The sequence below is a fragment of the Medicago sativa genome, chromosome 5, assembly GCF_051527215.1.
Source record: "Medicago sativa cultivar Bolivia chromosome 5, Bolivia_mono, whole genome shotgun sequence".
NCBI lineage: Eukaryota > Viridiplantae > Streptophyta > Magnoliopsida > Fabales > Fabaceae > Medicago > Medicago sativa.
Genome location: NC_140753.1, coordinates 55,124,569 through 55,182,527, shown reverse-complemented (window position 1 = coordinate 55,182,527; position 57,959 = coordinate 55,124,569). Strand labels below are relative to the sequence as shown.

The 57,959-nt window shown below is 33.6% G+C and overlaps 3 protein-coding genes, 3 long non-coding RNA genes and 2 pseudogenes across 25 annotated transcripts; 7 read left to right on the top strand and 1 right to left on the bottom strand.

The window, feature by feature from the left end:
• The first annotated feature begins 1,161 nt into the window (after nt 1-1,161).
• Nucleotides 1,162-12,562, top strand: LOC146923185 (uncharacterized). 3 transcript variants are annotated; one of them, XR_015012760.1, is made up of 7 exons: nt 1,162-1,303; nt 1,473-1,543; nt 2,954-3,017; nt 6,249-6,319; nt 7,730-7,793; nt 11,004-11,074; nt 12,485-12,562. It is a non-coding gene; the product is annotated as an uncharacterized LOC146923185 (long non-coding RNA). The 3 variants fall into 3 exon arrangements; XR_015012758.1 differs by lacking the exons at nt 11,004-11,074; nt 12,485-12,562 and having other exon boundaries at nt 7,730-8,027; XR_015012759.1 differs by lacking the exons at nt 1,162-1,303; nt 1,473-1,543; nt 2,954-3,017; nt 11,004-11,074; nt 12,485-12,562 and adding an exon at nt 5,793-6,079 and having other exon boundaries at nt 7,730-8,027.
• Nucleotides 12,563-13,358: 796 nt separating this feature from the next.
• On the top strand, nt 13,359-21,066 carry LOC146923184 (putative disease resistance protein RGA3 pseudogene; annotated as a pseudogene). 11 transcript variants are annotated; one of them, XR_015012751.1, is made up of 13 exons: nt 13,359-16,562; nt 16,661-16,728; nt 16,846-16,965; nt 17,584-17,672; nt 18,616-18,677; nt 18,760-18,825; nt 18,929-18,999; nt 19,360-19,465; nt 19,565-19,664; nt 19,773-19,930; nt 20,019-20,083; nt 20,171-20,336; nt 20,428-21,066. The product of XR_015012751.1 is annotated as a putative disease resistance protein RGA3 pseudogene, transcript variant X10 (transcript). The 11 variants fall into 11 exon arrangements; XR_015012752.1 differs by lacking the exon at nt 19,360-19,465; XR_015012742.1 differs by having other exon boundaries at nt 20,171-21,066.
• A 2,636-nt stretch (nt 21,067-23,702) lies between these two features.
• Nucleotides 23,703-27,885, top strand: LOC146923183 (serine/arginine-rich splicing factor SC35-like). 6 transcript variants are annotated; one of them, XR_015012756.1, is made up of 10 exons: nt 23,703-23,876; nt 23,981-24,059; nt 24,147-24,226; nt 24,495-24,561; nt 25,050-25,121; nt 25,804-26,016; nt 26,109-26,322; nt 26,431-26,569; nt 26,835-27,036; nt 27,434-27,885. XR_015012756.1 is itself a non-coding variant. In XM_085715891.1 (8 exons), exons 1-8 carry the CDS (start codon nt 23,801-23,803, stop codon nt 26,434-26,436), a joined length of 807 nt encoding a protein of 268 aa, XP_085572017.1. In that variant the 5' UTR covers nt 23,703-23,800; the 3' UTR covers nt 26,437-26,643. The 6 variants fall into 6 exon arrangements, 1 of the variants encoding a protein (XP_085572017.1); XR_015012755.1 differs by having other exon boundaries at nt 26,835-27,281; XR_015012754.1 differs by having other exon boundaries at nt 26,835-27,340.
• Nucleotides 27,886-30,139: 2,254 nt separating this feature from the next.
• Nucleotides 30,140-33,627, top strand: LOC146923182 (B3 domain-containing transcription factor VRN1-like). 2 transcript variants are annotated; one of them, XR_015012741.1, is made up of 4 exons: nt 30,140-30,586; nt 31,664-32,122; nt 32,201-32,531; nt 33,102-33,627. XR_015012741.1 is itself a non-coding variant. In XM_085715889.1 (3 exons), exons 1-3 carry the CDS (start codon nt 30,452-30,454, stop codon nt 32,459-32,461), a joined length of 855 nt encoding a protein of 284 aa, XP_085572015.1. In that variant the 5' UTR covers nt 30,140-30,451; the 3' UTR covers nt 32,462-33,054. The 2 variants fall into 2 exon arrangements, 1 of the variants encoding a protein (XP_085572015.1); XM_085715889.1 differs by lacking the exon at nt 33,102-33,627 and having other exon boundaries at nt 32,201-33,054.
• Nucleotides 33,628-39,830: 6,203 nt separating this feature from the next.
• On the top strand, nt 39,831-40,497 carry LOC146923181 (uncharacterized). The gene is made up of 2 exons (XR_015012740.1): nt 39,831-40,125; nt 40,238-40,497. It is a non-coding gene; the product is annotated as an uncharacterized LOC146923181 (long non-coding RNA).
• A 3,268-nt stretch (nt 40,498-43,765) lies between these two features.
• On the top strand, nt 43,766-46,746 carry LOC146923179 (uncharacterized). Its single transcript, XR_015012739.1, has 2 exons — nt 43,766-43,854; nt 46,222-46,746. It is a non-coding gene; the product is annotated as an uncharacterized LOC146923179 (long non-coding RNA).
• LOC146923180 (F-box/kelch-repeat protein At3g23880-like) lies at nt 44,423-45,622 on the top strand (annotated as a pseudogene).
• A 900-nt stretch (nt 46,747-47,646) lies between the features above and the next one.
• Nucleotides 47,647-51,781, bottom strand: LOC146923178 (uncharacterized). Its single transcript, XM_085715888.1, has 4 exons — nt 51,614-51,781; nt 50,064-50,281; nt 49,831-49,904; nt 47,647-47,981 (listed from the first exon to the last, which is right to left on the bottom strand). Exons 2-4 carry the CDS (start codon nt 50,271-50,273, stop codon nt 47,891-47,893), a joined length of 375 nt encoding a protein of 124 aa, XP_085572014.1. The 5' UTR covers nt 50,274-50,281; nt 51,614-51,781; the 3' UTR covers nt 47,647-47,890.
• Between the last annotated feature and the right edge of the window lie 6,178 nt (nt 51,782-57,959).

Genomic DNA, 57,959 nt, shown 5'->3' with positions numbered 1-57,959 from the left:
AGAGAGAGAGAGAGAATGTCGTTGTAATTAGTTTTATGGGAAGATTTAAAATAATTTTCATTGATTATTTGTTACGGAGAAAATGAGAGGGAAAACAAATTAAATGTTGTTTGTATTTAATTATGGACATTTATTCTATTAGAAAAACAATAGATAGTATAATTAGAATATACTCCTTCTGTCCCTCATTATAAGAAGCAAAAAACTAATTTTCTCTGTCCCAATTTATAAGTAAAAAATACTAACTTTTGTCATACTTAATTATGTTATTTCAAAATATCATATTTTTCAAAGTCAAATTAAATACAAACAACATTTAATTTGTTCTCCCTCTCATTTTCTCCATAACAAATGATCAATGAAAATTGTTTACATCTTCCCATGAAACAAATTAGTACAAGGAGAACACAATAACCTATACTTCAAATTATCATGTTGGGAAATGCTAACTTGTGCCCTTAAGACACACGTTAATGAGTCAAATGTAGAAATATTTTGTTGTAATTAATGCATTTAATTTAGTTTTTTACTTTTAATTAATTAAATGTACAAAATTTAAGAAATTTTTTTTACTTTTGGGTTCCTTAACATGTGTCATAAAGATACAAGTTAGCTTGACCCAAATTGTATATGGAACTAAAATGTTAACCAGTGTCCTAAAGACATTATTAAACATTCAAAACAAGTACGTTTTAATAAAAAAAGTTGTGTAATCATTATTTGATCAAAAATAATACTATCTTATATTTTCAAGATAAAATTTCTATTAGTAAATTCTTTAAGGGTCATGTTAACTTATGCCCTAAGGGCACTTGTTAAGAAACCCAAAATGAGCAACTTTGCATTGGAAAACATGATAATTTAATTTTTAAAATGTTGATTGCACGACTTTTAATACATATATTTCTATAATAAATGAAACACACTGTTTTAGTAATTGGAAAAAAAAAATTAATTATATTAAGTTTGAGAAGTATTAATAAAAATAGATATATGTAGAATGTACTAGACCCACACGTGGGAGAAAAAAAAAAAACATAACACCTAACTTTTCCATTCCTTTCTCCTCTTAACTCTCGTTAGCTCTCTGTCCCTCATTCCTCTTCTTCCATTTTTTTTCCCTTCCTTTCCCAAATCAACCAATTTCATCACCAAATCAATCATCCTTAAGAATAATTGATCATCTAAGTAAAGCAACTTCATATTCAAGCTCTATTGGTAGAATTTTGGGGGTTATGGTTTGTGCTTTGAAGTAGGAGGAGAGTACCCATATTGTCAGAGTTGCTCATTGAGACTCTTTGAGGTATATTTATCAACTTACATTTCAATTAGTGCATATTTAGGTATGATTAGTGAGTTAGAAATTAATTTTTAAGATAAGAGTATGTGTTAGAGGAATTTTATGGTTATCTATGGTTACTAAAGTCGTAGAATGGGTTTCTAATTAATGAGGAAATATTATTGATGCTCAGATATGACGCTGGACGCTTCGAATGCTTCTCCAGGGGTGGTAGGAGAACACACTAGTTGATTCGTTATAACTGTGAGTTGATAACAATCATTATCACTTATTTTAATTATCGTATTATTGATATTTTGGTGATTTTACAAGTTAAAGTATTTATCAAAATGGGACACACGCCCTTTAAACATTTTTATTGTCGTTGAAATTTATGTTTAAGGTCATGAATATTGATATGGTATCTATTTGAACTTGTCTATGAATTATTGAGCAAAGGTTTTGAAGTTGAGATTTGGTTGCATATACAAAAATGGTTTGTTTGAGAAATATGCTTTGTTTTGTAAATTATTTTGATACTATTATACACTCCATTTGGATTTGAATTTGGATTTTCGATTGACCTATGAATTATAAAGTAGTGGAGTAAAGAATTGAATTTGATTGCATGTATCTTGGCACTAGTTTTTCATACGTTGTGAAACATGGTTTGAAATATGCGATTTGGATTTGAATTTTGATTTACTTTATGATTATAAGTAGTAGATTTTCCATTGAGTTTTGATGGTACATATTTTGACATAAATTTTGTTACGTTGCGAAATATGGTTTTAGACATGTGTTTAAGAATGGTGTTTTGAAAATTACGGTTATAATGACGACGACCTAGGTGCACCTAGTATGTGATTTCAATTAGGTAGTTACTCCATTAGATGGAGCCGCCCCAATGGAAAGGCCGCCATTAGGAGGAGAGGGCTATCAATGAGAGGTTAACTCCCTAATTGAAAATGTTTTATACTTTGTTTTGAGTCGAGAGAAAAGAGCTATCCGTTAGATGGAGCCGCCCCTATGGAAAGGCCACCATTAGGAGGAGAGGGCTATCAACGAGATGGAGCTAGTTCTCGATTCACCCATTTTGAATATTTTCACTAAATTGAGTTTACTATACTTTAAAACATTTTTGTTTTGAGTCGAGAGAAAAGAGCTATCCGTTAGATGGAGCCGCCCCTATGGAAAGGCCACCATTAGGAGGAGAGGGCTATCAACGAGATGGAGCTAGTTCTCGATTCACCCATTTGATTATTTTCACGAAAGTTGGATTTTTATACTTTCTTTAAAGTTTATTATTTTCTTATTATTAAATGGAATTTGATTTTATATTCTATTTGGATTTGATTATTTCGATTTCTTTTTCATTATACGCGATTTATATATTTTCTTTAAAGTTGTGGATTTGGGTTCACTTCTCTACGACATTGGAATTTTGATATAGTCTTATTTGTTTTGATAAACTCACAAAGATTTTCAAATTTTCATGGTACACTTGATTGAAAGTTTATTACATTTTTATACGGTTAGTAACTTTGTAAATTACAATTTGATATGAGAAAAGTAAATAATCGTGCCCTTGTGTGTTTCCCTTCTAGTTGGTGGTGGTTGTTGTCTCTCACTAAGTCCTTGTGACTTACTCTTTCATTTTCTATTTTTTTTCAGATTTCCAAGCAGCCAAGTAGGAAACTGCTAGTAGACTTGAAGTTCATCTGTGTCACTCTTGGTGGTAGGTTTCCTTGATGAATGTCTCTTTTGTTTATGTATATGTTGAATCAGAGTATCTGCAGCTATTTGGAGTTTAGGAATGTTTTATTCTGAGATGTACAAAGATGCAAATATGTTATTTGAAACTCTGGATGAGAACACAGGTTCATAAAAAGGATTAAAATCTTGGCGAATGTTCAAAATACAGAGGATACTCTGTCGAAATTTCAGTGGATATCAATTTATAAATTGTAAATTATAGTTGTCAAGTGTCGTCAATAGGCTTGCCGGACTAGAATGTTCTAGTTCGTGCGCCGGTCACGATTGTGAATTTTGGGTCGTGACAAAGTTGGTATCAGAGCTCCGGTTGTAGGTCCTAATAGCTGCAGACGTAGAATGAAAATGGATTTTTGCGTGTAAATCGTGAACCGCGGCATCATTTACTTGCAAAAATCTATTAGCATTCTATGGTAGTGTCACTTGTCCAATCCTGTGATTTCTTTTGGTCTTTGATCGGTCTCACTCTTTTGTCATCTTGTTATATATTCGGTCAATTTTCCTTCATTTAGTGAGGGTGTCACCCATTACCAAGATCTCCACTAGAAGGGAAATTAATTCCTTATGGGTTTATTGCCCAACCTTAAAACCTTAGTTAAAGAGATCGTCTTTTGGGACATACTCATGGTCGACGTAAATCAAATGATGGAGAATTTGCGTTCATGTCGACGAACGTGGCTTAGTTATAGGATTAGCTAGTGTTGAAGTGTCAATAGGAAGGCGAAGATTGCTATAGGTATTACAACAACTTGTTTGGGGGTTGCTGTTGGAAAGCAATAGGTTAATCTAAGACAAATACATCATGACAGTTGTAAGAAGTTGGTTGAGAAGCAGCCGACAAATCCACCCACATGGACTTAAACCATTACCTTTTCTAAGTTTGGTGTGTGAGGATCCGCTGCAAGTCATTGACGATGTCGAGAGGTTATGAAGGGCATTAGGATGCTCAAATATAAAGAATAGGGAGTTCACATATATATTGTTTTTAAAGTACGAGAGGGAACAATGTAAACCCGGCATAAACTGAAAATTGTTTATGACACTAAACCAATATACGAAGGAGCTTATAAAAGAATGAAGAATAACCATAAAAGAATGAAGAATAACCTTATTGTTACGGGTAATCCATACACGTTGGGCATAGGGGCATAGGGGCATTTGTAGGAGATATACAACCTTTAGTTAACTCACAGTCACAAACACAAGAATACATAAATATCATTTAAATTTTGTTAGTTTGTTTGGTGAAAAAGAAGATAAGAAAGTAAGAAACTTGGTGGTTCCATCAAATCAGGAAGGTGAAAGTGAAGTGGAAGTAAGGGATGGTTGTAGTAGACAAACCTTCGTAGATTCAATTATGGGGCATGTAGATTATCAACTTTTCCTTAGAGTAATTTTGGTTCTACATTGGTTGATTTGAATCTGAATTTTTTTTTAAAGATGGTAAAGTATTGTTTTAATAGGGTCAAGTAGGTCAAAAAAAATAGGGGGGGATCGTTCTTGGCAGTTACGACACATCCATTAGCTAGTCTTGTATGAACACCGATAGCTTTAGCATAGATTTTTGATAGGATTTGAGCATGAATCGGTTGTCTGTCCAGTGAGCCACCTTAGCCTATTACTAGGTAGTGAAAGTTGAGATATTGGGTAATCACTTTTATCCTTTTATGGAAAATCTGGTTAGGTACCGTACCATATTATTTAACCTCAGGTTTAGGAGCTAACAAGGTAATGTGATAAAAAGTAAATTTATAAAATTCTTAGTTGATTTTGATGACGTTTTGTGAGCAAGACTTAGTTTACTGCTCTGTTTTGGAAGTCTTTCAAATTTGAATTGGAAGCCCGTTTGAATCTCAGTAGAACCTTGATCCTAAGAATGATTCTTAATTAGTGAAAGTTATACACATCCTAGAGGATATTCTTCGTACTTTGTTCTTGAATTTTGAGGAATTTAGGATTGATATTTATCTAAGATGGAATTTGGATATAACAATAGTTACCAATCTAGTGCTCAGATGTTACCCTTGGAGGCTTTGTATTGTAGGCAGTGTAATTATTATATAGGCTGGTTAGAAGCTTGAAGAAATTGATTTAAGATGTTATTTCAAAGGTTAAATTGATCAAAGATAGTTAAGTAATAGCTTAGAGCAGGCAAAGGACTTAGGTCGACAAGAGGTGCTTCCTTTCTATTCACAGTTGGAGAACATTTATTTTTACGAGCATCATTATTGAAAGGAGTTTGCGGTGTAGTAGAACGACAAGATAAGATCAAAGTTCTCTGGGACGTTTAAGATTGTAGCTTATAGTGGGGTACTTCCACCGGATCTCTCAAGTGTTTGTCGTGTCTTTCATATATCTATGCTTTAGAAGTACCTTTATACCTTTCTCATGTGGGTATTATGAAGATGTGCAGTTAGACAAGAAGTACCTCTATAGTAGATAAGGAAGTGAGACGTTTACGCTCAAAAGATATTGTTTCGGTGAAGGTTCTTTGGAAAGGACCGTCCGGCGAAGAAACCACTTGGGAACCCGAAGAAGTAATGCGTGAAAGTACCCATATTTATTTGAAAATCAAGGCTAGTAGTATGTATGTGATAATCAAAAAAATTCGAGGACGAATTTTCTTAAGGGGGGAAGAATGAAACACACTGTTTTAGTAATTGGAAAAAAAAAATTAATTAAATTAAGTTTGAGAAGTATTAATAAAAATAGATATATGTAGAATGTACTAGACCCACACGTGGGAGAAAAAAAAAAAAACATAACACCTAACTTTCCCATTCCTTTCTCCTCTTAACTCTCGTTAGCTCTCTGTCCCTCATTCCTCTTCTTCCATTTTTTTTCCCTTCCTTTCCCAAATCAACCAATTTCATCACCAAATCAATCATCCTTAAGAATAATTGATCATCTAAGTAAAGCAACTTCATATTCAAGCTCTATTGGTAGAATTTTGGGGGTTATGGTTTGTGCTTTGAAGTAGGAGGAGAGTACCCATATTGTCAGAGTTGCTCATTGAGACTCTTTGAGGTATATTTATCAACTTACATTTCAATTAGTGCATATTTAGGTATGATTAGTGAGTTAGAAATTAATTTTTAAGATAAGAGTATGTGTTAGAGGAATTTTATGGTTATCTATGGTTACTAAAGTCGTAGAATGGGTTTCTAATTAATGAGGAAATATTATTGATGCTCAGATATGACGCTGGACGCTTCGAATGCTTCTCCAGGGGTGGTAGGAGAACACACTAGTTGATTCGTTATAACTGTGAGTTGATAACAATCATTATCACTTATTTTAATTATCGTATTATTGATATTTTGGTGATTTTACAAGTTAAAGTATTTATCAAAATGGGACACACGCCCTTTAAACATTTTTATTGTCGTTGAAATTTATGTTTAAGGTCATGAATATTGATATGGTATCTATTTGAACTTGTCTATGAATTATTGAGCAAAGGTTTTGAAGTTGAGATTTGGTTGCATATACAAAAATGGTTTGTTTGAGAAATATGCTTTGTTTTGTAAATTATTTTGATACTATTATACACTCCATTTGGATTTGAATTTGGATTTTCGATTGACCTATGAATTATAAAGTAGTGGAGTAAAGAATTGAATTTGATTGCATGTATCTTGGCACTAGTTTTTCATACGTTGTGAAACATGGTTTGAAATATGCGATTTGGATTTGAATTTTGATTTACTTTATGATTATAAGTAGTAGATTTTCCATTGAGTTTTGATGGTACATATTTTGACATAAATTTTGTTACGTTGCGAAATATGGTTTTAGACATGTGTTTAAGAATGGTGTTTTGAAAATTACGGTTATAATGACGACGACCTAGGTGCACCTAGTATGTGATTTCAATTAGGTAGTTACTCCATTAGATGGAGCCGCCCCAATGGAAAGGCCGCCATTAGGAGGAGAGGGCTATCAATGAGAGGTTAACTCCCTAATTGAAAATGTTTTATACTTTGTTTTGAGTCGAGAGAAAAGAGCTATCCGTTAGATGGAGCCGCCCCTATGGAAAGGCCACCATTAGGAGGAGAGGGCTATCAACGAGATGGAGCTAGTTCTCGATTCACCCATTTTGAATATTTTCACTAAATTGAGTTTACTATACTTTAAAACATTTTTGTTTTGAGTCGAGAGAAAAGAGCTATCCGTTAGATGGAGCCGCCCCTATGGAAAGGCCACCATTAGGAGGAGAGGGCTATCAACGAGATGGAGCTAGTTCTCGATTCACCCATTTGATTATTTTCACGAAAGTTGGATTTTTATACTTTCTTTAAAGTTTATTATTTTCTTATTATTAAATGGAATTTGATTTTATATTCTATTTGGATTTGATTATTTCGATTTCTTTTTCATTATACGCGATTTATATATTTTCTTTAAAGTTGTGGATTTGGGTTCACTTCTCTACGACATTGGAATTTTGATATAGTCTTATTTGTTTTGATAAACTCACAAAGATTTTCAAATTTTCATGGTACACTTGATTGAAAGTTTATTACATTTTTATACGGTTAGTAACTTTGTAAATTACAATTTGATATGAGAAAAGTAAATAATCGTGCCCTTGTGTGTTTCCCTTCTAGTTGGTGGTGGTTGTTGTCTCTCACTAAGTCCTTGTGACTTACTCTTTCATTTTCTATTTTTTTTCAGATTTCCAAGCAGCCAAGTAGGAAACTGCTAGTAGACTTGAAGTTCATCTGTGTCACTCTTGGTGGTAGGTTTCCTTGATGAATGTCTCTTTTGTTTATGTATATGTTGAATCAGAGTATCTGCAGCTATTTGGAGTTTAGGAATGTTTTATTCTGAGATGTACAAAGATGCAAATATGTTATTTGAAACTCTGGATGAGAACACAGGTTCATAAAAAGGATTAAAATCTTGGCGAATGTTCAAAATACAGAGGATACTCTGTCGAAATTTCAGTGGATATCAATTTATAAATTGTAAATTATAGTTGTCAAGTGTCGTCAATAGGCTTGCCGGACTAGAATGTTCTAGTTCGTGCGCCGGTCACGATTGTGAATTTTGGGTCGTGACAAAGTTGGTATCAGAGCTCCGGTTGTAGGTCCTAATAGCTGCAGACGTAGAATGAAAATGGATTTTTGCGTGTAAATCGTGAACCGCGGCATCATTTACTTGCAAAAATCTATTAGCATTCTATGGTAGTGTCACTTGTCCAATCCTGTGATTTCTTTTGGTCTTTGATCGGTCTCACTCTTTTGTCATCTTGTTATATATTCGGTCAATTTTCCTTCATTTAGTGAGGGTGTCACCCATTACCAAGATCTCCACTAGAAGGGAAATTAATTCCTTATGGGTTTATTGCCCAACCTTAAAACCTTAGTTAAAGAGATCGTCTTTTGGGACATACTCATGGTCGACGTAAATCAAATGATGGAGAATTTGCGTTCATGTCGACGAACGTGGCTTAGTTATAGGATTAGCTAGTGTTGAAGTGTCAATAGGAAGGCGAAGATTGCTATAGGTATTACAACAACTTGTTTGGGGGTTGCTGTTGGAAAGCAATAGGTTAATCTAAGACAAATACATCATGACAGTTGTAAGAAGTTGGTTGAGAAGCAGCCGACAAATCCACCCACATGGACTTAAACCATTACCTTTTCTAAGTTTGGTGTGTGAGGATCCGCTGCAAGTCATTGACGATGTCGAGAGGTTATGAAGGGCATTAGGATGCTCAAATATAAAGAATAGGGAGTTCACATATATATTGTTTTTAAAGTACGAGAGGGAACAATGTAAACCCGGCATAAACTGAAAATTGTTTATGACACTAAACCAATATACGGAGGAGCTTATAAAAGAATGAAGAATAACCTTATTGTTACGGGTAATCCATACACGTTGGGCATAGGGGCATAGGGGCATTTGTAGGAGATATACAACCTTTAGTTAACTCACAGTCACAAACACAAGAATACATAAATATCATTTAAATTTTGTTAGTTTGTTTGGTGAAAAAGAAGATAAGAAAGTAAGAAACTTGGTGGTTCCATCAAATCAGGAAGGTGAAAGTGAAGTGGAAGTAAGGGATGGTTGTAGTAGACAAACCTTCGTAGATTCAATTATGGGGCATGTAGATTATCAACTTTTCCTTAGAGTAATTTTGGTTCTACATTGGTTGATTTGAATCTGAATTTTTTTTTAAAGATGGTAAAGTATTGTTTTAATAGGGTCAAGTAGGTCAAAAAAAATAGGGGGGGATCGTTCTTGGCAGTTACGACACATCCATTAGCTAGTCTTGTATGAACACCGATAGCTTTAGCATAGATTTTTGATAGGATTTGAGCATGAATCGGTTGTCTGTCCAGTGAGCCACCTTAGCCTATTACTAGGTAGTGAAAGTTGAGATATTGGGTAATCACTTTTATCCTTTTATGGAAAATCTGGTTAGGTACCGTACCATATTATTTAACCTCAGGTTTAGGAGCTAACAAGGTAATGTGATAAAAAGTAAATTTATAAAATTCTTAGTTGATTTTGATGACGTTTTGTGAGCAAGACTTAGTTTACTGCTCTGTTTTGGAAGTCTTTCAAATTTGAATTGGAAGCCCGTTTGAATCTCAGTAGAACCTTGATCCTAAGAATGATTCTTAATTAGTGAAAGTTATACACATCCTAGAGGATATTCTTCGTACTTTGTTCTTGAATTTTGAGGAATTTAGGATTGATATTTATCTAAGATGGAATTTGGATATAACAATAGTTACCAATCTAGTGCTCAGATGTTACCCTTGGAGGCTTTGTATTGTAGGCAGTGTAATTATTATATAGGCTGGTTAGAAGCTTGAAGAAATTGATTTAAGATGTTATTTCAAAGGTTAAATTGATCAAAGATAGTTAAGTAATAGCTTAGAGCAGGCAAAGGACTTAGGTCGACAAGAGGTGCTTCCTTTCTATTCACAGTTGGAGAACATTTATTTTTACGAGCATCATTATTGAAAGGAGTTTGCGGTGTAGTAGAACGACAAGATAAGATCAAAGTTCTCTGGGACGTTTAAGATTGTAGCTTATAGTGGGGTACTTCCACCGGATCTCTCAAGTGTTTGTCGTGTCTTTCATATATCTATGCTTTAGAAGTACCTTTATACCTTTCTCATGTGGGTATTATGAAGATGTGCAGTTAGACAAGAAGTACCTCTATAGTAGATAAGGAAGTGAGACGTTTACGCTCAAAAGATATTGTTTCGGTGAAGGTTCTTTGGAAAGGACCGTCCGGCGAAGAAACCACTTGGGAACCCGAAGAAGTAATGCGTGAAAGTACCCATATTTATTTGAAAATCAAGGCTAGTAGTATGTATGTGATAATCAAAAAAATTCGAGGACGAATTTTCTTAAGGGGGGAAGAATGAAACACACTGTTTTAGTAATTGGAAAAAAAAAAATTAATTAAATTAAGTTTGAGAAGTATTAATAAAAATAGATATATGTAGAATGTACTAGACCCACACGTGGGAGAAAAAAAAAAACATAACACCTAACTTTCCCATTCCTTTCTCCTCTTAACTCTCGTTAGCTCTCTGTCCCTCATTCCTCTTCTTCCATTTTTTTTTCCCTTCCTTTCCCAAATCAACCAATTTCATCACCAAATCAATCATCCTTAAGAATAATTGATCATCTAAGTAAAGCAACTTCATATTCAAGCTCTATTGGTAGAATTTTGGGGGTTATGGTTTGTGCTTTGAAGTAGGAGGAGAGTACCCATATTGTCAGAGTTGCTCATTGAGACTCTTTGAGGTATATTTATCAACTTACATTTCAATTAGTGCATATTTAGGTATGATTAGTGAGTTAGAAATTAATTTTTAAGATAAGAGTATGTGTTAGAGGAATTTTATGGTTATCTATGGTTACTAAAGTCGTAGAATGGGTTTCTAATTAATGAGGAAATATTATTGATGCTCAGATATGACGCTGGACGCTTCGAATGCTTCTCCAGGGGTGGTAGGAGAACACACTAGTTGATTCGTTATAACTGTGAGTTGATAACAATCATTATCACTTATTTTAATTATCGTATTATTGATATTTTGGTGATTTTACAAGTTAAAGTATTTATCAAAATGGGACACACGCCCTTTAAACATTTTTATTGTCGTTGAAATTTATGTTTAAGGTCATGAATATTGATATGGTATCTATTTGAACTTGTCTATGAATTATTGAGCAAAGGTTTTGAAGTTGAGATTTGGTTGCATATACAAAAATGGTTTGTTTGAGAAATATGCTTTGTTTTGTAAATTATTTTGATACTATTATACACTCCATTTGGATTTGAATTTGGATTTTCGATTGACCTATGAATTATAAAGTAGTGGAGTAAAGAATTGAATTTGATTGCATGTATCTTGGCACTAGTTTTTCATACGTTGTGAAACATGGTTTGAAATATGCGATTTGGATTTGAATTTTGATTTACTTTATGATTATAAGTAGTAGATTTTCCATTGAGTTTTGATGGTACATATTTTGACATAAATTTTGTTACGTTGCGAAATATGGTTTTAGACATGTGTTTAAGAATGGTGTTTTGAAAATTACGGTTATAATGACGACGACCTAGGTGCACCTAGTATGTGATTTCAATTAGGTAGTTACTCCATTAGATGGAGCCGCCCCAATGGAAAGGCCGCCATTAGGAGGAGAGGGCTATCAATGAGAGGTTAACTCCCTAATTGAAAATGTTTTATACTTTGTTTTGAGTCGAGAGAAAAGAGCTATCCGTTAGATGGAGCCGCCCCTATGGAAAGGCCACCATTAGGAGGAGAGGGCTATCAACGAGATGGAGCTAGTTCTCGATTCACCCATTTTGAATATTTTCACTAAATTGAGTTTACTATACTTTAAAACATTTTTGTTTTGAGTCGAGAGAAAAGAGCTATCCGTTAGATGGAGCCGCCCCTATGGAAAGGCCACCATTAGGAGGAGAGGGCTATCAACGAGATGGAGCTAGTTCTCGATTCACCCATTTGATTATTTTCACGAAAGTTGGATTTTTATACTTTCTTTAAAGTTTATTATTTTCTTATTATTAAATGGAATTTGATTTTATATTCTATTTGGATTTGATTATTTCGATTTCTTTTTCATTATACGCGATTTATATATTTTCTTTAAAGTTGTGGATTTGGGTTCACTTCTCTACGACATTGGAATTTTGATATAGTCTTATTTGTTTTGATAAACTCACAAAGATTTTCAAATTTTCATGGTACACTTGATTGAAAGTTTATTACATTTTTATACGGTTAGTAACTTTGTAAATTACAATTTGATATGAGAAAAGTAAATAATCGTGCCCTTGTGTGTTTCCCTTCTAGTTGGTGGTGGTTGTTGTCTCTCACTAAGTCCTTGTGACTTACTCTTTCATTTTCTATTTTTTTTCAGATTTCCAAGCAGCCAAGTAGGAAACTGCTAGTAGACTTGAAGTTCATCTGTGTCACTCTTGGTGGTAGGTTTCCTTGATGAATGTCTCTTTTGTTTATGTATATGTTGAATCAGAGTATCTGCAGCTATTTGGAGTTTAGGAATGTTTTATTCTGAGATGTACAAAGATGCAAATATGTTATTTGAAACTCTGGATGAGAACACAGGTTCATAAAAAGGATTGAAATCTTGGCGAATGTTCAAAATACAGAGGATACTCTGTCGAAATTTCAGTGGATATCAATTTATAAATTGTAAATTATAGTTGTCAAGTGTCGTCAATAGGCTTGCCGGACTAGAATGTTCTAGTTCGTGCGCCGGTCACGATTGTGAATTTCGGGTCGTGACAATAAATTCCTTAACATGTGCCTAGAGGACACAAGTTAACATTTGTCATTCTTTAAACATCTGAAAGCACGCAATAAATAAAGGGGTTTTCTATCATGTGCAAATTTGCACATGATAAGAAGTTTAAAGTAGCAACTTTGAATTGGAACTTGTGTTTTTTACAATAAATATGTAGCTTTTGAATAAATATTTGTTGGTTTTCAATGAAAAGTTACTGCTCTTAGTTACCTTAACATGTGCAATAGACAAATCCATAAATAAATAGTAAAATGTAGGGACTCGATTCATAAACTTTTCCCAAAGATCATTATTCTGTCGGCCACATCTTATTGGTTAAAGTAGTTCAAGTGTGAAAACCAAGAGACAAATAAAATAAAATGGACCCTTGCAAGTTGCATAAATTATTAAATTTGTGGTTGAAAATGTGCGTCCCACGTGAACGTTTGCTCACAATTATTGAGAACCTACTTGCTGGCTTGCTACTCTCATTGCATTTATTCTCAAAGGTCTCCTGCTTATAGTTCAGCACTCATTTCATCCAAACAAATTTTTCATTTTCTTATCTTTCCAACTCTTTGTTTTCACAAAAAATGGCTGACGCTTTACTCGGAGTTGTGTTTGAAAATTTGATGTCTCTCCTTCAAAATGAATTTTCTACCATTTCTGGAATCAAGTCAAAGGCTGAAAAACTATCAACCACCTTAGATTTGATCAAGGCTGTTCTTGAAGATGCTGAAAAGAAACAAGTCACAAACCACTCTATTAAGGTATGGCTGCAACAACTCAAAGATGCTGTTTATGTGCTCGATGATATCCTTGATGAGTGTGCAATCAAGTCTGGTCAACTTAGAGGATCAACCTCTTTCAAACCAAAGAACATCATGTTTCGCCGTGAGATCGGCAATAGGTTGAAAGAGATTACAAGGAAGTTGGATGATATTGCTGATAGTAAGAACAAGTTTTTTCTACAGGAGGGTACTATTGTTAAGGAAAGCTCAAATGAAGTAGCTGAATGGCGTCAAACCAGCTCCACTATTGCTGAACCAAAAATATTTGGACGAGAAGATGATAAAGAAAAGATTGTTGAGTTTCTTCTCACCCAAGCGAAGGACTCTGACTTCCTTTATGTCTATCCCATTGTTGGTTTAGGTGGTATTGGAAAAACAACTCTCGTTCAATTGGTCTACAATGATGTTAGGGTGAGTGGCAATTTTGACAAAAATATTTGGGTTTGTGTTTCTGAGACTTTCTCTGTCAAGAGGATTTTGTGTTCCATTATAGAATCTATCACAAGAGAGAAGTGTGCTGACTTCGAATTAGATGTAATGGAAAGAAAGGTGCAAGAAGTGCTGCAAGGTAAAAAATATTTGCTCGTTTTGGATGATGTGTGGAACAAAACCCAACAATTGGAATCTGGACTAACACATGATAAGTGGAATCATTTGAAGTCTGTGTTGTCGTGTGGATCAAAAGGTAGTTCCATTTTAGTGTCCACCCGTGATAAAGTTGTTGCAACAATCATGGGAACATGCCAAGCTCACTCTTTGTCTGGTCTCTCTGATAGTGAATGTTGGTTGTTGTTCAAAGAATATGCATTTGGATATTTCAGAGAAGAGCATACAAAGCTTGTGGAAATAGGAAAGGAGATTGTAAAGAAATGTAATGGATTGCCTCTTGCAGCAAAAGCATTGGGAGGTTTGATGAGCTCAAGGAATGAAGAAAAGGAATGGCTTGATATTAAAGACAGTGAGCTTTGGGCTTTACCACAAGAAAATTCTATTTTGCTTGCTTTGAGGTTGAGTTACTTTTATTTAACACCAACCCTAAAGCAATGTTTCTCTTTTTGCGCTATATTTCCGAAGGATAGAGAAATCCTGAAAGAAGAATTGATTCAACTTTGGATGGCTAATGGATTTATTTCATCTATGGGTAATTTGGACGTTGAAGATGTTGGAAACATGGTTTGGAAGGAATTGTACCAAAAATCATTCTTTCAAGATAGCAAGATGGATGAATATTCTGGAGACATTTCTTTCAAGATGCATGATCTTGTCCATGATCTCGCTCAATCATTAATGGGGCAAGAATGTATGTGTTTGGAGAATGCAAACATGACTAGTTTGACAAAAAGCACACACCACATAAGTTTTAACTCCGATAATTTGTTATCATTCGATGAGGGTGCCTTTAAAAAAGTTGAATCCTTGCGAACATTGTTTGACTTGGAGAATGATTTCCCAAAAAAACATGATCACTTCCCATTAAACCGTTCTCTTCGGGTTTTATGCACGTCCCAGGTATTATCACCAGAGTGTTTAATTCATTTAAGGTATTTGGAACTTCGTTCTCTTGACATAGAAAAGTTGCCTGATTCAATTTGCAACCTAAAAAAACTCGAAATATTGAAAATAAAATATTGCAATAAACTGAGTTGTCTTCCGAAAGGCTTGACTTGTTTACAAAATCTTAGACATATAGTCATTGAAGGATGTGGATCTTTGTCTCGAATGTTTCCTAACATTGGAAAATTAAGTTGTCTAAGAACATTAAGTGTGTACATTGTTAGTTTAGAGAAAGGGAATAGCTTGACAGAGTTATGTGATCTAAACCTCGGAGGAAAACTGAGTATCGAAAGATTAGAAGATGTTGGCAGTTTATCTGAAGCTCAAGCGGCTAGTTTGAGGGGTAAAAAAGACCTTCATAAATTATGCTTGTCATGGTCGCCCAACAAGCCCCCAACTATTACTAGTGCTGAGCAAGTACTTGAAGAGCTTCAACCTCACTCAAATCTCAAGTGCTTGGAAATAAATTACTATGAAGGATTATCATTACCAAGTTGGATAATTATTCTTAGTAATTTAATTTCTTTTAAACTTGTGAATTGCAACAAAATTGTGCGGCTTCCGTTACTTGGTAAACTACCATCTCTAAAAAAACTGAGATTAGATTGTATGGATAATCTGAAATACTTGGATGATGATGAATCTCAGGATGGTATGGAGGTGAGGGTTTTCCCATCTCTGGAGGTACTCGAATTAAAATTCCTACCAAACATAGAGGGGTTATTGAAAGTGGAAAGAGGGGAGATGTTTCCTTGTCTTTCTAAGTTGTGGATCTCCCATTGCCCTAAACTTGGACTGCCATGTCTTCCATCTCTTAAATTCCTCTATGTTTTGGGATGTAACAATGAGTTACTGAGGTCAATCTCTACCTTCCGTGGTCTTACTCAGCTTCGGCTAGTTAACGGTGAAGGAATAATAACATCCTTCCCAGAGGGGATGTTCAAAAACCTTACTTCTCTTCAATCTCTGGACGTAGAATATTTCCCAAAACTGAAGGAGTTACCAAATGAACCCTTTAACCCAGCTTTGACGGATCTGCGGATCTCTGATTGTAATGAGTTGGAGTCCTTACCAGAGCAAATTTGGGAAGGTCTTCAATCCCTTCGAACTCTATATCTTAGTAAGTGTAAAGGATTGCGATGCTTGCCGGAGGGTATTCGACACCTCACTTCTCTTGAGCTTTTGAATATTTATAATTGCCCAACATTAAAGGAACGATGCAAAGAGGGAACAGGGGAGGATTGGGACAAGATAGCTCATATTCCAAGAAAATATATTTAATAGAATGAAGAAGCAGAGACGTTTACCCTTATCTGCCTCAATCACCATCGCAAAATTCAATTTTACCGGTAAGATCTCTATTTCCCATTCTTATGTTTGGATTTCAACTGCTCAAAAATCTTTATTTTTATTCTCATTGTCGACATCTTTGGAACCCATTCCGCAGGAAGAGATCCAGAGTACATGAAAGATATTTTACTGTTCAACCTAAGAAGGATAAATGTTCTAATTCAGGTAATTTTCTTCATGTTTTTTTTTAATTTTAATGATTTTGTGGAGATTGATTTGAATGGTTAGGATTGCCTTCAACACACAAGGGATTAACCGTAACAAACGTACCTAATGATGAAGAGAACGTCTTTTGGAGTGGAGGAGGTGACAATGAGTCCGGTGGTGGTATCGAGGATTGCGATTTTGATAGTGGGGGCGTGGGTCAGAGCTCCGTGCCCATTAGCAACTCTGATCATCAAGGTTTTCTCCATTTTTATTCTTAAGTTTTTTTTGGGTCTTTTTTATTTATTTGTTTTAGATATTTTATTTGAATTGTATATTGTTTGGGTTCCTCTTTGCTTAATTTTGATAATAGTTTGAAGAAATGAAAGTTTTTGAATGTAATTATAGGGTTGGTGTCATATCAGTATCTGAACATTAAACATGTCATCAATATGTAGTGTTGGTGCTACGTTAATTTGAATGATAATTTGTTAATTTTGATAATAATTTGTTAAAATGAAAGTGTTTGAACGTAATTACATGGGTCAGTGTCATATCGATATTTGAAGTCTGAACATCATACATATAAATGTAAGAACATATAAATGATTATTGGGTGCAAAACAAAGATAAGAGAGAAAAGATGCAAAACAAAGATCACGGCAAAGGATGCAATTAATTTGTTGGATCATTTAGGTTGGAAAAAGGCTCATGTTTTTGGGCACTCAATGGGTTATTATTTTGCGTGTGTGCTTTTATTTTATTTTTTAGTGAGCTTTTGATTTACATAAAGTTCAGATGGTTTGTTCTGAGATTTGGTTAGGTTAAGTTTATTTGTTTGTGTTTAATTTTAATTATGTTTGCCTATTGAAACAGGATCTATGATAGCAGTAATGGTTCCTGATTGAGTTCTCTACTTGGCCTTGCTAAATGCAAGGGGTGGAGGTTTTCAATGTTTTCCAAAGGTATATGTCCCTTTTATAGTTCTATGAAATGTTTTGATTTGTTTTTACGACGTTAACCATTAATGACTGATAGCCACACTTTTTAATTAGAACCTTAGTTCATGCCGAGTGGACTAATAAGTATAATTTCTTAGTACTGATTTTAGGTGATCCTTTAGGAGAAATTTAGTTGAGAATTTCCTTTCTTATGGCTTTGAGTCAGAATTTTGTTGAGAATTTCCTTTCTTATGGCTTTGAGTCAGAATTTTGTTGAGAATTTAGTTAAAACCATATGATCAATCAGAATATGCCCAAAATATAACCAAAATGAAGAAAATGGTAATGTTCTAATGTTCTGATAGATCTTTGCCAGTTAGAGTTGTTTTCAAGGTAAGCAAAGTTCAGATCTTAGTGGGTTTCTCTTTCAAATGATTAAGCATTTGAATAATTTTACATGCATTTTTGTCTTCTCAAGCTGATTTATTTTGAAATACATATAGAACAACTAGTAGGCTTTCTTTGTGTTGCATTCTTCAGCAAAGTAATAATAATGTTGTTTCAGCACTTAATAATGTTGTTTACCCTCACAAATCATTTTTTCACAAAATATATTAAAAAATCATCCTTGTGGAAAATGAAATAAAAGATTCTACTATAGATTTGTGATAAAATTTGATAAAGCAAATGAATGGATTTTTGTCATACAGGTAAGGAAAATAATGACAGGCCTAAACAATGAGTCTCCAAAGAAGACAGTGAAAGTGAAGAAACTCCCAAGGAAACCACAAATGATGAGCTAGGGAAAAATAAAATTGGCATGAAAGGAGAGGAAGTAGACAAAGATGATACAACAAATTCCTTGTCGGAGTAATGCAAGGATGGAACAGGGGAGGACTGGAACAAGATAGCACATATTCCGAACTTAGACTTTTGGTGATGTTGGTGTTGCTTTTATGTTCTATAGGAATCAAGAAGCAAAGATATTGGTGTTTCTGCTTCTGGCTTTTCACATTTCCGACTAAACTGGTAGGCTCTCTAATCTCCATCCATCTTTATTTTGATTGTGTTTATCACAGTGCAATAACAATCTCTTGTACTCTTTTTGCAGGAAATGCCACTCCTGTTTTTTCACTATGGTCTCCTATTTATGTTGGTTTCTCTTTTGTCTTCAGAGGTAAGTTTTGATTATTTTATTTCATTTTCTTATTTGTTATCAGTTCAATAAATTTATCATTGCATATTTTGTGACGAGGCTTGCTGCCATTGGGGCTCTACAGGTTCATGGCTTCATTTCGATGATATTCACTTCAACATTGAAGCAGCTTCTAAAACTGGACAAACTAATGAGGTAGAGCATGTGACATGGGAATCAAAGTTATCTGTTTTTGTTCCTGATCCTGATATTCACTTCAAATACTTCACTTTAAATGTACTGGTTGGTATGTAATGATTTAAATGATTAGATTGAAATTAGAATTTTGACTGTAGATGGTTTTGAATATTCATTACTCTAGTCACCACTCATATTGCGAGTTCATTATATTCAAGTTAATGAACTTTGTTATTGTTGAAAGTAGAACATTGAGTGATATCAAATATGAAATCGTGAATACACATGCCATTGAGCCACATGTTTGGATCTCAAGTGGTCAATTGAATGGATTTTCATTCAAAAAATGATGTATTCACAATATGGGGTGATTTTCAGGCCTTTGTTGAATTTGTTGGAACTCATTCCAATGAATGAGCACCGGAGTACATGAAAGATCTTTCATTGTTCACCCTTAGAGGAAATTTTCAATTAATTGTGCAGGGTAATGTATTATGGCCCGTATGTTGTTTCCACAAGATTTTTCTTTTCCAATTATACTACTTATTCGGCTATTTTAAAAGAATTTTACTGGTACATGCAGATTCAGAGCAGTTGGGTGTTGATGCATGCATCAAGTTCTTTCTCCAATTCAACTAATACGAAGGTTTATACTTTTTCTTGGGTGCATATTTAAGCTCCAGGTATTTCTTAAGTTATTTCTCTACACGAACCTGTATTATTTTTTTAGTTTTTATAATTTTGGCTTTTGATTTTGCAATTTTTAGTGAGGATCCTGTTATTCACTTCAGGTACATTGAAACGGCTGCTAAAGCTGAACAAATTAATTAGTAGAGCTTGTGACTTGGAATCAAAGTTTTATTGAGAAAACAAAGAACTTTATAATGAAGGTCAAGCTTCCAGATCCACATTCTGTCTGTACTATCAACATGATTTGTTGCTTTGAAAGGTGATTTTTTCAGTGGTATTCACTCATTTTGAATCTTTTTATGTCAATCTTAAATGTCTTATAAAATTATATTTCTTCTTATACTCAGCCAGAAAATGCTACTCTAGTTGTAGAGAGGTTGTTAGATGAATGCCATGAAGAATGTGAGAAGAGGTAGACTAGTTTTATTTCTTCCCTGTATCATCTTATCCTGTAATGTTTCTTCGAATATTAGTTACTAATTTAAATTTCACTCTGCAGGAATCAATTGCTTTCTCACAAGCCACCTATATTATGATTCTCGTTTTGTTGGTAAATATCGTGAGAATTGGGTCCCTGTATTTGCCATTGTTGCTTACCAAAGGTTGCAATGTGATGCTGAGCTTAATGTTAGCAATAAAAACTCTTTGTTCAAGCTACAAGCTAGGTGTGAATACATCTGTTCTTTAGAAAGGTGCCATTGTATTTCATAATGCAAATTTGAGACACGCAATGTTATTTCCATATGTTTGTGTTAGATATGTTGTGGAATGAATGGACGTTGCTGACCTCTGTGAGAAGCTCCGACATTCCGATTATGAGTTTCGAAGGCAGTTGATTGATCAAGTTAAGTCCAGAAAGCAAGAGCCCTGTGCAGTTTTCAGCTGCAATGAACGTTTGTATGATTCCGAACTTCCCCAATAGTTGATTGAGCTCCTCCAAAATGCTGCACTATTCTGCTTTTATTTGAAACTTCAATCTGTCATTTTTGCTGATACTGCATTAACGGCAGATCTTTCAAAGTCATGAATAAAACACATTGTGATGTTTCTGCTGGCTACCAAAAAAAACATGGAATGAAGTTTTTTTCGTCGGCCTTGAGGATGAGGAAATCTACTTAGCTAAGATTTGTAGTATGAATGTTATTATTCATTGATCTAGTCCCCTCTTCTTCATAAATTTTTTTGATATACATATTTACCACTCATATTGCAATTTCCTTACATGCAATTTAATGAGCTTTGTTATTGTGAAATGTAGAACATTGAATTATAAGTAAATGTAACAAGGAGCAGAATGCAGATAGCTTGTTGATTAAAACAAGTATATTTGTTACTCCAGTCATTCCATGCTTCTCTTTTTATGAGATCAGTTTTTGTTGTTCTATTTGCAAGTAATATCATCTTGCGCTTACTATAGCTAGTAATGTCTTGTATTGTAGAAACCTTACTGATAGATGAAAGGGATTGAGTTCTAATCCTAGAGGTGCACTAAAGTTTAGTGTGTTTTTTTTTTTTTTAAAAAAAAAAGCGAAATATATAAAAAGATTTAATCTAAGTACAAAGTATGACAACATTATCTAAAAAGAAACCATTACATTGCTAAAGCAGAAACTTTACTTTGGTTTAACACCAAAACAACCAACATTGAGAAAACCTTAAAAATATGTCTCCTACTACCACAAAGTCTAAACAATAAAAAGCCACCCCACCTGCATAGTTATGCAGGTTGCTTCCAACTCAGCAGCTTCAACTCGACCAAATAGGCAAACTGATTCCACAACATCATATGAAATTACAACAGGCGACACCACATTTTCATACCCACAACAGTTTTTGAAATACAGACAGTGCCAAAACCGATCTGACTGCACTGAGAAACTGCTGTACCAGACCATGCCTCATATTGCTATTAGACCAAGCTCTACGTTTAAAAATTCAACCAATTCTGGACCCTTTCATACTGACACCACCTATAAGATATCTCAGTTTGAGTTTGTAAATCAAGCAATCACATTTTTTATCCTTTGAGTTTCAGTTGTATCTTAGCATATACCACCAAGCTAGTAGACTACCACTGTTTTTTTTTTTTGAAACAGCTTATATATATTAACACACCAAATTATACAAGATGTACAAAGAGGAGGGCAGCAAAACGCCAAAAATACACAGGGCCCAAAACTGATCGGTTACCCCAAAACAGCCACCAAAGCCGGAAAAACAGCAGCCTAAAAACACAGTAGCAGTAGCTGAAAAACGCTGCTGAACCGCCCCACAAAACCGATACCAAACCAGAAAAAACAGCAGCCTAAAAATATAGTAGCAGCAGCAGAAAAACGCTGCTGAACCGCCCCACAAAACAGATGCCAAACCAGAAAAAACAGCAGCCTAAAAACACCATATCAGCAGCAAAAAACACTGCTGAACTGCCCCACAAGCCACACCAAAAGTCCCAAACACCTCTAAAACTACCCCAGCTTTCTCAGTAGACCTTTAAACACCACTCGTAATAGAGGCAATGAGGACTCTTTAATCTTGACTGCGCCAAATTCCAAGAGAGCACCTTAATCTCATCAACAATTTCTCCTCCATCTTTCACAAGATCGTTAAAAATCCTATCGTTTCGCGCTTTCCAAATCGTCCATAGGACAGCATGCCAAACCATCCAATAGTCTTTGCAAAGCCTTTTCTTCCCAATCTCCCCACTCCAACATTCAAAAAGTTGAAACAAAGATTGAGGTGTAATAAAATTAATCTCTAACCACCCACACACCATTGCCCAAACCTTGAAGATCATATTGCAATGAAGGTAAAGATGTGCCGCCGTTTCTCCCACTTGGTCACAAAACACACACCTAACTGAGGCCTGGACTACCAGTGTTAAAGTTAAAATTCAACTGAAACTAAATATTGCTAAATTCCATTCCAAATTTTATTCTCAAGAGTGCAGCAATATCTTCATGATATTCCAGTATTCCCTATTTCATTACAACCTACACTCGAAACAAGTCAAGGGATTCAAAATTCATTGAGTTATGGAAACCTTTTGTTCGAAGCCAATTCCATGACAAAATTTTTACCTGTCAAACAATATCTTCCAAGAGCAAGTTCCTTGCCTTCCACGTTGACAATTATTGCAGGCAAACCAAAGAGTTAATGTTTTCTCCTTCAAAACTATACCACCTCAAATTAACCCCATGAAGTTCCAAATCATAGAGAAAAGAAGACACTCAAAAAATAAATGTTGAACTGTTTCTTCCATACCACACCCACCAATACAAAGTTGAGCTTCACTACTTAAGATCCCTCTATTACATAAATTTACTTTAGTAGGTATTCAGTATTCTATAAAACTTGCCAAACAGACATTATTACCATAACTTCTAACCAATTTCCTCCACCATATTACCAGTTTTTCTCATTAATTTTCTATACGCTGAACTTACTGTGTAAACTCTTGAACGGTCCTCCTTCCACATCCACAAATTAATTTCCAGTATCAAATGATAAATTGGGCAGCGTCAGAATTTGCCAAATAGAGAAGACTAACTTACATATATGCCTGCACTAATATATTAAAAATTCTTAAAAACTACTGTTAATAATTTATACGCATCAAGACAATAAAAAAAGCAGGTAAATGAAAACTGCTTGTTTGAATGCTGGTGTGTGCGTGTGTACATAATTGAAATTAAATTCCTCTCTTTTCTTTTCCTTTCATCTCCTTTTTATTAGACCAATCATAACATATCATAACCAAACTTTGATCGTTGATCTTAAAGAAAACTTTAGAGATACTAAAATAAAAAATATTTTTAAGGATCAAAAACATATTCAACCTTTTTTTTATTTTAAAAAAGTTTTTTGCATTATTATATATAAACAATAAACAAATTATTATATATTTTTTTGAAGCAAAACAAATTATTATATAAACAAATATTTTTGCGTGTATTTGTAAAAAAAGAAAATTAGCAAAAGAAGAAAGAAATACTACTAGATAATTCACGAACCTTCTTTGGTTCCAGCGATCCACACCAAAAACCCTTATTTACTTACTTGTCACCTTTCTCTTCTTCTTTCTTCTTTTCTTCTTCTCTCTCGGCGAATTTCAATTGTGAATCAAGCAACCATGTCGCACTTCGGAAGACAAGGTCCTCCAGACATCGCTGACACCTACTCTCTCCTCGTTCTCAACATCACTTTCCGTAATCTCTCTCTCTCTCTCTCTCTCTCTCTCTCTCTCTCTAATTTTCAATTCAATTGTTTCTCGCAACATCAATTCAACACCATACATTGTTGTTTCCTTCAGGTACAACCGCTGATGATCTATTTCCTCTGTTCGACAAATACGGCAAAGTTGTTGACATTTTCATCCCGAGAGATCGAAGGTACTGTTCAATTCTGTTTCAATTTCCCTTTTTATTTATCAATTAATCTATTTCTTTCATTTGCTGAATTTTTCTATTGTTTTTAAGGACCGGTGAATCGAGGGGATTCGCTTTTGTTCGTTATAAGTATGCTGATGAAGCTTCAAAGGCTGTTGATAGGCTCGATGGTATGTTTCTTCATTTTGTTATTATTGGTTCCTCTTAGGCCCTGTTTGGATAAGCACCTTATTGCACTTATTATTATGAGCGCTTATGTATAAGCTATCTATTTTTTTTTTGTGACAAAAGATGATATGAAATTCTATTAATTTGGTATAAGCTATAAGCTGTTTTCGTAAGCTATATTGGAGAAGTTATGAAAATAAGCTGAAAACAGCTTAGGCCTTTCATTTCAATTTTTATTTCATATGGAATTTGAAATGATTATTTTTTCAGGAAGAATGGTTGATGGTCGTGAAATAACTGTCCAGTTTGCAAAGTATGGCCCTAATGCTGAGAGAATGTAAGTTCTATCGTTTATTTTTTAGTTTCTGTTATAATGGTTGTGTCATGTCAAATTTGAAGAATTTAGCTTGATTTTCTATATACTGTTGTTTATATATTTTGGGAAAACTGAGTAACCTTGACCTTGTTGAATAGATTATGGCCCTGTTTGGATAAACAACTTAATTTGCAACTTATAGCATACAATAAAGTAAATTGTTTTTGTATAATCAATCTATAAGCTGTTTTTATTAGCTATCCTGGAGAGCTTATGGAAATAAGCTGTTTTCATAAGTTCTCCAAAATAATGTCACAAATGCTTATGGCTGTCAATAAGCTCAAATAAGTCAATCTAGACAGACCCTATGTTTGAACACAATAGCTTTTCATATTGTAATTCAATTGCATACTCATAGTGGATGCTAGCTGGTTTTTATTTTCCTCACGGCTTGTTCTTTTTATTCTCATGCACTTGTACGTATCTAAGTTAGTTTCTTCAATTTACAGTCACAAAGGAAGGATTATTGAAACATCCCCGAGATCAAAGAGCTCAAGGAGCCGCAGTCCCAGCAGGAGAAGGTGCGTACCACTTCTTAATGTCCTTGCTGTTTCCAGAGTGTTGTGGTAGTAGAAGTTTTAGTGTCTTCTATTGTGTCTGGAGAGCTTTGAAATTACCATTTTGGCATTGCTTTTTGTTTTTATACTACAAGCAGGATGATATCTGTTGGCTTTTGACTGCCCGTGATAAGTTGAATGTGATATTTCTAATTAAATGCAATTTCTTAGCCTTTGTTTTTATGCTTGGAGTGACCATTTAATTTAATAGCCGAAATACAGTTGTTTACAGTTTATTTGATGTTCAATCAAGATGTATTATGCATTTTAATTTTGCACCTTAAGGAGGGGATGATGTGACCTTTTCAGTTTAAGCATGTTAACTTGTCTAAATGGAAATTCCTTGCAGCATAGATCAAGGTGGCTGTCGCCATCCTTATAGCAGAGACCCAATGCTGTACTTTTGTTTGTCTTTGTTATTGTCCTTGAGCTGACTTTGTGAATGCTTTATTTCTTATCTGTTATTGTAATTGACGGTAGTTAGCATTCAAAATATCTACTGGTTGATGTGCTCAAGAGATCCTATGTGTTCATTTTGAAGTTTTCTTATGGTTATTAAAATGTATTTCTTTTACGCAGTGGTGTTTCCACGTTGTTGATTGAATTTGATAGAATATTTCATCGACTAATGTCCAACTGTTTGTAGGCATCACGATGATTACAGAGACAAGGGTTACAGGAGGAGAAGTCGCAGTAGAAGTTATGATAGGTATGAACGTGATAGGTACCGTGGTGGGAGAGACAGGGACTCGGTTCGCCGAAGCAGAAGCCGTAGTGCCAGTCCTGATTACAAGCGCCGTGGAAGGGGGCGCTATGATGATGAGCGTCGTAGTAGAAGCAGAAGCAGATCAGTAGACAGGTCTTCATTCATTGATACTTGGCCTTTTCAGTTTTGACTTTCTACCATCATAATTATTCTTATTGGAGCCTTTTGTTTGTTATTCTCCACAGCCGCTCCCCTGCAAGACACAGTCCTAGTCCAAAAAGGAGCCCTTCTCCTAAGAAGAGTATTTCTCCTAAGAAAAGTCCTAGTCCTAGTCCTAGTCCACGTCGCGAAAGTCCTGATACTCGTAGCCGTGATGGAAGATCTCCTACTTCTCGCAGTGTCTCTCCACGAGGCCGTCCTGAAGCTTCCCGAAGCCCTTCTCGAAATTCAAACGGTGATGTATGTAATGTTATTCTTGGTTTTAAAAATCAAACAAAAAGTCATTTTCGATATCAAAAGGTATTTTTTAACTTTTGTTGACTATTCAATTCTATTTACATTTTTCAGGAATGAGCTGTTTTTCATGAAGTATTCCAGAGATGCCTTGACTACTGTACCTGTTGCTGTGTTGATAATATTGGATGATTTGTCAATGTGAATGGTCTTATCAAAGTCATTGAAGGTTTTTTGATCTAAGTGCAGTTTGGTAGGACCAGACTTCCTTGGGTTTGAATATTAAACATATTTTGACCTATATCATGTCTACTTTAGAGTTGGTAACTTTTGGACCTTGTAGTTGCTAGGTTAATATTTTAGTATGAGGAACTTTGCTTTTGTAGCTTTATTCTATCGTGTTTGCATGCATTTATCCCTCTTTTTCTGCATTTCCATTTCCGTTGTTATAAGCAGGGTGGTTGTGATCTAGTTAAAGCTCAGTTAATTTATAATTAACAACTTATTGGGTTTTATAGTTATGATCGGGAAAAGTGATGGGGGCCTGATAGGCGAATGTTGACATTGTTGCCGTTGATGCTGTGTCTGTGTCATTGATGATTGTTCGTGAGTTTGGTGACGGTTGCAAGAGCGCTGATATTAGGACTGATTGTTTTATCACTTTGCTGGTTAGAAAGACACTTAGTTGACTTGATTTTTTCACAAATGATCTGATTTTCGGTAAGCTTTTTTGTTCACTTTCTATTTTATTAAGTCCCACACGTGTTCTGAGCATTCTGTTTTTTGATCTGGTAACGCGTGATTGGTCTTCGTCGAATAAAATGTCTTGAGGCGAATTCTTGATGCCGTGATCGACACAAGTTGAACGTATTTTGTAATTTGGCTGATGCCTCATAGGAGTAGGAGTTGGACCTGTCATTTGTTGATTCAGAGACGCAGATACCAAACATAAACTGTGGTACTAAGTAAGTACGAACCCTAGTTTGTTGGTGTGCTGTTTCAAATCACAGTGAAGGGGTCAATGGTAAAATAATAAAGTATATTTTATAGGGTATTTTACTGGATACTTGTTTAACATTGACCTTTTCAAGTTTATAATATCTGCTACTTGATGTAGTGAGATGGTTGTTGTAGCACTGATCCATGACTGTAGCTGTGAGGTGGTTGCTGATCCATCTTTAATATGAATGTGTTCGTGAGTAATTTGAAGAGTTAACAAATTAGTGTAGCGGACCGTTGCTGCCCTTATTGCCGGGGTTGGGTTTGCAATGTTATTAGCTGTTGGTAGTTGATACTGATGATGGTTGTCTAGCTGTGTTGCTGGTTTCTGTTGATTCCAAAGCTGCCTGCCAGAATTCTTTTCACTATTAAGGTCGTGGTTGGTTTTCGTAGTTTCGTCTTTGATCATTCGTTCATTCATTTGTATGGCATAGTATTTTTATTTTTGTATTGCTCGTCACTTGTTACCTAACATTGTGTTCCTTATTACGATATTGTGGTGTCGTTATTGTAATGCAACTGAATTAAACAAGCAAAGTTTTAGAGATATTGAAGGTTTTGTTCGGCTTATGAATTGGTTGTTTGAGAGCGGCTATTGTCATCTGTCTAAAATAGGATTAATTGTTTATAACTAATAATAACCACAGGCTAACCAAACCAGAGTGCCAAGCTGGGGTTTGCCATTATGCTACCTTTTAGTGCCAAGTGGACTAGATTTTAGTTTCCCATTTATAATCATGTGCCATTAATATTGGAGGAACTGGAACTGCTCTGGATTTCATCGATATTGGGCTCCATTATTTATTATAGCTATTTGATTCCAGGATCAGGATGATCAGTGACGGTTTTGCAGTAAATAGGTTAATATATTAGATGGATGAGCTGAGTTGTGTAAGGGTATGTAATGATAGCCATGGGTCCTTGTTGAGTTAGATATTACTCTCGAAGACAATCAAGTCCATGCAATAGATCGAATCAGTGTTATAAAGCTTATAGTGTGGATCGACCTGATCAAGGTCAATGGTTGGACAAGTTACTACAACGAGATGAATAATAGTTAACTGCCCATGACGGTAAATAACCAAGTTTTTCCTCAACTAATCATGACAGTCGATAACTAACTACCAAGGTTTTCCTTATGCTAGGAAAGGGGTAAGGCTTTAATGATAGCATCTTCACTGATAGTAAGTAATAAGATGAACAAGGTAGAACCCAATATCATAATACCATGGTGAAGATAGAGAACTGATCTGTGATTGCTTGAATCCATAATTTGGAACGGCCGTGGAAAACTTAGGCACCACTATCTCAAAGCTTGCTTAAGATTAAAATAATTTGTTTTAAGTAAACGAAGTACGAACCAAGTCCTCCAGCCTCCAGCCCGAAGGTATACTTCATAAAACAGATTAATCATTCATTGTTTAGTGGAGAACTTAAACAATCTCTAGTTCTCTACATCGTAATGCATAAGTGAATTAGGATAGCTGTAGTTTTGATTACTATGAGAAGTGCAAGCCATTGCCTACTAGTTTTGTGCCGCCTTTAGTTGAAGGTTTGATCTCTTATATCACCAAAGCTTCCATTAACCTTGAAAATGTTCCGAAAATTCACCTAAAATGCAGCCAATTTGATGTTGACCACCTAGATGAGGAACAACAGCTCAATGATCGTAGGTCTCATGAACTACTATATATGTTTCTCAAATATTCTTAAATTATACCAGGTGGTTATAATTTGGAGTTCATGCATTAATGCGGAGAACATATATATTGTCTATAATGATTAGAGAGTTTGACATTTATATGAGAAGAGAAAGGTGGTGTTGAAGGGAACATCGAAGATTGGATAAGTAGTCTTCATAGTCTTCAAGGTAGGTCAGACTGAGGGGTCAATGTATTATAACCGACCTTCTATAGTGTTTGTGAAGGTTCAACAGTTGGCTTGGTAATGAAAAGAGTTTGCAAAGGTGGAGAGCAATAATGACTTCTAAGAATGAGATATAATTGTCAAGTGTTGACTGCATAGTTTTCCTACATAATCTAATCAATCGACGAGGTTACTTTATACAACAACAACAACGCCTTATCCCATTAAGTGGGGTCGGCAACGAGGTTACTTTATACGGTAATTATTTTCATTTCTAAAACATTTTCATTTACACCTATATTTTTAAAATATTCCTTCAAATATTTAGTCAGTGAAAGTAATTGTGGTCGACTTTTGCTCACATCCACTGCTAAGTCCGAAACTTTGTAATTGGCAACTGTAAATGGTAAATTTCAAGGTGTACGTCTGATGCCTTTTATTTTTTTAAATAGCGAGATTAGGAGGTTTTTTTTTTGTGGTGGTCGGGATTCGAACTCCGGATTTTGCATATATTATGCATTGTCCATACCAACTAAGCTAAGCTCACGAGGACAGATTAGGAGGTTTAATAAACACTTTTTTATGCAAGATTAAAAGAAAAAACAAAATTAATATTTGGCTCATTATAATTAACATATAAAAATACGACTTCTGTTTTTACTACTAAAGTGACTTTTTTTTTCCTTAGTTTTTCAACTTAGGATTATCGGAGGCATGTCAACGCTAGCTCATACTCGTTTTTTACTACTATTTATTTTATGTTTCACTGTATCAATCACTTTCAAAAATAGAAGAAAAAACTTAAAACACTTGATGAGATGATAATGAATCACTTATGACTTAACCGGAGGTTTTGTATTCAATCTAGCTCTACAAAAAATATATCAATGTTATTTCAAAATATATATATATATATATATATATATATATATATATATATATATATATATATATATATATATATCAATGTTAAATCTCTTAAGATAACTATTTTTATCTTATCTAACTGTAGGGATTAACCTTTACAGTTTCACATAAAATATACCCGATTAAAGGATGTTTTCATATTGATAGTAACAATTGAATTGAATTTGCAAGTCTCCTTTCCAATTGCCCCAGCCATCATTGGATTATAAACAATAGTGTGTAGTTGCCAATTATGCTAGTTTTTTTGTATGTAGTTAATTATTGATATTGATTATTCTTAATATATTAATAGATCATAAAAATAATAATAAATAACATATATTTGAATGCGAAGGAAAAGTGAATGAAGTCATTTCACTTATTATTTGCAACAATGCAGCCTCGCCGGCGAAAGTGTGTCCGGACATCATCACCGGAGAAGGAATCAAAACATTTTATGAAAGCCATACTTCCCTCACCCATTCATTCCAAACAAATAGTAAGCTTCACTTTCTCTCCCTTGTTTTGTACTTTTATTATGCATGCATGTCAATCAAATATTATTATTCATTTTATAAAATTATTAACTTCTTCAATGTAATTGAGATCCTTTTTGACTTTTTTTTTTTTTGGTGTGCATGTGTGTGTTAGCATGTTGATCACTCGTTTTGTTCAGTGTTTCTTTTATTCAATGGTTTTAAAAATTGTTTTTGAATCTTTTATATTGAGTTAGTGTTCGTTTGGTTTCACTTTTTGATGAGACAAAATTGATTCTAGAGATATAAAATTGATTTTGACATATTTGGAATGAGATGAGGTAGAATTGATTTTGTATCCATAATTGTTTCCAACTTGAAGTTAGAATTTAATTTGGAGTTTTTGTCTGTACATATTACAATAACTTGTGTTTGATTACATTCCCTTAGTTGAATTGAAAGTGATTACATAGTGCATACTTTACTTAGTATGTTTGGTTCCACTTCTAGAGGGACTAGAATTGATTCTGGATGTGTAGAATTGATTCTGACATATTTGGTTACTGTCGACTAGAATTGATTCTACCTCAAAATCGATTCACTTTAAGCTAGGATTTGTAGATTTTGATTGTAGAATTGGTTTTCACACACAAATTTATAGTTCGACTCACTTTTACATGAATGTATCCAAACACAAATCACTTTTGGTCAGAATTACTTTTAACCAAAATCAATTCTAGAGAATCAATTCTCTCCACCACACAACCAAACTCACGTTGTATCAGAAGTGACTTATATTTTGATCACACTCTCTTAAAAGTGAATTCAACTCTAAAAGCAACTTAGAGTGGAAAACTTCAAATCCTAACTTCAAATTAGAATTTATTCTGGACTCAAGCAATTTTACCCAAAGCTGCCAACATAAATTTTATGTATATGAAATCACTTTTGCCTACCCAAACGTGTCAAAACATGCACTAATCGTAACCCTTTCTTGATGAGAGTAACTGAAATTGTGAAAATCTCATAAGCATGTAAGCCGTCTTTTGAAGTTTGGTCCTATAGTATAGCAAATGGTGTGTTATCACTTTTCAATGCAGAGAATTCCAGATGAATTTATATCAAGATTTGGGAATGAACTCAAGAATGTTGCTACAATTACTGTTCCAGATGGTCGTGTCTGGAAAATGGAACTGAAGAAACATGATGAGAACGTTTTCTTTTGCAACAAATGGCAAGAGTTTGTAGAATACTATTCTATAGAATATGGTTGCTTCCTTTCTTTCAAATATGAAGGGAATTCAAAGTTTAGTGCTATTATATTTGATGCAACTTCTGTTGAAATTTGCTATCCTTTCAAAACTTCAAGTACTAACGGAGAACCAAAAACAAATTATCCTAGTTCTAGAAAAAGGTCCAAGGTTGAAACATGTGAGAGGCGTGGGAAAAAGGTCAAAAACATGTCTAAATATGCTTCTAAAAGAGTAGAGGATGCTGCCAAGGAACTCAACCCAAACAACCCTTATTTTCGTTGCAAAATCGTCAAGGGAAAATATGCAGTGAGAATTTTACTCTAAAGAAAATGTTGATCAGTTATTTATGTTTCGACTTAAATTGATCTCTCATCCATTGTGCAGTATGTTAATTATGATTTTGCTACAAAGTACCTGAAGCCAAATGTTCCTATAAAGCTCCAAAATTCTCATGGAGGGCAGTGGGAAGTGTTTGGCATTATTCATGATGTCAGATCATCAGCAATGCAAATAGTGAGGGGATTTTCTATATTTCAAAGGGACAACAAACTGTCACATGGAGATTATTGTGTGTTTGAGCTGATCAAGAGGAAGCCGATTGTGCTAAAAGTCACAATGTTTCGTGCAGTTGACTATTGCGATTAAGAACACTCCTGTACATCCTCTCTATGTGATGATGAATGAGGCATGATGTTGAATGCCATATGCTGTTTTGGTAATTGATGATTTACATGGATTGTACCAGCTAGTATAAACACTTATGTATTTTGTGTTTGATTGCTGTAAAGGGCAACCCGGTGCACTGAAGCTCCCGCATACGCAGGGTCCGGGAAGGGGTCCCACCATTTGGTGTATTGTACGCAGCCTTACCCTGTTTTTACACAAGAGGCTGTTTCCAGGACTTGAACCCGTGACCTTACAGTCACATGACAACAACTTTACCAGTTGCGCCAAGGTTGCCCCTCTTTGTGTTTGATTGCTGTGATGAGATGTTTTTGCTTTTTGGATTATGAAGTAGTGTAGAAGATTAGAAACCTATCAGCAGATTGGGGAATTGTATGACTAGGAGTCTCTTCAAACTTTAGATGACTGTTTTAAAAGCACATAGATAAGAAATTATGATGGATTATTGGCTAGATGGTGTAAAAAATATTATATTTTGCATGTTGCTAACTGTTATTGAGAATGTATATGTGAAGTTATAAGGGGTGCAATTCAAGAAGGCATTTTTAGTCCTACATTTCTTTTCTTAGAAGTAACTTGCATTTTGATATTCTTTATACAGATTTCTAAAACAAGAGCGACGTTTAAAGATAGACACGTTTATTTCATATCAACCACGCTGCTGTTGCCTTTGAAAGATGATTGCAGAGTTGATATGTCAAGAGTGACATTGTTAGAAGAATGTCCCTAGCTGGTCCTTGTAAACACCTTGGCATTAAATGCATCGTTGTGGTATGAGATTGGCAGATGGTGGTTCAGGTTTGACACGTGGAGTTCAACGTCAAATTCCATGGTGAGTTTCGTGGTGTTAGTGAGTTTGAATGGCAGTTCGGGTTCGACATGTGGAGTTCAACGTTGCATTCTTTATCGACTTCCATTAGGTTCAAGTATCTCTGGCAATGGCATTAGGTTAGGCAAAAGTCGACTTCCATTAGGTTCATTTTGCCTTTTCAAGAAATAAAAATAAAAATAAAAATTGTCAGTTGTTAAGTGTCGCTACAAATTGCCTCACAAAGAAAAGTTTATCACTTCAAGTGTGTGAATATGATGCTAATAAGTACCCCATAATAACATGGTTTTCCACTTTTTATTTTAATGTATTTTGAACTTTGTAGAGAAGTTGTATAGGGCTTTGTGGGTATAAACAATGTTATACCTTCATAAGTATGCGTCTTTCGTAGTAAAAATGGAATTTGTTCATAAATTCGCTGATTCTCTCCATTGAAATTTTTCTCAAGTTTTCTCCATTGAAATCTCAACCATCAAATATGAGAGAGAAAATGAGTGTTAAATTATAAAGAAAAGTGGTTAGTGAGTTTTAATGGTGAAGATTAAAAATGGAGAAAACTTGAGAAAATTTTCAATGGAGAGGATCCAAATCCATATTTTTAGACTATAACGCCATTAAGTTTATAATACTTTATTAAGAAAAAGTTTATAATACTATAGAAAATTTGAAATTAAGTCAAGAATATTAGAGAATAGAGACACGTTTATCACACATCTAGGGAGAGAAACAATCTTATTAACATTTTTACAATTTATATTATAGAAAACTAGGTTGATATAACATTAAAATTTTGACCGACTTGAGTATTTACCAAGGACGGATCTAGACATTCGATATATGTTTGACTATTTTTTTAAAATAATGCAAACTATATGAAAAATAAGAAATAACATTGTTTGATACAATACAATTACAATAAAAAAATTGTCTCCTATCTATTTGTTGAAAATGAGCTAAAATAACAGCGCTGCTAATTTTTAAAAAAACATTTCTTATTATATAAGTTACAAGACAATCAGTTAGTCACTAATCACTTATTTTGTTACATAGTAGACTGTTCACAACTTTTGTAATTGAAAAAACACGTTCAACACTTACAATTGCTATCCATAAGAGTAAAACCAACTTTAAAACCTTATAAATCATAACAAATGTGTTGCACCTATTTATTTTGAACGAAAGAGAAATATTTTGGTATTGTTGCATTTTTTATTTTTTATTTTAAAAACTTTAGGGAGTGGATGTGTGGCTTTAGGCACACATGGCCACACAATGCATCTGCCCCTGGTATTTACGTAAAAGCTCAACACGACGATAAATAATATATTGCATCCTTTGTAACCAAAATAAAAAATAAAAAATTACTCATAAAGTTTGCAATATATATTAAATTTAACAATGAGATAAAGAATTGTTCTTAGATAATGTTAGTTAGATGTTTTATTTGATGATTGTTTTGTTTTTGATATTATAGCATATAATTATGTTAAAACACCTAGCAAACCATATGCCTCATTGTGTCTTATGATTTCTTGGTGTCTTGCATATCATTCTTACATAAGAAACTTCATCTTTGTTTATCAAACTATTTTTTTAAGTATATGAATCGATTCAAATTGTCCTGAATCGTATCACCAGAACCCTCTGACTGGGGTGAATTGATTCATGAGTTTTTTTAATCGTATCACTCTTGAATCGATTTTAAACAATTTGAATCGTAACATAAAAACTCTATAACTTGTGTTGAATCGATTCATAAGAATTTGAATCGTATCAATCTTCATCATGGGTCTCCTGAATTGATTCATTTTTTGTCTGATGCGTATCAATCTTCATAGTTCATCTTGCTTGTATTTTTGCTGTCTAAATCGATTCACACATTATGTGAATCAATTCATTGTGTTGTTTTTGGCCGAAATATTGCACTTTTCACTCTTTTCTATATATATATATACTCAGTTCCTCATAACACCTAACTACATAATCATTTGCATCTATTCTCTCTAGAGTCTCCAAACCTTATTGTCCATTTGTTCTTAAGATTAAACATTTTTTCTAAGAATCTTTGTGATCTTTTGAGTCATAGATTGCTACAGTGCTATGAGGATTGTAAGTTGATTGCTTTCAAGGATATTGATTGGGAATCAAGGATCTAAAGTGAATTGAGTAATTTCATTCCACCTTCAAGGGTATTGGAGGTTCTTTCTAAAGTTCTTGTGTTGAAGGGGATCCAACCACCAGACGGGGCAGCGGAGAGTTCGAGTGAAGAGCTTCAAGGGTTGCACGGGTGATTGAGGATTCGAAGACATCAAGAAGCACCAATTTCAAAGGATATTTGAAGATTGGGGGAGTGGCTGCATAGGAATTGAATAACTAAGGTAGTTTCAAGGAATTCTTGTAATAACATTGTAATCAAACTTTCATATTCTAGTGGAAGTCCTTGGGGGAGACGTTTTCCATCAAGAAGAGGAGACGTATCCCGAAGCGAGGACGAAAGGGTGGACTACTATGAATCTCGATGTCTTTTCTCTTCCTTACCCTCTTTAATTTTGATTAATTGTGTATATGTTTGCTTGATAAATTGATAGAATAGAAATTGAGTGTGATCTAGGTTTATCTTGTTAAACTTAACTTAATTCATTGAATTAGGTTTTATCTTACTTCACATAGATCACAATTGGTTTCAATCTATTGTCAATTTATCAAAAAAAAAAAAAAAAAACACACACACACACACACATATACATTGTGTTCACTAGTATAATTGTTTAATTGCTCTTATGTTTTGTTTGAGATTTGTCTTGTTTTATAACTTGTGTGAGAATTATCAATAATAGATTGTGTTAAGATTTGACTTTGAATCTCTCAATTTTTAGTGAATCTTATTAATTGATCATAGTCTTGTTACTTTTGTCATTGCCATATAATCAAGCGTAAATCCAATACGTCATCAATTGTTTTTCAAAAATCGCTCTGGCTACAAACTCGATAAAATTTTAAATCACTATTCACCCCCTCTAGCACGTATTATCTTTTTTTTTAAATAACCCGAGTTTTTTTTTAATCCAAAAATATATTAAAATAAAAAGAGATACAGAGACTGGGGGGACATAAAACCTAACCCAGGTAAAACCCAAAACGGGGATACATCGTTATAAATCAGACCAAGCGAAACAGTCCTAAAATATCTTAACAAAAATTCACTAATCATGAGCATAACCCAGCGAACCCGCGTACGAGGACGAAACCAGATTAAAAAAAATATGAAAAGTGAACATTCGCCAAAAACAATTAGGATTTAATTATAGCGAATGGATTGACCGCCAACACAGTAACAAATCCAAGTGCCAACAACTCCCTGCACAAGCAGCAAGCATAAAGCTCTTTCGAGCTCGACGAACCAGAGTGTAAGCAGACAAGTTGCCTTGAAGCCTGCAGATCTCAACAGATCTGGAATCATCAGAGAGTCAAGCAAACATGCCACCAAACACAACAAGTTACAGTCTGACGCGTTAGAACTCAGATCGTGGGATGAGTCCAATACGTTAGTAACTAAACAGACCCTTTCGGGTTTAACGGAACCGGACCCTTTCGGGTTTTTGAATCATCAATCACCCAACCAATCTCTGATCAAAACAGAAGCAAAAACACAAACCAAACTGCCGAAACCCAAAACAACAGCAACACGCCAACGAAGTCAGCAACACGAGAACACCACCAGCTACCCAACCACCAGAACAGCGCCCACGACAGACCAACACCGATCTTCCGTCGGCTAAAGACCTGCAACAAGAAAACGAAAAACACACAGCTCCACCACTCACCGCGAAGAACAACAACCCAACTAGAAGAAGACGGCGGCAAACAGAAGTACGACGGCGGCAACAACAGATGAGTTGAGGAGATCTCCGGTTGAGAAAGGTAAAGACGACGCCATCAGACCTCGATCTACCGATCCACAAAACCATGAAGTTGAGGAGATCTCTGGAGTCGGTAATGCTTAAACCTGATCCGCTTAATAGGGATAGACCAACAAATGTAATTTATATGTTTGAATAATTATTTTCATATTTTTAGTGGAGTCGTTAGTTATATATTTTGATTTCCTTAAATTTGCTTTAAATTTATAAATTTTTACATTATTTATGTGAAGTTTTTAATTAATTTTTTTTTTAAATATTGACGGGTCAACCCGCCGGTCCGCCATAAAACGGGGCGGATGAGATTTTCAACCTTACATCTCTAGTAGGCCCACCCCGCTCCGCCCCTTTTTAGACGAGTTATTGACGGGGCGGGACGGAATGGGGCGGTTGGCTTTTTTGCATCCCTATTAGGCGGAGCAGGTTTAAGCATTACCGACTCCGCCCCCGCTTCCATGTACCCGCCTTCACCCCGCCCCAAACCCTTTTAGGGGTAACAATTAAACACTCACCCTATCCCCAATAGCAATTGGGACGGGTTTCTCTGTCCCGTCCCCACCCATGGAAACTGTACTTTTTGAAAAATAATTAAAATATTCCCATTTTTTCCTTTTTCTATATCAACAAAAAATAACAATAATTAAATTAAGGGTCTTGCTAACTATTGCCCTCAGGGCAATGGTTAAGGTAACCAAAATTAGTAGTTTTACATTGGAAACAACAATTTGTAAATTTTTTATAAGTTGACTTGACCACTTTTTATCACTTTCCAACACAAAATTTCTATTTTTGTTCCTTTATCCAATGTCCCAAGGGCAATGGTTAGCATTTTCCTATAAATATATGTTTATTACACACGCTGATGACAAAAATTTTAAAACTAATTTACCTTTCATCCTTAAAATATTACAACACCGTGATTTAAAGACAATTTTCCCTTTTTATTTTGGTCACAAAAACAATTTTCCCTTTATTATCATTATTATAACTAGCGAAAAGACGGGCACTCACGTGTCTGTCTTTCTTTCTACTTTTTTTATTGTGCTAATGTTTGAAAATTATGTTCGATGTTTTTTATTTATGGAATTTTGATTTTGATTAAAACTAAAAATATAAATGTTTGTTTCTTTCATGTTATAACAAACCAAACTAACCATGATTATCTATTTCAATAACACCAACAATATAACAAAAAAATAATCTAATTTTTTTTTAATGACACCAACAACAATCTTAATTATAGAAAAAGTTGTTTAAGGGTATAATTGGGATAACGAAAGATTAAGATATGTGATAACGTAAATTTTTACGAAAATCTAAAATCGTTTCATATGTAATTGAGATACATCAAGATTAACAGTTTATACACATTTATATAACACCGTTAAACTTGTTGTATCTCAATAACATATCAAAAGATTTTAGATTTTCGTAAAAATTTACGTGGATAATCTATGTGATATAAACTTACAATCCAACGGTCAAATTTAAAAAATATGCATTGAGTAAAACGATATTGAGCGGTGTAACATTGGTGTAACTTTTAAGCAGTGTAATTTGATATATATATATATATATATATATATATATATATATATATATATATATATATTCATATTGTGTTTGTTCTTTTTTTTAAAATTTGAATTTATTCTTATCTATTTGTTACATGTTTTATTTATATTGAAAATTTAGGACATTTTTTGAAAGAAAATCTAGCCCAAAAGAGCTGAAATGGGTTGTTTTCTTTATATATAATATTGATATAGATTATCATCTCCAGAAAAATAAATTATTCACACAGATTTATCTCCATAAAAAAATTATAAAACTTATACAAATGGCTTGAATGAATAAAAAAATGACGTGAAGAAAAGGACATGAAATCTAAAATTGAAAATAATTGAAATCGAAACACATGAAATCAAAATTGACGTAAATGAAATTGAACCTTATCAAAAATTGAAATTGACGTGAAACAAACGGAAAAAAATGAACCTTGTCAATATAATAAAGTTATCTATTTTTAGGTTGAGTCTCCTAATCTCTGATTATGTTTGAATAAAAAATGTGTTATCAAATACACATCCATTTTTTTAACAAAATAAAAATGTGTATATTTTCTTTGTTAATTTCACTTGAAACATGGTTCCACAATAGTATGAATCATTTCGGAAAAAAAATAGTCTACATTCCATAGCAAATTGTTTTGTAAATAAATATGTGTTTTATAATTCATGTGAATGATGAAGAACAAATCTTGCAATTTCAAAATTAAATATGCATCCTTTATTAAAAAATAAATAAATACGCATCCTTTTTAATTTAATAATTATCAACAAAAAATTAATTTTAAAATACTTATGCATAAATATTTTCTCACCCAATTGGTTCATTATTCTAACAAACAACTTTACGTACGATGGTCCAAAAAGGAATCTCTTCCTTTACTAACATGAAAGGTTAAAAAATAATGAAAAATTAGGAGTAATTAAATGCTAAAAAAGAAAAATTTACCTTTATTGTCACGAAAGGTTAAAAAATTTCCCTTTGATATTATCGGACTTCCTTACTAGGTGAGTTAAAGCGACAAATATTGATAAATTTAATAGATATTTAATGTTGATTGTAATTTCATAAACGGTTTTTTCTTTGCAACTTCATATGTGATAAAAAAAAACTATTTAATTATTTTTAGGAAAGCATAAACTCTATACACTATAAATAGATAAGATCATATTCTATATTTTACATGAAAAGAGAAAAAATTCTATATTTTACATGAAAAGAGAAAAAAAATATGACTAAAATTATCAAGTTTATTTATGCAACTTTAGTTCTTTTCTTATTTCTTGCTGCAACGAAAGCCAGTGACGGTATGTCATTTTTTTTATTCTTTTCAAATTTCCTTCTTTCTTTCACAGTTCACATACAACCTCTTATAACCATTTTATAATAACATTGTTTTATTATCTTTCTTCACTATAGATGAATGTAAAATTGATGGTGATTGTCCAGTATCTTGGCACAAGTTTCATACTTTTAAATGCATTAATCAGAAGTGCAAATGGGTTTTAAGGTTTCATGAGTACTAGACCCAATGACAGTATAAATACACACTACATATAATGAGTTAGTGTGCTAGTGAAATAAATGTGTAATATATTTTATGATAGAATATTTTATGAACTGTAATTTAGTTATTGTATATATTAGCATCTGATACTAGTATTGTTTTCTTTTCCTAATTTCATGAACCTTGTATTTATGAATTTTTAATTTTTTGTTTTTACTTTAAGATGATGGTTAGGCAATAAAAAATATTATTTATATTATCTTATTCTTTCTTAATTTTGGAGATATCACTGCGACATCCAATTCAGGCATATCACATCTTATTTGCAACTCCACTACTTATAAGTATAACTTTATGTCAAAAACTATAGAAATGTTAACTTGTGCTCTCTTGAGACACAAGTTTAGAAACTAAACATGGAAACATTTTTTTGTAAATTGTGTATTAAATGTATTAAAATTTTAGAATTTATCTTTTCAATACAAAAGTTATACTTTAATTCTTAACTTGTGCCCTAAGGACACAAGTTAGCATGACCCTTGTTACTATTATCATTTTCAAACACTCAATTTATTTTGCTGACATTTTAATTATATTTAATAACCTTCAGTGCATTGTTGGGTTTTAGAGGATATGGAAAAGTTCCTTATAAAAAAAATGGAAAAGTAAAACATCACAACAAAACTATAATTCTCTACTACATTGGACTTCATGGCCAAATTGGGAGCGATGCTTCTCCTCCTCATGATCTCCTTGTTTATATCAGGAATGATGCCATAGGAACTCTTTATCCTAGGGCTTAGGCTTCTGTTTCCTCCTCTTTTTTCCTTTCTTTTCTGTTTTTGTTTCACCTTTGTAACCAAAAAAAAATTCTCTACTACATTAATATTAGTACATAAAGAAATTAATTGTCCACAAATACCTCAACTGAAAGAAAAAAAAAATGTCAAAATTTTGAGGTCGGATGTCGTGATCGCGATCGAACCTCGACCTCTCTACTGTGTGAGTTTCAATATTGACTATTTTTCATTTAGTTTATCTACCAAAAAAAAGAAATTAATTTTATATATTGTTGTATCGGCAACAATTTTTTTAGGTTAACTGGTTTAGGACTCCATGGACTAAGCTTAGTATTACAATCTAAATTGTTTTTAATATATTTTTCATAACAGTAGCATGTTATTTAAAACCAACATATATTAGTTTGTGTTAAAGAATGCCTTGGTCTCAAATTCTACGAAGCCATGCTTTATCAACATTCCTAACCTAAAGGAGGACAAAAATTTCGTTTTCTCTATGAATAAAGATGATTCTCTTAGTCTTGATGGATTTTGAGCTTTCTTCTTCCAGTCCTATTAAGAGATTGTTGTTAAAGATGCTTTTAATTTTGTCAGTCAATTCTTTACTTCTATAGTTGGATTGTGCCTAATTGGAATGCTGACATTTTTTTTTATTTCTAAAATTGCTGAAGTTGTTCCTGTCGAACAATACAGACCTATAGATTTAGCCACTTTTAAATTCAAAATTATATCTAAGATCATTGTTGACAGACTTGATGTTGTTGCTTCTATTTTTTTTTTTTTTAATAAATAAAGGGGTTTCATTCAAGAGAGACAAATTTCAGATTGCATTTGTCTCACCTAAGAAATGTTAAACCAAAATGGTTTAAAGATCAATATTTGTGAATTTTGATGATAACAAAACATTTGAGAATAATTAGATACTCTCATCAGGGCCGGCCCTACAGATTAAGAGGCCTAAAACAAAAATTTTAATGTGACCTATAAAAATATATTTTTCTAACAAAATATTTATATAAAATCAATTTTGTGGAGGCCAAAATTTAAATTCATGACCAATAGTAATTGAGGTTTTTTAGTAATTCATGACCAAAATTTGAAAATGTCTAATTTATCTATCATATAATATACTTATAACCAAATTAATTTTTAGAGGCCTTTTCTTTCACCCAAAAATTGGAGGCCTAAAGCCCTTGTTTGGGTTGCTTGGCCCTTAGGCCAGCCCTGACTCTCATGTTTATTCAATTGTGCATGAAAATAATTGTAGTTGATCTCTGTGGTCAATACTCTATACTGAAATCATCTACTCTTAAAAGCAAACACATAAGATTAAGACGAAGCTCTATGGTCAAATTATTATTTTTCTAATATGTCAACCGTTAATTTCACTAACAAGGAGTACTTAATCTCAACATTTTTTTAATATGTTCTCGGTTAATCTATTAATCTCACTAATTTGCAGATAAAATTAAAACAATATTTAATAAAAACACTATATAGATGTTGAAATTTTTAAAATAATCTTAAGTTTTCAAAATTTTATCATATTGGTATATAAAAATTTGTTTCTACAAATAAAAGTATATAAATTTTGCAACAAGTGCGATGCAAATATTTAATGATGCTTTGTATATAAAATTAAAAAAAAGTGAATAACATTACAATAATGTTGATATTTTATAAAATAATCACGAATTTTCAATATTTTATCATATCGACTTTCTCATATTTCCACATAAAAATTTGCTTATGCAAATAAAAACAAATAAAATTTGCTTCCTCGAGCCAAATACTATTGAGTTAGATATGGACTGCTCTATTGCCTCCTCTAGAACATGACTCCTTTAAAGCGATTAACTCATCACTTTAGAAAGTGTAAAGTAAATAATATTAATCGTTAATTAATAAATTAAAGATAGATATTGAAGGAACATCATAACAATTCATGAATCAAAGGTAGATATTATAGATACATAATAACAATATTGATTTTCCCACTTTACAATTTACTCATTTGTATGCTTGGTTTTGCTTTGACTAAAATTGATTTTGAGTGAATTGATTATGTAAAAAGTATTCTAAGGTTTAAATGCAGTTTTGACCCTCTAACTTTTAAAAACTAGCGATTTTGGTCCCCCAACTAAAAAAATAGCAATTTTGGCCCCTAACTTAAAGATAAGGGGCCAAAATTGCTGAGAAGACACCACATATCCCAAAGCATGGGGACAAAACTGCTATTTTTTAAAGATAAGGGACCAAAAAGTGCAACGTTTTGTAAAGTTATGAGCAAAATTGTTATTTTTTTAAAGGGTCAAAATCGTAAGTTTAAAAAAGTTAAGGGGTCAAAAGTGTATTTAAACTTTGATTCTAACTAAAAATGAATTGCACTAGAACTATATGTGTTTGGTTAAAGTTATACATAATTGAGTTGAATGATAAATTTGCGTGTTAGAATCAATTATAGAATAAACACTACAAATAATAACTTTAAATAGAATTAAAATTGCTTTGACATGGAAAGCAGTTGTAAAGTATTTAAACTCTAAAACCAAACAACATATAGAGAATCTAAATCCTATTGCTATGTCTAAAAGTAAAAAACGTGCAAACACCTAACATAATGCTTAGTTCCTTTACAAGGTTCCCTTCAATCTGATTCCAGTTCTATCTTCCTGAAACAGCACTCTTGCAGCTCCTAAAACCTCTCTGTCTTCATCACGATACCCCAGGTACCTTCTTGACCGAGATTTGCATCACAATTAGCTTTTAATATATTGTTGCATGTTTGCATGTTAGTCTGCATGTTTGCATGTCTCATCTGGAATCTGATTGATGTACTTGAATATTCTTAGCATGTTTGAACTGAATCATACTGTTTTTTAAATTTTTTACTAAGAACTGAATGATACTGCTGTGTACCATAGCTATAAAGATTTCTAGCGTACCAGATATGGGATGTATGGTATAGATTATGCTTTCACCTTCTAAAAACAAATGACTTGCCATATTTATCAAACATCAATGAATTCAGGTGCGTAAAACATTTTTACATTACAATATATATAACTTGGGTTGGCCTGATGGTGTTGGCTTCTCATGTTCGTTTTTTCTCAGTGCCAATTTTGGTAGGCTAATTTGATTTCTTTAAAAAGAAGTTAAACTTTTTTTGTTGGTCCAAAAAAAAAAATCAACTTTTTTTCCTAAGCTACATTATATATTAGATTTTATTTGGATTTAATTGTGTGTGTGTATATATAATTTCAAAATTTGTTTTTTTGTTCTTTTTTTTTTCTTGAATGGCTAAGTTCAGGAAAGTTTGGATGAATCCCCCTCAACCCAAGTCGCCCATCTACATCGACACTCTAATGTCGCGCGTATACCTCCTTGAAGAACTCATCCCAGAAGTCCTTTCATACCTTCCCGTAAAATTTTTGATGCGACTTAGGTGCGTGTGCAAGTCATGGAAAACCCTCATATCTGATCCCACATTCGTCAAACTACACCTACAGCGATCCTCAAGAAAGAGGCACATAGCAGAAATCAGATATGAAGCAAGTTACAATGCCGTAACTTTTCCCTTGAGTCATTTATTGGAGAAACCGACAATAACCCTCGCCAGCGACTCTTACTACCAATTGGAGTGCAGGGAACGTAGCCGATTTGTTGGTTCATGCAATGGATTGCTTTGTTTGTTCAGTTATTCTTACACAAGTAATCATAATCGGGATGAAACGATCTTCTGGTTCCAGATCTGGAACCCAGCCACTAGGATAATATCCAAAAAATTAGGATCTTGTCACCAACCTTGCAAACCATGCAAGCTCAGTTTTGCATTTGGGTATGATAATTCAACTAGAACTTATAATGCGGTGGTTTTGTGTTCTAGTGAGGTGAAAGTTTTCTGTTTCGGTGATAATATTTGGAGAAAAATTGCAAGTTTTACTCCTTTTGACCTTGTTGATACCCTTGGCAATAGTTATGTGAACCAACAAGGAATGTATTTGAGTAGCACTGTTAATTGGATTTCCATTTATCCAAAGGATGTTACTGTTGAGAAATTTGCGATTATCTCAGCTTGATCTTGCTACTGAGACATACAGGAAATTGTTGCCCCCTCCTGGTGCTGTTAATTTAGTGTCACCATATATTGAACCAACTATTGCTGTTTTGATGGACCGCCTTTGTTTTTCTCACCATTTCAAGGAAACTCATTTTGTTATATGGCAAATGATGGAATTTGGAGTTGAACAATCTTGGACTCAATTCCTTAAAATTAGTTTTCAAATTCTACAAGTAGATAACTTTGGTTACTCGAAATTTCATCTGTTCCCATTTTGTCTCTCTGAGAATGGTGATACATTGATATTGGCAAGCTATGGTGGTCCCCTGGTAATTCTGTATAATTTGAAAAATAATAGAGTAAAGCAAGCTATTGGTAATCGGACAATGTGGTGTTTTTCCAAGGATTATGTTGAAAGTTTGGCTTGGATTTGTTGAAAGTAAGTTTCTTTAGAATGATTTACTTGTTCGAATTTATTTGAATTCATGTATGTTATTTTGAAATCCATGTCTTTCATAGTAAAAGATTGCAATAATTTTTTATGCTGGCTTATGTTATTATATTGCTAAATGATTACCTATTGCCTACTCCTAAGTGTTTGATAATATCTAGATTGAATCAAATTGTTTTGTTATTATATTGTTGTAACTGGAAGATGATTCTTCCAAAAGCTTAAATTTCTCTTAATTATAGACTGAATGGTTAAAGCAGAAAACATGTCAATGGGAAAGGAAAAACTAGAGTTACTTTATTTCTTCAAATTTATATTAATTCCATTTGCTTCAAAATTTGCAGATGGTCAGCGTTTTTTATTGTATTAAAGTTCAAATTGGTTGAAAGGGTGTGCACTTGGTTGAAAGTATGTTTCTGCACACATTTCCTTTGTGACATTTGGCTGAACAGAGCTTTGGAATGAGTACATTTTGTGATTTTTAACTTGAGAGTCATGCATTCATTTTTTTCCTGTGTGTTTTGTTTTAAATTTTCGTTCGGTGTATCACTCTCCTGTATAATATGGATCCTTTTTGAATTATAGGTCTACGACCCAACTGCAAGCACATCAAGAGTTATTGGTGGTAGATGGTGGCATGAAAAGAAGAAATAGTTTTAGGACTCATTTTATATAAGATAGTTATGGACCTTTTGATGTCTCCTTGGATTTCTTTCAAAGTGTTGACTAATAGAGTTTAATTATGAGAAATATCCGATGATATCTTTTCAATATCTTAACACTGTTTTAGGGTGTCCTAAATGATTTGTTAGGATTTATTTTTATTAGAATCTTTGTAATTATTAGGCGTATCATACCATGTAAATATGAATGGAACCTCTTATTCTTGTTTGTAATTATTGAATCAAGCCTGTATGAACAGATTATGTTGTGTAGTAAGGCATAAGAAGGAACAATTTTTTAACAAGATGGACATGATAGTTTCTGCTTGTCCGACTAGGTTCCTGATTTTTAATTTCTATTATCTATAGCTGATACAATTTGGCATACAAGCAAGTTACGTGGATTCAGGTTTATTGTTAATGGTGTGATTGCATGGCTCAGTTAAAATGCTTGAATCGTTTGTGCAGTTTTAATGTATGTCATTTGTGTAATTTTTGACTTAATTGCGGTCCGCGCCAAGCCGCCTTAATTGGAGAAAGTTTATGGGTGCCTTAACTGCAGGATGTGCGGGCTGTGTTTAACTTACAAATGGTTGTGGTTCGACCAATCTTCACCTTACCACGGTAGTCAGTATCCCACGTATCCCACAATACTTATCCGATACAATACGAAAACAGTCATGGGTGATACGTATCAGGGTCTGTATCCCAAAACCATATCGCATAAACTAACAAATTCTAAGAGGAAGAGATAAGTTTATTCATATCAAGCATAATAATAGGTTACATTGTTTGATAACAGATATAGATATATCATATAATTTTTTAAATAAGCTTGTTATTTTACTCTAAAAAAGAATGAATAACAAAAAAACGGATATCGGTCCGTGAATTCTTGACGGAATTGCAAACTTACCCGCTCAATTTTAGTTGATGCAAGTTGGCACGTTATAACTAAAAAAAACGTGTCAAATACACTTGAAGCTGCAACTTACTAATTTATGATTATCTTTTTTACTTTTTTTACTGGATCTTTTTATTATGTTAAAATTAGCGAATTCCTCATTTAAATACTTCTGTACCAAATCGTATCGATTCCTCAAATTACTGGCTTTATGTAACCAAAGATTAGGAATCAATTGGGCATGCCGCTGTTGCAAACAACAATGGTAAGAAGTAGAAGTACAACAAACACTGCTTGGTGAACTGAACTCGGATCACAACCCTATATGGCCTAAAATTAACGGGCTCCGGCACTGAGTTTGGCAGTCAGAAGCTAGTAAGCAGGAAAAACTAATGCCCTCGTTGAAGCTTTAAAATAGCAAATTTGTGGCTTTTAGATAGTTGGTAACGCATTAAAAGTTGCTGCTATTCAATGTAAGCAAAATACCATCTCCAAAACTTCTGATCCATTTATCTTTTAAAGCGAAAAACATACAATCCAACAATCGGATTGCTTAACGAAGAAGGAAGTAAAGCATTACTACCAAACAACCTATACCATCAAATGGCTAACAATCAAAAGCAAGACCTACATTATGAGTGGCTCTGCCTGTCAACTAACATCTGGTGCTTTATCACAAACAACTTGATCAGTTTGTGCCATTCTCTCCACCATTATTTTCCTGATTTGGTTTCCCACTACAACAGTAGAAATGTGGAAGCCTGACACGACCACAACCCCTGCAGAAGAAGTGAAGTTATTAGTCGCATGAAGTTATGAGCTAGAAAAATACTTGAATTTAATTTGCCAATCTTTTAGAAACAGTATATAGACTTCTCTCGTAGAATAATTAGTTAACTGATCAATGTGTGTAGTGTAAACAATAGACACGCCTTTTGAATTTGTCCGTGCAATCTAGTCATAAATACTTCCCAGGAAGTTAATCCAATCTCATGGATCACCAGGGAAATACACTATACAGTTTTAACCTTTAAGTCCAACTCTTTCTCTCTCTGATCAACAAGCTAGGAAGATAAAGATCAGTTAAATTTCAATCCCATGTCCCTTTGTCGTCCTAGAATTATGCACGTAGATGACATTCAAAAACCTAACAGAAAAATCATTTTCAGCCCCAACAAAGTATGACTATGAATAGAAGTACAGTTAAGCTTTCAAAATTTCAGAACAAAATCCACTTAAGACAAAAGAGACAAATAGCACAACTAAAATTGTTAAAGAAAAAGGGAAAGCCATAAATAAAATGTGTTGTGTTTTAAGGAAAAGCAACACCAAGTCCAGCATAACCTACAGTGAACGTGTTAATGGACTGAGTCCAATAAATGCGCACTCTTTACAATAAAAAGTGAGTATAACCATTAAAATGAACACACACACATAATAACATTTTTCTTTTGATGGCCCGTCAAACTCATGTAGAAAAATAAACTGATTTGCATTGTTCTCTAATGGCATCTCTATTTGCTTAAACTTAGGTTATTTTGATCAAACAAAAAACAAAGAAAAAAACTGTCAAAATTCTACATTCTCTAATATTTTGAACAAGTTTATTATTACAGTGCTCACTGTCCTACTCCTACAGGCTACAACAAGTGAAATGTGTAGTTAAATGTTAACACATGGAGTAATCTGCTTTAAGTAAGACCACTTCTTATGTCTAATTATTCAACTACTTGTTAGAGAGATGATTTCCCCTTGGATGAAATAGAATAATATTGTCAGAAACTTACTAACTTTTCTGAAAAGTTTAAGTAGCAGTAGAAACAGTTTATGGGGATCTAATAGCCTCATACAGTTCAAAAAACAAAATGAGATTTATATCAGCATATGAGGACGAGAGCACATGACTAAGCAAGAAACCAGCAACAATTGTTTGGGGATATGAGTACAGGTAACTCATAGGCCCTTCCCTGAGGCTCTTCCTCTGGATATTACCATACATAAACTTTTTTCTTTTCTTTTTTTTTGGTATCAAAACTTTTTTCTTTTCTCTACAGTGGGTTTGACTAATGACGGAAGAGATTGCATGAAAACTAGTGGGATGGTAATAATCTATGCAGCCGGTCACTGACAACAGACATGACACCACTAATAATTTGAGAAATTACTGTTTGAACATATTCACATGTGTCAGACACCGGACATGTCTTTGATCAGAGGTGTCGGTGCTACAAAGGTAATAATAACAAGCAATGAAGCATTACTTGGTTAAGTTTAATAGAGACCAAACAGTTTTCGTTTCACTTCAAACATCGCGACTGTTTAGATTTAGCAGAAGCACTGAGAGAAGCGCATTTCACCCTAGTCCCTGTGAAAAAGGAAACTCCACTCGTCCCGGACGAATCGCTATTTTCTCCAACAAATCTATAACTATCATGGTTGGTAAAATAAAAAAAGGATATAGAACAATCAAACTATTTTATATGGAAAAAAAAAAAAAAAAAATCACTCATGTCTTATGTTCAATCAAGCACTCTACTACTATTTAATAAAAAGAAATCAACCAATATTTGCAGAACATATAAAAAAACTGCAAGTATTAACAGTAAACAAAAACACTAAACAACTTACTTGCACAGAACTAGCACAGGAACAGGTTTCAAAGCTTTTGGCCCATTTCTTATTCCTCTTTTATGAGGAGAAGTCTACATGACAAACAAAACCATCACAAAAGTTATCAAATGTGAAATTAAAAAAATAATACAAAGTGCAAATCACTGCACTCGCATCATTTCTCCTTGAAGCATTAGTCAGTAAAATTCAACATCTGTCCAAAATGACAAGAAGTTATGAAGATATCTTACCTTCCTTTTTGGCACAGCCATGAGCTCCATAGAGCCACCAAAAGAGAATGTTGGAGAACTAAATTCAGGCAAAACGGGCTTCAACGACTGAATCCCATGGTCAATGCTCCCAGCTAAAGGAGGAGATTGAGGCACGGAATGAATCAACCTATTGAATCCTAAAGCACCGCCCAATTTCCTTCTAGTGTCCCTTAGAACTGCGATTCTCATTGTCGTTCCTGTAGTTAAACAACATGATCAGGTATCCATTGAAGATGGTAAGAGAGATAGAGACGTAGCAGATTATACACAGAGATGCATGATAAGAATACACCATCAATGAACAACATATGAACATTTTTGTTTACCAAGAATTGAAGGCCATGTTTTATTTATTGTTTCAGGCAGAACATCTCTATTGAAATATGGAATTGCATTCTAAGAATTCACTATATCTAATTAAATAATCAGAATTCAATCCTCTAAAGTGAGAAAATCAAGGATTGTTATTGTAACAAACTCATGGTTGCTATGATGTATCTACGATATCTACCTTTGATTTATTAATAATGGTTGATATTACTCACTTTACACGATAAAGTGAATTGCTCACTTTAGAGGAGTTGAATCCAAATAATCAAAGACTAAAGGAAAAGCAAAGCACACTAAAACATTTGAATGAAAGGTCAATAAAAATTACCATAATTAGCTTTTTGACAGAATTCGAATTCTACAGTTTCCAGGGTACAAAGATTTTGGGCATGTTTGGATAAACAGCTTATTTCCAGCTTATAGATTAAGCGCTTATGGATAAGCTTGCATAAAAGATAAACTAAAGTAAAATTGTTTTTGTATATGCTATAAGTTGTTTTTATGATAGAGAACTTATGAAAATAAGGTGAAAAAGCTCTTGAAAATTGTTATAAGTTGTTTTCGTAAGTTCTCCAGAACAGTCTTACAAAACTTATACAAGCAGATAAGCTCAAATAAACGGGGGGTTGGGTGGCTCAATTGGTTGAGCTAGGGGATAAGGAGTTGGAGGTTCTAGGTTGAAACCCGAACAAAGAAGAAAAAAGAAAAACTCAAATAAATCAATCAAAACAGACTCTTTAACTCTAACACCTAAAATGATGAATGAAAACATCACCATCTGTCTCTAAACTTCTTGTAATCTTACTCAAAAGCAGATTTAGCTCAATACTGAAAATCAACAGATAGATTGTGGTATATGAACTTAAACTGATAATGAAACTAGCTATCTCAAAAAACATTAATTTCACAAATCCAAAACCAACGAACAACAGTGTGACTTATACGCGTAGGAATCACAAAGCATAAGGAACAAAAGTAACAAAAAAAAAATTAAGAATTAAATTAGCAATCAACAATTAAGAGTGAATTAACAAACAAAGAAAATGAACAATTAAATTTACTAAACAGAAATATATGAAATCAATGATTCAGAAGCAGAAGAATGATGGAAGACAAAAGAAATGTATCAATGGGAGAAGAAATAGGGTTCTGCGAATGAATGAAAAGGAATCACAAAGCAGATGGTTTAATGGACAAACCTAATCGTGCGAAGGTGAATGGCGACGGATGAACTGCAAAACAGAGAAATGGCCACGGGCGTAGCGAACGGTGACGACGGTGTAGGGTTTATTTTCTGGGAAATGAAGTGTAAGTGTAAAGTGAAGAAGGCCAAAAAATTTGTATTTTTTTTGGTAGATAGAATTTTTTTTTCTTTTTTTTTTTTGGGTCAGATAGTCTAGTGGCCAGAATTCACCTGTGAATAAGTGGGGTGTCCGGGATTCAAACTCCGGCCCCTGCATATAATAATGCATTGTCCTACCAACTGAGCTATGCTCACGGGACATTTTTTTTTTCTTTCTAATATGTATTTTGAGGAAAAAAAAAACTAGGTTTAAATATGTCTTTGGTCCCTGCACTTTCATCACTTTTTGCTATTAGTTCTTACACTTTTTTTGGTTTGGCTGTAGTCCCTGCACTTTATAAAAAAATTGGTATTAGTTCCTCTGTTAACTTTCTGTTAAAAAGAAAAAGGCTTAAATGCACTTTTCACCCCCTATGTTTCAAAAAGTTGCGATTTTGGTCCCCTATAAAAAAAATAGATATTTTGAGCCCCTAACTTTTGGCCCTCTTTTGATTAGCTGATTTTATGTCAATTTCTCAGTCTCTGATGGTGTAAAATGACATGGGGATAGAAGGATGCTGATAAGTGGAGTCCAAACTTGCATGGTGTCGAAACTGACATGATAAGTGGAGTTCAAACTGATAAGTGGATCCTTCTTTACGGGGGCCAAAAGTTACACCATGCCAGTTTGGACCCCACTTATCAGCATCCTTCTATCCCCATGCCAGTTTACACCATCAGAGACTGGGAAATTGTCATAATCTCCATCAAAATCAGCTAATCAAAAGAGGGCCAAAAGTTAGGGGATCAAAATATCCATTTTTTTTATAGGGGGCCAAAATCGCAACTTTTTGAAACATAGGGGTGAAAAATGCATTTAAGCCAAAGAAAAAACAAAACTAACGGAGTGCCACGTGGTCCAATCATTAAACGCCACGTGACACACTAAAAGACAAAATTTCAGAATCTATAACTATTAATAAAGGCAAAACACGAATTTGGTGTAGCCTATTTTTCTTCCTACTTTACCCCTGGTTATTTGTAAATATTCCATAAAAAATAAACGTTTGGAAGTAAAATTTTATTTTTTTAAGGAAGTTGGTTATCATATTTGAAAATCAAAATGTAACTTCTTTCCTTTACAACCTTTCTGTCATTGACCTTTATTCCATTACAACCTTTCTTTACAATTTTCCCTTCTACCATTTTTTCCCAGCACTACCATTTCTTTTCATTGATATTTTTAACCTTCCCATTAATTTTAAATTCACGCTTGCTCACTTAAATTGGAAATTTCAACATGAACTGAGGGGTACCACTTACACTAATTCATTCCTTGATTCTTATAACTGTTTCCACATATCTTTATTTATTTTATCCTTTCCTTCTAATTCAAGTTGATTGTTTGTATTTGAATCACTCTCTCAATCTCATCTCACTGGATCCTTTCTTTATTTCCTTTCTAACTTTGCTTTATCATTTTTGTAATTTTTATGCGTGGCTTTCAGTTTCAGGCCTTTACAATGCAATGGTGGTGGGAGTTCGTAAAGTATTTTTTTGGCGACAATGAGAAACTAATAAGAAACTACTATAATTGTCAAATATAAATTTAGTCGTCATTGTCATGTAACAAAATCTTTTGTTAATATTTTTTTTTTGAGAGAAACAAAATCTTTTGTTAATAATTTAGTTGTCATTTTTTAAATCATTATATCATTATTTTCTATGTGATCTTCAGATTAATTCCATCCTGTTTTTAATATTGCCTTCAAGTTCTTTATGAAGAATATTTTTCCTATGCATGTCAGTTTACTAACAAAGGAACATCTGATCCTTATTCCATCTTCACAAGTGTAAATTACTTAAATATTTTACAAATGAATTCATAAGGGAGGGAAAGTTGGGAGGTGGCTTTCATTCTTTGTATTTTGATTTTTTTTTAAATGATAGAGGAAGGGGGGCATAAGGTTTTTGGAGAGAGAGAGGGGTTTGTTTACTGTTTTTTTTTTTCTTATCATGTTTCTACAATTAATTATATTCTCTCCATTTCTTTTGTCGACAATGAGAGTGTGATGTAAATAGAGATGATGAACATGTCTTATATTTTGATTTCAAAGAAATTAATTTGGTTTTTGTTTTATTTTCAAATATAACTATAAGTAAATACCCATATTTTGTTGGCTAAAGTGCACTTTTCCCCCAAGTTTCAAAAAGTTGCAATTTTAGCCCCCTATGTACAAAAACTATAATTTTGGCCCCCGAAGATTTAGCTCTTTTGCATCTTTGGTCCTTTTGGCCAATTTTGACCAGTCAATGCCTACGCGGCATGCCACGTGTGTAATTATTGAATTAAAAAATTAAAAAAAAAACATATAATCATTTTTTAATTAAATAAATGAAAAATTAAATTAAAAAATAAAAAACCAGGAAAAAAATAAAAATAAAAAATTAAAGGAAAGAACAAGGAATGGCACTTGAAGGTGTTGTTCTTCTTAAAAAAAACCAGAATTTTTTCTTTCTTAAATCAAATTCAATCCAATGCTCTCAATTCCCCCACTTGTGTTGTTCTTCTTTTTGTCAATTGTCTATTAATTTTCTCTCAATTCTTTTTTTTCTTCTTTTTCCCACGTGAATATCATCTTTTCTTTATGGAATTCGTAAACCCTAGTTTGAGTGGCAGAACAATCACAATTCACAAAATGAGATTCGGCGAATCGGGCTGCATTTACGCCACCTTGATCCTCCACGACGATGGAATCCCTATCACTGTAATCTCCAAATCGCTCATAGGTCTCATTTTTCTTTGTTTCTGTTTGGGTTTTTGTTTAGGCGAAGAAGATCGGTACTTTGTTGAAGGTTGTTAACTTCACCGTTTAATCTTACTGGCCAGGCCTATTCGCTAAGCTTGCTCAGAGCAAGAACGTTGATGATCTCGTTTTGAACTCCAGCGCTGTTGGTGGTGCCGCCGTTGCCGTATCTGCACCTGCTTCTGGAGGTGGAGCCGTAGCAGCAGCCGAACTGCCGCTGTTGAAAAGAAGGAGGAAGCCAAGGAAGAAAGTGACGATGACATGGGCTTTAGTTTGTTTGATTAAGTTTCTCTGTATAGTTTGTTGTAGCCAGACTAGGACTCCTTTCAAGGGGGTGACTGAATCCAAAACTTGCAATCTACTATCTCTTTATAATTTGTTTATCTAAGTGAGTTTTAGCAATCTACTATCTCTTTATAAATTGTTTTATATGAGTATGTGTTGTTGATGATGTGTTGTTGATGATGTGTTGTTGATGAAGAAATACTTCACCCATAGTTGTTTTTGAGTTTTTTATGAAGTTGTATGAAGATGATGTTGAAGAGTGTGTCGAAGAGGAATGAAGGAAGGAAGGAAGGAAGAAGATGATGAGGAAGGAAAAAATTATTTTCTGGGTTTTTTGTTTAGATGTCATTCCATTTTGATTTCCTTTACTTTGTTTAGATTTAGGTTTTATTTTATATTTTATTTTTCTGAATTTTTTATTTTTTAATTTAATTTTTCATTTATTTAATTTAAAAAATGATTATATGTTTTTTTTAATTTTTTAATTCAATAATTACACACGTGGCATGCCACATATGCATTGACTGGTCAAAATTAGCCAAAAGGATCAAAGATGCAAAGGGGATAAATCATAGGGGACCAAAATTATAGTTTTTGTACATAGGGGGCTAAAATTGCAACTTTTTAAAACTTAGGGGGGAAGTGCACTTTAGCTTTGGTTTTATTGTGAGGGGAGGAGTGTTAGTATAAAAAACGGTTACCCTGGTTTATAGAATCTGGTCCAGTAAAAAAATATAAATTATTAATTTTTTTAAGGAAAATATAAATTATTAATGGAATCTGGTAAAAAAAAACATGTTGATTGATGGAATATAAATAGGTCCACCACTCTCCTACGACACTTGAAATCAAATGTACTTATCTATCTTTTTCTTCCTCAATCGTGCATGTTTGGATCCACAACATAGTGTTGTACTGCGGCGTCAAACACCATTCCCTTTCGGTAAGTTCTCTTTCGAATTTACATTTATATAATGAGATTCACACTTTTATAATATTCATGCATTTTCTCATTCAATTACTCTTTTATGCTTAGACCATGTTTCGATAAACAACTTATTTTCCAAACTTATGAATAAGCTATTTCTATAACAGATAAAATAAACTCAAATTGTATTTTGTATAATTTATAAGTTTTTTCATAAGTTTTAGCTTATGGACATGTCCCAAACAGTGTCATAAGTACTTATGCTAGTTGATAAGCTCAAATAAGTCAATTCAAAATGCCTCTAGTTTGAGCAAAGCAAGCAACAAACTTTTTGTGGTTTGTATAATTGTATTACTATCCTTAATATTGTGGAGAATTCCAGACAAATGTGTCCACAATTGCATTAAAGACCACTAAAACGTTTATGTTTTCGGTCCTGTGCAATTCCAGACCACAATTTAAAAACTTGCTTATTAACACAAAAAATTCAAGTTTCAATGGATTACAAGAATAAGTCTCCCGCCTAATTCTACCCAAAGCCCCAATCTCTTCCCGTGACCAAGAGAGTCAATCTTAATAGTGTTTCCCAAGGTGAATCAACCCAACCCTAGTGTTTGTTGCCAAGAGCAAACTTTATACAAACCCTAGTTTGATTTCTAAACTCTTGTTTCAGCCCCCTTTATCTCAAGGTTTACTCTTGTACGAAGTCTATATTTATAGTAAAAGTATCCCTCATAAAATTGGAACAAATCTGGCCCATAAAAATACATTTTATTTTTATGCTGTTACGACAATTCGGGTGTCGATTTGGACCATTCGGGCCCCGAAAAATGTCGAATCAAATGTCTTCAAAAACATGCAAAATTCGGGCCCCGGACAGAACCATCCGATGCCTGATTTTGACAGATTCAACAAACTTCAATTTCTCCAATTTTGAGTTACTTTCACAACAGTACCCATACTACCGTTCTTTCAATTTTGGCGTTTGGTGATGCGAATTCCAATGACCAATGTGAGACAACTAAGCAATGATAAAAAATTAACCAAAGACCACCAGAGATGACTTTCTCCTTATCAACCACTTGATCAAATTTCACCATATAGAAACCATTATCATTATCCATGATTTCAAAACCCCCTGGAGTTTCCAAACTTTGTGCAGGCGGTCTGTCATGATGTTGTACCCGAGATTCTTACCCAACAGCTTGACAACGAGGGCATCTTTACTAGGAGTACAAAGTTCTTGGAAGGTTTGTAGTTCTAGGTAGAATTTTAGAAGGAGGCAGTTGTCGTCTTCGAGTTCAATTCATACAAGTTTTTTCTCTATTATGTTTTCTCAACATTATTAAATCATTTTATCTTTATAAATAACATCATTTATATAAATCCTTATTTATTAATTTTGTTAGGTCTGCAACAATTTAACCTAATATTTTCCCACTCATTTGCTGTATTAGATTAGCAGTAATTTAACCTAACAAATTTCATCTACAAAAATTCATCGCACCAATTTCATTCCTATCCTCATGCTTTTTTTTTTTTGACAATATTTTGTACACTTTTTTTTTATGAAAATATTTTGTACACTTACTTAATACTAAAAAAATGCATCGCACCAATTTCATTCCTATCCTCTTGCCTCTTTTTTTGACAATATTTTGTACACTTTTTTTAAGGAAATATTTTGTACACTTATTTAATACTAAAAAAATGCATCGCACCAATTTTATATCCTTATTTATTAATTTTGTTAGGTCTGCAGCAATTTAACCTAATATTTTCCGGCTCATCCTCATCCTTGTTTATTAATTAATTTTATTAGGTCTGCATCAACTTAACCTAATAATTTCTCTCTAAAATGCTGCATTAGGTTAGCAGCAATTTAACCTAACAAATTCCATCTAAAACTAGTATATTTACTCGGCGTTGCCTGGGTTAGACATATAATTAAATATGACCAAAAATTTATCTATGTAAAAAGAAACAGTCACAAATGCAATTCCAAAAGAAAACATCATAAATTAGAATTCTCCACTTTCCACCTTAGTGAAAATATAAACACAGAGTTTCTTCCTCTTATCCTCTCACTTTATTATATGAGCAATGATATATGTACATCCATTTAATGACAACCTTGGTCACTTTATTATCCTGTGTATTTTGCGTTATTTCTAAAATTTAATAAGTAACAGCTTATCTAGTATGAAATTTAACACAAAAATTATTTTATCAATGACAACTTG

Bases quoted from the DNA above. Each gene is read 5' to 3' on its own strand.
- LOC146923178 (XM_085715888.1), bottom strand. From the start codon at position 50,273: ATGAGAATCGCAGTTCTAAGGGACACTAGAAGGAAATTGGGCGGTGCT. The intron at 49,905-50,063 runs GTAAGATATCTT...TTTGTCATGTAG, and splicing joins TGGCTGTGCCAAAAAGGAAG to ACTTCTCCTCATAAAAGAGG. The intron at 47,982-49,830 runs GTAAGTTGTTTA...CTTCTTCTGCAG, and splicing joins CCTGTGCTAGTTCTGTGCAA to GGGTTGTGGTCGTGTCAGGC.
- LOC146923183 (XM_085715891.1), top strand. From the start codon at position 23,801: ATGTCGCACTTCGGAAGACAAGGTCCTCCAGACATCGCTGACACCTAC. The intron at 24,227-24,494 runs GTATGTTTCTTC...TTATTTTTTCAG, and splicing joins GGCTGTTGATAGGCTCGATG to GAAGAATGGTTGATGGTCGT. The intron at 25,122-25,803 runs GTGCGTACCACT...AACTGTTTGTAG, and splicing joins CGCAGTCCCAGCAGGAGAAG to GCATCACGATGATTACAGAG.
- LOC146923182 (XM_085715889.1), top strand. From the start codon at position 30,452: ATGAAGTCATTTCACTTATTATTTGCAACAATGCAGCCTCGCCGGCGA. The intron at 30,587-31,663 runs GTAAGCTTCACT...TTTTCAATGCAG, and splicing joins CCATTCATTCCAAACAAATA to AGAATTCCAGATGAATTTAT. The intron at 32,123-32,200 runs GTGAGAATTTTA...TCCATTGTGCAG, and splicing joins TCGTCAAGGGAAAATATGCA to TATGTTAATTATGATTTTGC.